Raw genomic sequence first — 72089 nt, forward strand, 5'->3', positions numbered from 1 at the left:
AATAACTTTTCAAACCATTTTGGCATTTCCTATTGTACAGCATGCAGCCTGGATCAAGATTGTAAAAGAAAGAAAGAAAAAAAAAAAAACAGGACATAAGAATATCTTTAAAATAATTAGGAAAGTTTACCAAAACTGAAAATAAAAGCTTCTGTTCATGTTTGTTCATTGCTTAAGCATTCCACCATCAAAAAAACAGACGTTGGCATGAAAAGGGACCTGAATTAAAGTATTTTCTTGTTACAACATGAAACAACAGCTGTTTACACTCAAGAATGTATGTATTTTTTTTGGTCAAAACTAAGAATGAATTCCAGTAGTGTTTGACATGCTATCAACATTTATCATTCAACATGCAGCCATTAAAATTTTAAAAATGAGTTCAGTAGGTAAAGAACTTCAGTTCATTATTCTGCTCCTTCCGGTTAGCTACATAAAAAATATTCAAACCTTTACTAAAATATGAAACATGTTAGGTTGGAGCATTGCTCACACAGGAGGTAAATCAGGAGTCCTGCATGTTGGTGCAAACTTTATCCACTAGATGGCTCTAAAGTAATATAGTTCAGTCTTTGCTTTCAATGAAAAACAGACATTATTTAATATAATTTCCTCTTGGATTGATAATAAACTCCAAACTCCCACTGGCTCTCGACAAATTTGTTGAAGATTACATGGTAAGTGACCTGCAACTCTAGGACAAAATTTATTGAAGACAAACATGCAACAACCTGTAGCTTCATGGATGTGTGAAGCATTTTTACATATTAATCCAAATCTTTCACTTGCCTTTAAATAAACTGTATTTATTTAAACACAGTTTAAATAAATGTAAACTGTGTTAATGTCTTAGTATAACTACTAAAGGTTCTACTATGTCAAATCCATGAGGTTTTCATTTATTGTTTAGTATGTTTTTGAGAAAAAGTGTAGCCATGAAAGGAGAACATCATGTTTCAAAAGGAAAGATTGCTTTGAGATGACAGCACATATTGACTAGAAAATTGCGCCTGCCAATGGTTAAACATAGGTCAAACTAGAAAAAAATAAATAAATGTAAGAACCCACATGCCACAATTTGTCATTTAAACAGGAGATGAGCGCTCAGTTTGAACATCTGACCCGTTTGGGGCAGCAACAAGCCGCCACTAGATCGATTCACAGAGTCTGTTTGTAGAAAATGAGGGAAATCTTCACCAAAAATGTGAACTCCACCAACAACCACCATCAGAAAAGTGCAATCTTCTTAGAAAAGGTTTATGAGTCCCATACCACATATTCCTTTCACGTTTTTAGACATAGTCTATGTAAATTACATCCTCAAAGGTAAACAAAAAAAAAAAGAATAGAGAATACAGATTGCGTTTTTTTTTCACATTTACTTGACTTTTTTTCCCAATAAGAACAAATGGTTGAATTAATTCATATATTTGAGTTTTTATGATAAACCAAATCTATTGATGGCATGCTGAATCTGAAACCGTTCTGTTTTTTTCTGCTGTTATTCACACAGATGCATACACAAGCTTCTCCTTTGGTGAGACGGAGAACAGGGTAAAGGTGAGGATCAATGAACAATTTGCATCCTCCCATGGCTTATTTTAGAGAGAAAATTAGTTCACCCAGGCTGGAATAACAAAAAATATTCAAAAGCTGGGATTGATTTACAAAGTGTGGCTTGCAGCTGGAGTCAGTGCTTCATGATCCACCACACATAGACATGTCCAGGACATAAACTACAGCTGCTGCATTCTTTGCTTTAACCCATCTGGAACCACATACATCAGAAGATCAAGGTATGATCTCTTCAGATTTTCAGATTAACATAATCTTAGCATTTCATTTAGAAATCCAGAGATTAGAAGAAAAGTGGAGATGCACAGAGTACAACTTGATTAGGGTTCAGTGTAAAGTTAGTGAAGATTTAAAGAGTCGTGTCTGGAGTTCACTGGTTCATCGAGTCCGAAGTCAGTGCAGCTGTTCAGCATTTTCTCAACAACTTTTAGGGAAATGTTCATTTCCTTTGCTCGAAAGGAATTGAACATGGCACTTATCCATACTGACAAAAGTGCAGATATCTTGTTTAATAACAGTATTTCTGTCCTAGACTAGCCAGCAAACCAGCTTGACCAAAACCCAATAGAGAATCAGTGGAGTATTGTTAAGCTGAAGAAGATCCAAAATGCAGACAAACCTTTTTTGGGTCTCATTCACAGAAATGAAGGTCTGAAATTGTGTCTTAATCTTAATTATAATCTCAACTATTGAAATACCTCTAATCAGTAGCCAGAAGTAAATTGAGAGGGGATTAGTAATAACAATGCTCAACACTTGTGAGGTACTACATGAGAAAGTTTATAAACAACATTGTTAAGGTAAAAAGAGTTAAATTATAAACAGAAATTTATGAACCACAGACATATCAAATCAAGCCATCTGTACAATGCAGCTATATCAATAAAGCATTAATAATATTTTAAAAGTTGTGTGTACATTTTCAATTATTATTCATGACCCACAGGGAAGAAAAAAAAATATCATGTTTTCAATTTGTCAAAAATCACCAGTGTTTGGAGCATCTGGTTCTGCCATCCAGCAGGCTGTGGGACGCCCACATCCAGTTCAGAGGCTGTGATTGGCTTAGAGGCAGAACAGCTGAAAAGAAACCACCAGTGGCCGATAAAGTAGCATCCACCCTGGAGAGTCACATACATAAATAAAGAGGACTCCCCCCTCCTTTTAGGTTACGTGGGAGGGTCAGAGAACCATTAAAAAAAACCAAAAAATTATCAAACGTTGTTATACACAAACATATATACAGATAATTATATTACAAAAGTTGCTTTTACATCTCAGGGCAGTGTAGGAACGGACACGTTGTTAGCCCCATGGAGGGTTTAATGCACAGAATTTGTTTATGAAAGGAATGTTTTTGTGCTGAGCTCAGTTTAATGAACCGATGTTAGTGAGGCTGGATGTGAAACCGCTTATTATATGCTGGACAGTTTCCACTTTGTTAGAATATATCCTCCACAGAGGGTTTACTGGCAGTCTCCTCTGGACAAAGTGATGCACAAGAGCCAGACGGTTCATCTCAAACTGAGGAACAAGAAACCAACAAGTTTTTCTGATTCCTATGTTTGTTGTGGCTCTCGTTGATTCGGATAACGTTCCTCATTTCCAGCACCTAGATTCATGTCACACATGATTTGTAGCCTTTTTTGTTCCCCAACAGCAACCTGTAAAAGATCCAACACAAATGGTCCTTCTCAAGTTTTCATCCCTCTTAACATTAACGAGGGTCCTTTCTGGAAAAGGTCCTGTCTGTCTGTATGTCTGTCCAGGTAGGCTCAGGGTCAGAGAGCCTTTAGTGGGTGTGAATTAGGATCGTCAGGAAGTCGGTGCTAGCTGTGACCTCGGTGTACTTTCTGTTTGTGTGCAATGCGTGAACAAGATGCACAGCATGCTGTTTTGTAATAATCGTAAACACAGAGGCGAGCCTGGACCACCACGTTGCAGTTGTAGTACTTGTCTCTGCAGTTCAGGTCTGAAGGAAACAAAAACAAAAACCACTAGTTATCAGGGCAACTTCCACATTGAGGTCTTTTTTTCAAAACAAATAAATATGAATTTCCATGGAACAAGTTCAACATTGCAGATACTACAGTGAACATATGTTCAGGCGGATGCTGAAATCATCAGGAGATACTGATCCCCTGTCAGTGGTATTCCAGACAATGTAGTAAACGTTGGCTGACCTATCTGAGGTATGCAGGGCTCAGGGCTGCAGTCCTCCCTGTCCGCTGGTCTCAGCTGCTCATCACAGGCCTCAGAGGACAGCATGTCGTCTGACAGACAGCGCACCTCCCGAACGCGGAAACCTCCTTCACATGTTTTTGAACACTGAGAAGGGCATAAATCAGTGGATCGAGTAAGAACTGCTTCAACAAAATATTTACGTGCAGTTTATACAGCCGGCACAAATTCTGTATGCATAAAATACGCATAACACTGGAACACTTTACAGCAGGGGTGTCCAAAGTGTGGGCCAGGGGCCACTTGTGGCCCATGAACTGATTTTGAGCGGCTGGACAAAATTCAAGAATCCGTTAATTAATTGTATTTCAGAGGTGAAATTCCTAGTGTAGAGCAGCAACAGGAATAAGTAAATAAAGCACACAGTTGCAAAAAAAGGTAATAATAGAAAAAAAACCCTTTACAATAAATTAAGAGTCAAATCTGGAAAAAAATATATATATATATATGCAGTATATAAATATATTTTTTGTTGCAATTTTACTCACCGCACTCCAGTCAGTGTGGTACCACTTCGCCCCACAGGTCTTAATGTTGCAGCTCTGCTGACTGAGTGGTCGGTCCAAGGATGAGCATTCATAGGGTGGCATGACGGTGAATCCTTCATCAGACTTTACCAGGCACACCACTGACCTCTGCTGACTGCCTGTGCCACATTCTGCAGAGCACTGGTTTAAAAAAACCCAGCATGCAATATTTTAAATAAAGAAATGGTAAACAGACACAAGAAAAACACATAAAACACCAATATTTTTCTGGTAAAGTCTTTTGCCTTTCTTTTTACCTGGCTCCAAGGACCTGTGAACCACTCGATACGATTGTCACAGGGACCGTTGTTGCAGATCTGGGAGTCTGCGGGCTGCTCGCTGCCACACCCCTCCAGAGGGAGGCTGCTGATGTGGTTGGTCAAGCAAAGAATGCTGCGGGTTCGGACACCCATCCCGCATTCAGCGGAGCACTTCGAGGAAAACGAATTGTAGTTAATGTGGGGTAGTAATCAGCAGGTTTGTCATCAAAAACATATTTTTTCTTCTTAGTGTAGAAGAAAAAATTATATAAAAATGCTTATATATAAATAATACAATTATATGAAGACTGTGAACATTTCTAACCATAGCAGGGGTCTAATAATAGTCAAAGAAAAACTGTGTTGCAAGCGCTTCTTATTCTGCCAATAAGGCATTCAAAGTTGTGTTTCCTAATACTCAAAGTTGAGAAGTAACACAGTTTATAACATGGCTAAAGGAAATACTACTGAGTACCTTTAAAACTGAAGGAAAACGTTCCTGCTTAGAGTTGCTTTTGAAACATGTGAAATGAAACATTAATCAATATTCTCATGTGCAATGTTGGCACTTGACAAAATGTAATGCTTCAATTGTTGACTGTGTGTTCTATGACTTTGTATTTCTGTGTTTTTATGATTTTGAGCACTTTGAATAGCCTTGTTGCTGAGATGCACTATACAAATAAACTTGATTGACTGATCAACCAATTGTGGTGTGAACATAAAGTTCATAAGTTCAGCTTAGTTTAGTAAAATGCATTCCTTTACCATTACTTTTTCTTTTTATGATCCTCTATCAGGATAAGTCATCTGCTGGTGTAACAGATTGTTTTACTAGGTAAAACTATAGCCACTTTCTCTTAATGTTTCTCCTACATTTTTTTCCCTTTATGCAGGAGCCAAATGAAGGAGGATGAGTATGTTATGTTCTTTCACTCCACCACATGGGCAAGCAGCATGCAAGAAATGAAATTTCAGATCTACTTCCAGAGATTAAGTGGTGATACAGACAGTGTCATTTGAGCAATGTCTTGACCATTACATTATTGTTGTGCAGTTAAAGAAGCAAGCATAAACCATGGCTTGATGTTATAGAAAAAAAGAGAGACTGGGGGAATATCTGCATGGCTGTCTAATGCTTTTACTGCCAACAACAAAAAATAACTGGTGGAAAGTTTTACTGTAAAATCTCATTATTGTGCAATGCATTGCAGGAAGCAGTGTTGACAGGATTATCTCTAATGTCTGCCAGCACTGAACGCAGAACTTTACTTCATTACTCAAACCACTGCAAAAAATTAACCTTTAAATCTCTCCATAGGGTGCATGTTTATAAGGTCAGAAAGCTTTTGACTTTGAAAAGCATTTCCCCAAATTCCTGCTCCTCTCTGGGTAAATGACTAATTTCTATTTCATAAACTAAAACTGAACGTACAGACTTTCGGCTGCCTTGTATAGATATTTTTTTTCTTTCATGCTTTTTTTATGTATTTCATCATTTCAAACATGAAAACGTTTGTGGGTATGGTGAGCAAAATTAAAACAGCAAAGTAAAAAAAAAAAGAAGAAAATTCAAATTGAACATTTTGTAATACCTGGTAAGCCTGGATGCTGTATACAGAAGGTTCATAAAAGTGAAAAAAACTCTATAGCATCTAATTGTTTCTTCTCCTACCCTGTTTCCCCACTCAGTGTAGAACCAGCTCTTGGCACAGGCTCCCATGTCGCAGTTCTCTACGTTGGTGGGTCGCAGGTTCATGTTGCACTCCTCATCAGGAACGAAGTCACCCACGTTGCTGACACAGCGCACCTCTCTTGACCTCTGACCCACCCCGCATGGCACCGAACACTATGGAGACACAGACTGCTTGGTTACAACAGGGACTGTTGCCTCTTCATTGTTGTAATGAGTTTCATTCGCTATACCTATGAATAAACTGACAAGACAGCAATGTAAAAACACTAAGCTAATTTATTAAATGTAATCCTTAATGATTACATTAAGGATGTAATCATCCTTAATGATGATTTAAATCATTGCTGATAAACTTATGAAAAATGATCTTCTTTGCAGGAATAACCTTTCAAAGCTTAAAGTCACCGGATGAATAATTCATGTTTGAGTCATACCACCGGACTGTTTTCACTCACAGATGTCCACTCAGAGCGGATCTGCCACTCACTGCAGATCTTGAGCTGGCAGGTACTGGCCGTTTCGGGTCGTTCAAGGTGTTGACAGCGGCTCATGTGGACGTTGAGGGTGCGGTTGGCATAGACTTGGCGGCACAGAACCTGCCGGTGCTGCATGCCCAGTCCACAGGTCTTGCTGCACTCTGACCACTCTCCGATATCCCAACTAATCCAATGAAAGCTTAATGTTAGTAATACTGCATAAAATATGTATTTTTCTAGAGATGTGTCTCACCAGTAAAAGTTATGATATTCAGATTATGCAAAACAAAACTGAATGTTCAGGATGACTGTATGGGAAAGTACAGGCATGGCAAGATACACAAGTTCTGAAATAGCAAACCAAAGAGTGGACTCGGTTCTGTAAAACACCCCAAATTATTATAATAGCAAATCATTTTGGGGAGACACAGAGTACAGTTTACTGTTAAGTGGCGCCATCATCCATCAGTAAACACTGCTCAATCACTGCATCAAAGTAAAATTCTAAAATAAAACAGAACTCAAAGTTTCCCAGCAGCAAAACATGTATACAGTACCAACTTCCATCACTTCAATAATGAAAGCTGAAACCATGTGGTACTAAAGTCTCTAAAATAATTTATATTAAACTCCAATAGTGACATTGATTATAGTGACTCCAAGGATATTATTTTGATCATTACCTAGAGTTTACTTTTTAGCTGTGTATTAAATACAATGTTCTTCAAGTGAAGTAATTGCCAGAAATTAGCCAATGAGAACAGAAGTGATTTCCCTTACAATGCTGGGCAGGGCTGCAAGTTGCAGGCCTCCTCCTGTGGACCTGGGCGGCTGCTGCTTTCACAAAAAGCATCTGACACCTCGACGTGATTCAGCCGGTGGACGCAGCGGAAGATTGAATTTCTGAAACCTGAGAAAAATTTCTGCATTGGCTATAACATCTAATTTGGCCAATGATATAGTCACGATGGAAGCAAAAACTTTTAACATTTGCTTGCAATTCAACACAGTAAACCATATGCCCAAGTAGAGCTCTCTAACCTTTTCCACAGGAGGCGCTGCACTCTGTGGTACCAGTCAGTTTCCAGTTGTACTCCCTGCCACGTCTTGGAGGAACCACAGCAGGTACCTGGTTGTCAGGAAGATGTGGGTGATATCTTCCCCCACCTGCAGAGTTGAAGTTCTCCTGCTGCGTGTGGATCTGCTGCGTATACTCATCCTCTCCTCTCGCAGATTCTTTGGAGGCACAAAACAGAAAAAATACCAGACTGCACCAGCCATCACCACCATCAACTGTCATTTAAAATGTCTGATCTCAATTTTTTGTTAAACCTTTCGATCTTAAAACATATTCCATTTTCTTTTAAGAGCTTTCATATATGTAGATTACAGGAAAAAGGCATTAGCACCTATTTCTGTAATCTTTGTGTCATTAATTATCAGCAATGATTTAAAATCAAACTAGCCTTTCAGTTATCTGCTGGAAGTGTCTCTCTCTGTCTCTTTCTCTCTACAGAGTTAGCTGTAATTCACCTTCTGCTGTTTGTGTTGGTTGCTGAGGCTTGACGGTTTTCTCAGAGGGGAGAATGTACTCGTAGTGAACCCCAGGGTTTGGTTGTTGAAAGATCATCTAAAAGAAAAGTGATGGAGACTTTGAAGACAAGGCTAAAAAACTTTCACAATATTTTGTCATGCTTTTCAACTTTTTTGCGGTCTCAAGTCAAACTCGTGCCATTAAACTGGAGAGAACTTTTTTTTTTTTTTTGGAATAAATTATTATTTTTCTGCTTACATAAACATCCAGAATTTCATTGGTGGGGCCCTCAGCAAGAAAGGATTCCCCAGCTGTACTGCTGATCTCATTGGGTCTGCGGTAGGTGAACATGGTACCTCCACCCTCATATTTTCCCGGTCGGTCAATAGCCCAGTTTCCATTTATAATGGATCTCCCTGAGCGGCTTCGCAGAGCTGCAAGAGACAGAAATTAATGACCATATAATCACCAACAACAACTCTGAGCTCAAACCAATCTTCTCAATAAATATTACATACAAATCTTCTCTACAAGTATTACTTATAGTAAAATCTTGTTGAGAAGAAAACAAAAGACATGCATCTTAAACTATGCATGTTTCAGATGAATGTCTGAAACATGCACACAAACATCTTAAAATGGCTCTCATACACACAGACATTAATGTTATTCTGTACAGAAGTTTACGTATAATTATGAACATTAATGTCACATTCATTTTGAGTTTTTTATCAAAGCATTTGAACTGCTCTTTTTACAGAATGAAGAAACTATGAAGTATTCAGTTTATACACCCTCAAAACTGAATCACCGCTAAATGCTTGAGGAAATGTTTGGTTTTTCAACACCAATATTCTTGACTACTGTTTCAGTCCCCTGATGCTCGCAAAATCTTTCATGCAAATCCTATAACAAACTCTCCCTGGATGTTTTCTGGTGATTTGGTGGATTAAATGAAAGAGGCAATTAGAAAAGCATTAGGAGTGTAACATTAGATTGGCTTGTAAAAGAGTGTTTGGACAACTAAAAGCACTGTTAGATATCTGCAGTGTAAAACAGAGTCTGATCAAGAGAAACAGAGACAGAGAGAGAGAGGAGAGAAAATAGGACATAGTGTGGACATTGTAGATGATTTCAGATTTATTTTAAATGAGATGTCAAACAAAATGCTGGAGTGACCGTCTTTTTTCAGCTACGAGTCATTTGTCTGAAGAAACGTTTCCACAAGTTGCACTTTTCTTACAAGAGAGACTTTTTTGGAAGTAGATATCAAGCAGTACTAGCCCTCACTCTTTGATTTCCGAATACATGAAAAACACAACAATGTTTAAATAGAGTTAAGGTAACATTGTTTGAAACTGCAGAGAAGAAGTTAAGACCACAGCCTTACTGCCACAGCAGATAGCCCGACTAACTAAGCAGCTGATATTAGCTTATTTTGCTGGTGTTGCTATTTAGAGAGCAGAACAACACAATCAAATTGTATCAAAATCAAATTAACAAATCTCATGGATAATGCTATGCAACTGTAAGTAACCACATATTTTCTAATTTTAGCAGTAGCAGGAATAATTGTTGCTGACTGTTGAATTATGCTGTGAAGTTTTGTTTGTTAAGCTAACGTTTCTGTAAATATTGTGAACTTGTGGCATTTTGTCTCAAGTTTTTCCTACAGGCCTTTCCATAACTTTTTAAAACTTATCACGTCATCTAAATTTTAAAAATGTTACATTTATGATTAATAGTCTGTGTCATCATTCCTCATGAGGTTTATTTTCACTGCTGTCATAACAGTGTGTGCAGGAGATAGATTTCAGTTTTTTTCTACATATGACCAGGAGTAAAATAAAGGAAAGTACTGAAGTAGACGACAGCCAAAAACTGTAAAGCAGGATGGAAAATTAAATGTTCTATTTGGAGGAAACAAAGCGTGCATTTAGAATAAATGAGAACTCCAACTCTGCCGTGTTTCCAACTTACAGTATTTGTCAAAATACTGAATATAGCTACTCATTCTTGTTAAATTAATGATTGGATTTAAATCTTCAGTTGGTACTGCAAATATTCAAGGACCATTATACTGTTGTAAAAAAGGACTTAAAATGCAGTGCTCTTAATAAAACAAGCAGATACTAAAACTTCTCTATTCAAGAAGCTTTAGTGACGGCCATTATAGACATCCATTCATTGTCTACAATTGTTCATCTTTTACAGCGTCGCTTTCGCCAGCTGTCTGTGGACAGGCCACCTGCCCATCAGAGGGAAACACAGAGACACATAGAGGAAATAAGCATGCCTTCATTCTTGAAAGCAATCCAGAGAATCCATCAACCTGACATGCACGTTTCCGACAGTTGAAGAAAGACAGAGGATCTGAGAGAACCCAGGTGAACATACTCCATGCAGAGAGACTCTAGGCTGAGATTCAAACCCAGAAACCTCTTGCTGCAAGTCAGCAATGCCAATAGTTGCAACAGGTTAAGAGGTTAAGAGTCTGTACAGCCCACAAACTCTTAACCTCAAGGGATGAACCAGTGCCATGTCCACAAGTATAAACTGAAAGTTTGCCCAACAGTTGATCAATTTAAGCACAACATGTTTCTAAGGTTCATTCTTCGCTTGATGTTTCCTCTACTATTCATCCACTGATTATGCACCATCTACAAGTTAAAATACTCTAGCAGCTATACTCCTTCTTATGGTGTTAAAATACAATGACTGGACTAAAGAAAAATGAAAAATCAGCTAAAATCCAACAAAGAGAGTTGAAAATAATTGCTCAGTACCACTTTCAGAGATGATAAGAAAGTCTAGCTCCTCAGCTTTCAGGTGTACAGATTAAAGTAAACATGCAAAGCAAAACCACAGACACTAATATTATTCCACAAAGTTGAGAATCTTCTGTATTGTCATCAAGGTCTGTTTCTGTTGCCCACCCAGGTAGTTTCTGCTTTTCACCATCTCCGTCACGTTGATCCTTGTGGCTCCCTCTGGGATCTCCACGATCTTGTGGTAGCCAATCTTGGACAAGCTGTGTTTGAACACTCCTGAGACCAGCCTGCAGGTTGAGTTGTCACCTCCGCACACGCCGCATTTGTCAACCACCTTCCCAGATCCAAGATACTCATCGCACCCAAGGCTCTATGGAGCAGAGAGGGGGAGGACAAGGAAGGATTAAGTGGTAGTTATTACAGGAGAAAGTTCATTAAGGTGAAACACAAAACCATGCTATGTTCCTTAAAATAATTTAGGATTTACAGGATGTGCGAACGAGTCAGTGCCTTATTTTCCTCCTCTTCAGGGTATGTGTTTTATGTGCCACATCAATTATAGTAAATCACAGGAAAGCTGGGTGTAGTAAAAACAGAACAGTTAACATCAGCACTCCATAATCAGGAGTAAAACCAGCAAACTGTGTAAACAGGTGGTCAAGGATCCAAAATGGTTTCGGTAAGCTACCATTCACTCAAACAAACAGAGTGCTATAATCTGAATTTTATGTAGATCTACCATCTGTACAATAAAACAACCATACTTCTCCTTTAGGACTGAAGCTGTATTCCCACATTAGCAAGACAAACAAATAAATACATTTTAAACAACAGCTCCTCCAACACAGACTGGATTCTGCGCATGTCACATGGCTGCGAGGTGGAAAACCCAACTCGACAGACAAATGAGACAAACAAATTTACAAGACATGTATCATAAACTCACTCAATTTTTGGCCATCTCAGCGGATTTTGCCTTTCTTAAGCTGTGATAAATCTGCAGCATACTTGTGGCAAAACAGGCATACAGCAATAAGATCATAAACAGGTGGTGAAAGATAGAGTGAAGGAGAGATGGAGGCAGGAAAAGGTGATCTGAGCCAAAAGAGGGAAGTTGTAAAGGAGAAGCTGGCCCTTTCCCTCTCTTAGCATTACTCTCTATTTTCAGCCAAAGCAAGCATGAAGTGCCCACTTTCACACAGGAAATAGTAAATGATGGAAATAAAGAGAAGTGTTGAACAGCTGAACACTTCTGTGGTCAGTATATTGTGGCACAACTTGGCATTGACTAAAGACAGGATCACATCATTAAACATAACAGTTTGACACAGCGAGCGACGGCCACGTTTTATGACCTCTTTTTACAGATCAGCGCAAATGAAACAGCTCTTTAGTTTGCCCGATGAATGAAACATGAGGTAAAACACAGCAAGGTCCTTTTACATCGCTGACCAGCCACATTTAATTGCATGTCTGGTAAAGATGAGTAAAAAAATCCTAAAATAAATTGGTGTTTTATTGCTATAGCAAAATACCATGTTCATGTACAGTCTCTCTGGTGTTTAATGTGGTGTGAATGTGTTTTTCTACTTGCAAATAAATTTTATGGCAGACCAGGATGCCTGCCATGTCAAAGTTAAATCTGTCTATTCTGACTAAAGCAGACAGTTCCAGTTAAAGACTTTGCAGAGTTTGGTAAACTTCACACATTTATGTTTGTGACAGAAGGACAAAGTAACACTTTTTTTCAAACATAACTCCCAACCGGTCAGTTGACATGTTGATGGTACTCTTGCCATCATCTTGATTTTGCATTGTGGAAAATAAATGTGGTAACTCATTCAGTCCAGGGGCCTGAAGTTAAAGCAGTTCGGCATCTGCATCACAACATACTGATACCCAAGCAAAACCAGAAAATTATAAGTGGAGGCTTCTTAAAATTCTTATTAATCGATCAAGTAAATCACAGCAATATAATTTTTTAAAAAATATGATATACATCTAAAATACATTTACCCAAGAAAAAAAATGTATAAATATTTACCTTCGGTCCAGTAAATGTGTCCAGCACAGTGAGCAGCTACACAGGAACAAGAAGCAACTCAAAAAAAAGAAAAATCTAGTTTGAAATATCTACTAAGCATTTTAATGCATTCTAAAAAAATCTCTACAGCATGAAGCTATCTCAGCATAAAGCCACGAGCAATCGTGTGGTAGTTGTGGTTGGAAATGATGATTCATGCTGTACAGTTGTTATTTTCCTTTACAAATACAAATCCAGCTCTAGGCCCCATGATGTCGAAGAGTATAATCACACAACATCATCACTGTTGTCCTCATTTACAGCTAATCAGCCACAAAGAAACATTAGTCCTACCATGGTTTAAATGAATGACCAATCATGTGCAGCAGTTATGGTTGGAAAATGTGATATGATATTTACTCTTTTCATTTGAAACATAAACATTTAAAACCATCCTTCTTGATTACAAGGAGTCATTTAAGAGCACAACTTCAACAGTTTAATGTTCCCAGAATTTGTTGATTTATTGGGTATTAGGTGAAAATGAAAGGAACCCAACTGCCGCCACCATGTGAGTAATTTCATCTTAGTGTAAATAGAGCTGTTTTGTTAGAGATCCTTACAAAACAAACAACATCATAAAGACCCAGGGACACACCCGACAGGTCAGGGATAAAGCTGTGGAGAAGTTTAAAGCAAAGGTTGATTATAAAATAATATCTTAAGCTTCACAGTTCAAACCATTATCCTGTAACGGAAAGAGTACAACTACTGACCTTCAAAGACATTTCCTCTATCTACACCAATAACCAGTCATGGAGAGTATTACCATACCAACTAATAGTTACTCTTGAAGAGTGTCAGAAATCCACACTGCAAGTGGGAGAATGTGTTGACAGGACAAATATGGTCTTTATATAAATGTGGTAACAGGAAAGCTATTTTTTGAAGAAAGCCACGAAAGATACTGTTTGGAGCTCAAGTTGAATGCCTTTGGGCATGTTGGGAGGACCACAAACATGAAGGATGATCTGGTGAGAAAGGAGATAAACAAAACCTTTTGGCTTGTTTGTAAATTCTCTGTGTGACGGAGAAAGAAAATTGCACATCACCATGTACACAGCATCCCCACGATGAATCACGGTGGTGGTGAATTTCAAAATGGCATGGTTGTGGAACAAATTTGGGCCAGTCTGGGAATTTCAGAAATTGCTGATAAGCTTGTATTTCTACACACAACCATCTCTATTGTTCAAGCAGAACGGTTTGAAGGGGTGAACATGTGTGTGTGTGTGTACTTAATGTTAATTGTTACGCTCCGTGTGGACCCTTTTTTTTTTAGGATCGTCTCGAATAACCAAGAAAACAGAGTTAAAATCATCAGTCCAATTTGTTAAAGTCAAGTAGCAACAATGTGTAGAAAAAACAGATAAATAGTTCACAGTTTCAGCGCTGGACAACTGTCATGAGTCCTTAAGGGACAAGCACAGAGTGGCCCAGAACAATAATATTCAACTCCTCTTTTAGGTCTCTCGCTTAGCTAAACCCTAAAAAGGGCGATCCTCTGTGAAGTCATTTCCTTAGCTTAACATGTGCATGCGTGTTTATGTGTGTGCATGCAAACAGATAAGAGATAGAAGAAAGACACAGAATCATATATTCGTAACAGTTACCAACAGGAAACCAAGGCTACAATTTGGTAAAAGTGGACAACAGGTAGGAATTATATTGCCTTGTCTGCTGACTCTTGATTTCCACTCCAACCTTCTAATGGTTGGGTCAGAGTTTGGAGGAAACAACATGAAGGTATGGATCCATCCAGCCTTGCATCAGAAGGTGGTGGTTTTAATGGCGTAATAGGTGTTTACTTGACACTTTGGGCTTTTTATTCCCTACTGAATGTTGTTATTCATCTTCTTGTGTCAACATAACCATGGTTGTGGACAACATGAAGATGAAAATGAGTTCAATATGTGGCTTCCACAGACATCAGATAACAATTCAATAGAGCACGTTTGGAGGCGTTAGAATATCAACCCAACTACTGTACTTCATTGGTCTTATCAAATGAAATTGGAATAAAATAAACTTAAGTTTGTGCTTGTAGCACACAGGGGCCACTGCCCTGCAACTTTTAGATGTGCCTCTGCTGCACCACACCTCAGTAGAATAATTAGGTCATTAGCAAGGCTCTGGAGAACTTATCTACACAAGAAGCAAACATTCCAGTGTTTTGTACCTGCGGCACATCTAAAAACTGCAGGACAGTGGCCCATGAGGACTGGAGTTTGACACCCCTGTTAGCATGACAAGGAAGATCAGGAATGGAGACACAAAACTGGGATTTCTACCTAAAATCTGGAGGATCACTGTTAATTCCCCTCAACTAAGCATAAGGAGGCCCAGCACATTTGTTTCTCTGAAATAACTAGAGCCATGAGACTCTGCTTTAACGACCCAGAAAGATACTCCTCATTTGTTTGACAGGAGCATACATGCAAGAAGGATATGGAATGCAATTTGTCCCTGAATAATCTTTCAAATTGTCAGACCTTCCCTCTGGACTGACTAAATTCAGCCTTAAGTGTGAACCCATGGAAGCGAGGCACAGCTGGTGCCAAAAGAACCCATGAGCACATGCAACTGTAGTTCAGGTAAAATGTTGCCAGCTCCTATATACCTGAATATTATTTTTAATAACTACTGAGTCAGCTTTTGAGTCTTGGATTTGCTTCTTCAATGAGGGAGAACAACTTTTTTTTTTCATCCTCTCTCTATGGGTGGTTTTGTCATGGGCTAATAAAAATTGTTCTGTTTTTAGTGGAAGTAAAACGTGGTTTTTATAGCGTCACTAAAGCCAGCCCTCATCTGGATGTGGTTATGTGCGTCAGGATAGCAGAGTTGTCTCCAAGTCAAGATGTGAACCCAGAAAACATCACCCAAAGTAAATCCTGGCAGGTTTCCATACAAGCAGATGATTTTTAAACTCGTTGCATTCCAAGGCTTTTGTTAGACAGGGATTCAAACACTTGAGTCAGTAAAGATTTCATCTCTTTCCAGGAAACAAAACAAGTCTTTAAATTGGACATGGTCGCTATGAAAGACTTTGAGTTTTGTTTTCTTTTATATATAGGTTTATCTGGTCCAAAGTTCAGCTCTAACAGCACTTCCACTGCAGCTTTGACTTTACAATAGATCTCGTCAAAGGCGTCTCCAACCCAGAGCTTTATTGAAATATAGCTCTAAAAATGCATTTCCCCCCTTACAAATTTGTTCAGTTTTAGTTTTTATTGTCACATTTAGATATTTCAGCTTAGAAAACTAATTTTAATATTAGACATAGTAAATACAATAAACAACTGAGGGAACCACATTGCTTCAGAAAGCACTAGAAGTATAGCAGGAACATTTTAACCACCAGTAGAAAGTATTTCTTGCAACCCTACTTTAGGCCCAAGGAAGCTTCTAGTTGCCTGGCAGCTAATACTAATGCATTGTGTAACTGTATGTTTGTACTTTTTGAATGGTCTAGCTTTTAACTTACCAACAATTTGTAAGTTGTACTAGACTGCAGGCCATGTACCAGTTTATTTTTGGCAGTCACAATAATATGTGGTCATATTTAAAAGTGCAGTAGTACAAAAGTAAAAATTTACAATACCAACTGTCTTGAAAGGAAGATATTAGCGGCAAAAAACTTGAGAATTTTTTAGAGAATTCTAAAATAACAGCCAGAGCAACAATGCTCTGGCAACAACACAAGAGCGTTGTTCCCAGAGATTTTTAGACTTTTACTGGAACTTTTAGGAAGGCCCAGTTAAAGTCTGGAACTGGATCTAATTCGAGAAATTAGGGCAAATCTTTTTTTTAAAAAAATCGATATTTACAAATGCTATCCATCAAATTTGACAGAGCTTGAGATATTTTGAGAAGAAGATGCCCATCTTTTAAAGTGGGCATCTTCTTTATATCTCTTTGGGTAGAGATATACCCAAAGAGATATGCAACTGTAACTTCTTTTCTGTCCAAATAAATACAGATTTGCGTTTGTAAAAACAAAGATGAAAAAGGAAAATCCCTTTCTTTTCTCTTGACCTATCACATAAAATGTAAATAAAATACAGAATGTTTGTGGTTGTATTTTGACAAAATACTTCAAGGATCAATGGGTGAGAATATATTTGCAAGACACTGCACATAAATATTTGCCATTTTATATAATACAGACTTTAGTACATATAGTAAAGGACTAAAGTGGTCATGAATTTACATGAATGTACAAATGTTGCTCTTGTGTAATTAAAAGCGTCTTGTATTCTCACAGACAAAGCTTAAATAAAACCATTTGGAAAATGAAGGCAAGACTGACAGTGGTTTACACCTAAATGTCTTTTTGGATCTGAAACAGAATGATCTGCGGCTGACAGACACTTCGAGTCCTGGCCTGAAATTCAGACTTGCAGCAGCAGCTGCAACGCCAGCATCCAGATGTGGACAGCTGTCCTGGCCCATACACAACAATAGAAACTGCAGTTTTATGACATTTCTGTTTGATGTGTTTCAAGCCAAGTGTTGAAAAGATATAAGACTGGATATTTCTCTGGACTCAGCTTGCATTCCGCCACTTTGTATTAGCAGTTTGAGTTAAAAATGAGAAGATGCCTGCTTGAGTCTTTTTACACAAATAACTCCTATGGTTACATGCCGCCAAACTTAATTCTATGAAAAACATAATGAAATTGAAGTAGGATATGCATAAAACGACAGCTTCCCAGGCTGAAAACAATGTGGTGATCCAACCTCCCAAGTCTTGATCCACATAAATCCACACTGGGTTCCCACTAGAACTTCATAACCTGCATTTTGACAGGTGGCCATTCATCTTATTAACAAATAATAAAAGGACTAACTAAACTGTGAGACGGGGACTGATAACTCCTCCATAAAATGTGTTCCTGTTTTGAATTTCATTACCTGGTAAACTGATGTCTTATTTCTCCTATAAGGTTTAAATAAGGTTTTGAAATAAAAGTGTGATTGATAGGAACAATTTGGAAGATGTAGAAAGGTATTCTGAAACAGACTATGTGCAGAAACTCAGGTCCTGTTTCTGAGTTTATTTTGAAGAGGACTATCAGACATTCATGATGGAAATTTCAAAAACACTTTAGAGGCTGGTAAAAGTATTTAGTAAGAAGCTAATAAAGTTGTTATAGGTCAGCTTTAACTTTAAGCTCATCTGGAAATGTGATACTGATTCAGGGTGGCTTCCAAAAAGAGGATACAAAGACAATATAATCCCAGTGACAAGGAATTTACAAAGGAGTTGACTTCAGGATTTGACATTGAACTGGAATTGACATTACTGATATCTGACAAACACATAGGCAAAAAGACCTTTTTAAATATTTTATCCCAATCTGGCTTTTATCTGAGAGATAAGCTTATAAGCTTAGATTTTGATAAATAAGAAATAAAAGTCAGTTCACTTTGCCACTACCATCTGCCTCCCACATGCTGAGATGCTGCACAAATTTAACTGGTTTTAATGAGCAAGGGTAGTCATCTCTGTCTTTCCTTCAAGTCAGCACTTTATGATTCAGGGTGAGCATTTCACCCTGACCAATAAACAGTGCTACCGGTCTTAATGTGAAACATGTTGGACTGTGCTTTTCTTGTTGCACCTAATTGTTTGGAATTCAATACCAAACTTTAAAAAAATTTTTTTTTTTACATCAAACAGATACCAGAGTTAATGCAAAACGCAGTTTTCAAATTTTGTAGAGTAATTTTGGTCCGCTTCTTTTTTCAGAATTATTTCAATACACCACCCTTTGGTTTTCAAGAATGAACATCATTTTCAACGTCACTCAGAGTATCTCAATCAGCCTCAAGTCCAAGCTTTGACAAGGTTGACAAGGTCAGCCCAGACCATGACTTTTGTGATTCTAAAGCAATTCAAAGTCTGATTTTCTGGAGAGCTTCACATCATTGTTCCCCTGAATAAGAGGAGGCACACTTTCCAAAAAGGTTCCACTTTTATGAAGCCAGTGCAAAGAATATTTTCCCAAAAGTTAGTCTGGCACTACTCACACTAACTTATAACAATGACTATGCTTCTCATCTGATCTTGAAATTCTTTAGCTTTGCTTTTTCACTCTGACAGACAGGTTCTATATAAATAAAGGCTTAATTTTCCATGGTTGGCAACAAAGACATGCAGTGTCTTTTTCTAAAAAAATATTCAAGTAAATTATTAAACAATAGAGCCCATTTACTTTTGGGTAGCTTTATCTAAATAAGTGCAATCCTTATATTAAGACAATTTCTTTGTTGTTTTGGTCTGATATCAAAATTTCTTTCATTATCTGAAAGAAATCTTTAAGGGGCAAAAACATTTCACTGGACAGTAGGCAGTAAGTAGACAACTAAAAGAAGAGCTTATGCTTTCGGAGATTACAGATTATATTTAGATATTCACAATTCTTTGAATAAAAAATATATGCAAAAAGTTGTTTTTTTAAACTCTCATTATCAAATTCCAGTCTGACTGTAACACAAATTGATTCAAAGCCATCAGAGAAATGTGCCAAAACTGCATATAATTTCACAGGAGACATTATATATGATTTTTTAAAGTATTAAATCAGCCCAAAAATACAATAAGACAAGCTGTTTAGACTTGTTTTCCATCTACAATTTGTAAGATAACTCACACATTTATTCAATTTGCTCATTTCCCTCAGATTTTAGTCCTGGCTCTGGTATAATGGAAACACTAACTTGCAGACTGACAATGGTCTACAACCACAGCACAAACCCAGGTTTGGTGTTTTGTGTAGCAATCATCCAACCTTCTGTTCTCCACAACAGAGCTTTGTTCAAAATCAAAACTAAGGAATGTTAAACCAAACGGCTCATTTTCACAAAACACAAACAGGCTGGGATTCATAATGGAGAACTCAGAAGACATGAACTGAAGACAAAACAATTGCAGCCATGATTCCAGCTAAGTCACAAGTACTCTGTGTGCCGTTTTAAAGACAAATACGTTTTTTTCCCCCCTGGTGTCCTGCACAATTTCTTGAGTACACACTGTGGGCCATGTACCCTTTTGTAAGAAAAGTCTACAGGAGAGGTAAAACCTTTTCATCCCAACAGTAAAACAAGATGTCATCCACACCACAGACTGTCCTGAGTAAATGCCAGTGTGTCTTCATTTGAAGATTCCATTGATAGTAAAAAACTCAGAAACAGCATGCAGTGGAGTGAATCTTCAGCCAATGAAATGGATTGAGTTTCTCCTGACAGCAGCACTCTCATATGGATGGTCAGTTCTAGTAACATAATAACAGAACAGTCTCCATTTGCTGAAGGGTTGATTTCCAAACATTGCCTGATATTGGCTGTATTATATAAAAGTGATCTCCAAATTCTGTTGGAGATCCAAAAATAGCTCATTTTAATCTATGTTTAGCTCATTGCTGTGTATGTTTATTACCAATATACAGCAGCATACCCAATAAAGCCTCAATATTAAGTGACATATTTGTCACCAAACAGATTTTTACATAAAAACAGATCCAGTGGCTGTTAACAAGCGGTGCCATTGTCTAATGAGATTGGGCATCCTTATCATGACCTTGGTGCTTGATAGGTTCACATAACAGCCTCAGGTGTCCCACAATGCATTTATTCTTCAGCAAACACAGCTCGTCTGAGCTGGTATCCCGAGTACATTTGTTAAGCCCCCGGACTCACTGGCTCTTCCAGTTGGAGAGAAATATAATCCCACAAGCAGCCAGTGAATGTTCTGTGGAAAAATAAACAGCTCAGAGAGCAAGGAGAGCCAGAATCAAAACAGCAATACTGTAAATGCTTCCACTCAATAGCTGGACCACAGTATCACAGGGTTGCAATAACAGACACTGTCAAAATGTTTATAACACCAAGAGCCTGGCAATAAGAGAGGATTCATCTTGGCGCGATGCATATGACACTGAAACTCTCAGAGCCTCCAAAACAATCTCACCCTGAGCAATGCTTCAGCTGTCATAATCAGACACTGAGCGACAATGGGAATCCCCGTTCTCCCTCAGGTTCCTCCTGGACCCAGCAAAGGTGATCCTACCTGCGACCGCGGCTTCCCCTGCACACACACGTGGAGGCAGACAAGCAGCAGCAGAGCCACTTCTGACAGCATCCTCTCATGTGGCCACAAAAATGCTCACAAGACTGATGCCTGCTTCCGTCTGTTTCTTCCTCGCCTCTGTGGCTCTGACAAAGCCAAAAAAGAACCTTCTCACTCCAGAAGTGATCTCTGCAAGCTACTGCAGTAAAATGAGCAGGGGGAGGTGCAGCTGGGGGATAAAGAGGGGTATTTTCTTTAGAGCAGAAAGAGTAAGAAGTTGAAAATCAATTGGAAGGGAGGAATATATGTGTTACAGTCACTACTGACATTAAATTGGAAGTCAGAAAGGAAGCTGTGTGGAATTTTTCCATGTGGGATGAAAGGGAGGGAGGAAATTTTAGAAGCATAACCTCAGCAATTAAAATATGTGCAACTGGCTCGTGGCCATGCTATCTTCAGAGGATTCAAACAAATATAAACTCTAAATCAGAAATTATCTTTAAGGTTGTTTCTCATTCTATGAAAGCAAAACACAATAAAAAATGTGTTAAAAAGGAAACATGCTTAAAAGGTAAAACATATTTCTGTCAACACATAAGTAAAACATTAATTATTTTGCTGCATAATGCAGGCAGTTAAAAAAAACCCATTAAAATCACATAGCTTACCAACTGCACCTAATTTGGTTCCACAACATTAATTCTTAAAAGTCAGAGCAATGTAAACTTAAATTGGCCCTTGAGCCAGAGATCAAAGGCGACTTTCAGCTATAACAGTAAATATAAACTGCCAGATTGCAACAGTAACAACACTGTTTGGTGTAGAGGTTGTTTATGGATCCATCCATCCATCCATCCATTGTCTGTTCACCCTTGTCCCTAATGGGGTCGGGAGGGTTGCTGGTGCCTATCTCCAGCTACGTTCCAGGCGGGAGGCGGGGTACACCCTGGACAGGTCGCCAGTCTGTCGCAGGGCAACACAGAGACATACAGGACAAACAACCATTCACACACAACACACACCCCTAGGGAGAATTTAGATAGACCAATTAACCTAACAGTCATGTCTTTGGACTGTGGGAGGAAGCCGGAGTACCCGGAGAGAACCCACGCATGCACAGGGAGAACATGCAAACTCCATGCAGAAAGACCCCGGCCGGGAATCGAACCCAGGACCCTCTTGCTGCAAGGCAACAGTGCTACCAACTGCGCCACTTGTTGTTTATGGATGACAAAGACTAATCATTACCTACTTTGCCTATTTATTTTTATGGCAGTGAGATATTTTAAAAGTGATGTCAGTGAAAGCACACAAATGTAAGAAACTACTTAAAAGGAGAGGGAGAGAAAAAGATAGAGAAAGACCTTTAGCAGATAACAAGAAGGCTGAAGTCATTAGGTTTATCATTAGAAGTACGTATATGTACCATGGGAACCTTAGAGTTGTCATGACTGTTTCTGCAGAAAATGACTTTTTTGAGAATTGACCTGGAAAGGCATACAGTGAGTTAATTGAAAACATTTCCTGGTTTTAAGAGGCACATGGAGACCACAACAGTCTGCAACAATCTGAAGAGTTCATGCACCAGAAAGCTACATCTGTGATGGCTGTGAGTGGCAGAAGCTCAGCAAGATATGTTTGCAACCGCTGAAGAAATATAATGGTAACTAAGTAAAAAACAGTCAGTGAGCACTCTCATCACATTTCCACTGCTAAGTCTGTAGCATTTGCAGTTAGCCTTTCTATAACCAGAAGCACCAACATTAAATTGCAAAGTTAAGTACTTCACTAGAAATATGAGTAGCGTTGAACCAAAATGACACCTACTGGAATAAAATGAGATCTGATACTTGAAGACCTCATACACAAATCTACTTTTTGATAAGAAACTGCTACATAAAATCATCATTTTTAAATTACTCACTAAAACTTACATGTTTTTAATAGTTAGACAAGAATAAATTTCCCCAAAACTGTATTAGGGAATATTTGAGTAAGAATTTGTTAAGCTTTGTCACAATTATTTGCTTTGGACTTTAAATTGATGACTGTTTTTATTGTCACTAAATAACTAAACATACACCCAAATATTTACTTGGCAATAATATATAACATTTATGTAATTTAATTTCTTAGTGAATCATCTATCCCCAATATTGGGTAATACTCTGTGTAACTACTCAAATCAAATCAAACAGAGGATTTTAATGCAAAGATCTTTTTCTATTTTATTCAACTGGCTCGACTTATGATATTTGCTGGAACAGAGCCAGCATGAGACACAGACACACCCACACACGCTCACACACATGAAATCTGATAGGGGGTATCTGCAGGATGACAACTTTATTTTCAGCTGGAGTCATATAAAAGGGGAAGGTCCATTTTCAGCAACCGATCCATCACAGTCGCCGTACCGGCATTGTCCTAGTCTTCTGAAAAATCAGAGATCTAATCATAGACCAGTCAGTGTATGTCGGGCGGGGCCAGACTGACGCTTCAGCACACCCTGGGGTCCATGTGTCTGTCTATAGGTGGGCCAGCCCAGAAGCAACCTTGGCTCAGGACGCCTGATCCTCCCGGTCTCCAGCCCACACGTGCTAGAATGCTACAGGTGTTCTCAACATTACTGAGCTCTGTCGAGGTCCAGTTGACTCACACTCTTACAGTTACTGAGGGATGTTTTAGTCTGAAGCTCATGAAGAAAAGCTATGATGACTGCAAACATTTTTTGGCAACTGTGACTTGCTGTAAATGGAAGAACTCAACTTGAATCCCATAACTCAACTGGAATTAATCTTTCAAACCGAAAGACAATAAAACAGTGTTACAACCTTCATGAAGCATGTGTTTAAATCTCTAACAGAGAGCCAACCAAGTTTTCCCCAGTTATTACTTTTAAATCCTTTACATTTAGTCAACTTGACAAAATCCTGAAGACAGGAGGACGCAGAAAGAGAAGACATAATTTTTGTGCATCTGGGATACATATTAGTCAAGCAAGACCAGACATGTAGGTCCCATGATTGTTTCCCTCAAGCAAAGTGTTTTGACTGAAGAAGGGAGGATTGAAGAGGATGGCTAATGAATAAAGCAGGTCAGGAGAAGAACACTGATAGGAGGGACAAGGTGTGTCTGAAAAATGCTTCTGTGTCTACTTATCTCTGGCTTGAAACTAAAAGTTGTTTTTGTTTTTATTTTTTTTATAATAACTATGTATGAATCCAATTATCACAGTTTTGATGAAACTCTAAGACTAAAGGACGTTTTGATTTGGAATGTATTATGTGTGAAATTGATGGATATCATGAGCGGGTCTTGAATTTTTAAGTAATAAATATTCAAAGCACATCTGAATTCTGACCAGATCTGAATTCTGAAGGTCTTATCAACAAGACAATCTGAGAACACAAATCCCAGACAGATGTAACGGTTTCTCTGACATAGCATAGGAAATTGGTAGGACCAACCAGCCAGGAAACCTTTTAGAGGTTAATAATGACAGATATTTTGTAATTATACATTTCAATATACAATAGATAAAATGGACAGTGGACTCCCACAGTTCAGTATTAGAAGATATTTTTTAGAACATAACTCCAAATTATGCGTGAAAATGTTGCCTAGTCGCAATTTTTTTCATAGAGTATATTTAAAATATTTGAAAGAAAATGCAGCTTGGAAAGCTGAAATATCTAGACACATGCTACATCAATGCTATTTGATGGCATTTGCAAAGCAACCTATCCAGGAGTGCTATTCATTTTCTTTACTGCTGAGTAGCTGTATCCCCGAGTGGAGCTAAGGGCGACTGTAGCTATTAGCTTCTGTGGTGGTACCACAAAGGTTTCAAATGTGAGTATGAATGCATATTAAAGGATATTTGGTGTGTAAACTATTGAAATAGTCAGTTTTAAGTGTTTTTACAGCAGATCCTAGCTATAGTTTAACTATTCGTGGGGTTATAATCCAGCAAATACAGGGTGTCCAGTGATACATTTTTCAAATATTTTCATGGACAATTTTAATTTTTCATTACATAAACTTTTACAAAGTCCCAAATTGTAGCATGTTAAAGTTACAAGTCTCATTTTTAGTTGTTCTTAATCTTATCATCAGCCTTTTGTGCAACTAAACGTAAATAGTGGCAATATTTTACAAAGACTAGAAAACCAAAGTTTGAGCCACCATTCAGAGTCCAAATGAAGTAGCAGAGGAATTGTAATAAATAGGACTTGTTTTGGATCCAACATTTACATTCAAAAATCATATACTAATACTTCTGTTAGTAGCCACATGCAAAATACACTGATTCATGACACTGCAAAAATATATTTGAAAGCAATGGTACTTTCTCACATTATTCAGAGTATTTCATGATGATATCAAGCAAAGCTTTTATAGCCAAGCCAACAAAGTGCTTGATAAAAAGAGAGAGATACCATGACTGTCAAATTTTAGGAAAATAAAAGCTTTTACACTTTAATAAATTTAGTTGTGTGTTATAATATGTTATTTAATCTTTAAAATTGTGAATAATACTGCTCCTTCACCACTGAAAAACTTTACTGAGCAGAAAACCAGGAGCTCCAAGTCCATGAGGTGTAATGACTGCAGAAAACCCAAACATAGCTCAGCATTTGCAGAGACAGCTTTCTCATTTAAAGGGATTAAAGAATGGAACAAACTCCCACAAAGTCTTAAACTTTCTGCTGACCTGAAGGACTTTTCACTTAATGTCAGGAAAGCATTATTGTGTCAGCACTGAAATTTAAAACAGTAATTAAGGCATTTGATTCTGTCTAATTGTGGTAATTTTGACTTTGTACAATGATTGTAAACAAGACATGTGTGGACATTAAATGTATTTTGTATGATTTTAGACTGTTGTATTAACCCACCTCCTAAGGGACTACAAATGGAAACCTGATTAAGTTAATCTGATGCAAAACTTCTTATTTTAATATGAATATTTTTTGCACATTGTCCCAGCTAAACTTACTAAAAAAAACAAACTAAAGAACTAAGGTGTCTTACACAAACGTGAAAGAAAGAAATCTGAGTCTAATTTACTGCCCTGAGAATCACATTTGGCAGACATTTAGTTCAGGACCAGTATTACACATGTCCACATTTTTAGTTATAAATTTAATTTTAACTATCCATTGGCATGACTTTTTAAAGCAGATGCATGACATTTTACATGTTGCTTTATCGTCTTAATAGTTTTGCGTTGTTAAATGCTCACCTAGTAACGTGCATTGCAAATTAGCTAAGGCTATTAATGTTAAAAGTGTTTTGCTTTTGATTACTTAACACTTATCACTATGCAAATAAACAATAAAGACGAAAGAAAGATGTTGATAGCAACCTAACTAAACCTTATACTGAATGCATCTTAAGGAGTGATTCTGATGGATCTTTCCACGCACCAAGTTCTTAATTTGTTTTTATAGATTTTAAACTGGCTTCATGCCAGATTGCTTTATATAAAAGATCAATTTTCAGCTTTCTTGGTTTGCTGTTTTTTGGGTCTCATTTTATTAATGTATTCAATTCCTATTTGTATTCATTAGACCTTATTACACAAAGCTTAATTTAGGGACTGATTACTTTCAAATGAGTGTGAGCGTATTGTCATCACAACTTTTGATTTTCTTTCCTGTTTTATTCCTTTTAGGTTTAACTTCCTCTGTTTAAAGATGAGGATGTGAGTTTGTGCTGATATAAGTGACTTAGGCTGGATTTAGCTGACCTGCCAAAAAAATGCTCAGGAAATGGAAGTCCATAGACATTTGCTCTTCCTGTGGTTATAATGTCACATATGGTGTCACACCTACACTCAAAAAACTGCTAGGTCATTTCTCTAACTTAAAATGTTTAGTTTGTGCTGTTAGAATAAAAGTGAGACAGTTTCAACAACAAAATGTGACCAGGTTTGTTTCACTAGAGCAAAGACCAAACATTTAAAATGTTTCCTTTTTGTGTTTTCACAAATAATGCAGGTTTCAAGAATGTCCAGTTCTGTTTTTAGCGAATCTCTGTTAATTGAATAATATTTCTGTTTAGTTTATGTTTTGAACTGAGACTCACAAAAAAAAAACAGACATATAATTTGGTTCCAGTAGGAATTTCCAAAGCCCCAGTGCCGTCCTTGGTATCATTAATAAATTATGGTCAGCAAATCTTGGTTTGAGTATGAGTTTAGGAATGTGTAATAGAAGTTGTTTTTTACATTTTGATAAATACCAAAGGAAGGAACATCACAACATCACAATCTCCACTGCATGTTTAAATGGAATTAAAATAGAATACATTTGAATTATATACATAGTTTAATTTATATCGTATGAATGATGCGACAAACAGCATGATAAGGTGTTGGTTAGTTGCTAGTTTGACTCTTTAACCATGTCCATCAGGTGGGAGGATGATTGGCTTGTTGATACATTATTTTTAGATTTCTACAGCCCAGTTAACTAAAGCACATAGCGTGACAAAATGCTAAAAGTTTTTTAAAAGTTATTGTAAAATACAGTATCTTTAAGGGAATTAAGTGCAGTAACAATGTGGAGCCAACTTCAGGAACATCCATGGAGATCTCATCAATTGTAGATGCATTGCTCTTTCTCAGTCAGAAGGAGGCCCAGCTCACAAGGTTAAAAACTCTTCTATCCCTCAAAGAAAGACTTTATGAGCTGGAAAAGAGACCAGCAGAGGTGCGTGGGTGGAAAACAAGTGTCTGACCCACAGAGATGGAATATCTGAGCCTGCTAGAGAAGGACAGGTCACACTGACTCTGAGAGTATTAATAAAGGGCCAATATTAGCTAATGAAGTTGAAGTAAAAAGGAGAGATTACCGTAATCTGTTATCTCCAACACATCTTAACATCAACTTGTCCCAATTGTTCTTCAACTATAATTGCTGGATATCAGAAGCATCATCAAAGGTTTCAATATCTCTAACTTCATGATGTAAATGGTTTCAGCTCTAAAGTAAAAGCTGACCTACCAAAGTGTATTCAGAGAATGATCGCTTTTGCACAAAGCAAAGAATCAAACACCTCATCAGTGAAAAGGAGGGCTTAATGCATCATTTTACTCAAAAAGTCATATAGAAACAAAATGTAACATTGGAATTTTACAGAAAATCTAATCCAGTGGAGTTAAGTGAGTTTCTGTCTTTCCACGCTGCAATCTGTTGCCAATACTGATGCAATCATTTTTACAAGGCAGTTTAATGGCACTGTTACTGAACACTAAATTCTTTGTAGTGTGACTCGCAGCTGCTAACAGTAAGTCTGTAGCAGTCTAAACGACGTCTAGGTAATTGAGACATTATATTAAAAAAATTACATTTCTGAAAAAAATTTATTATTTGATAACCATAGATATAAGTGCAGAAATCAAATCTAATAATAGCTGTGGTGGAACTTCTGGAAAATATAACAGCACTTATAGATTTGCTGCTTCTTTAAAAAGTGTGAATAATATGGAAAAAAATAAACTTTAATACTGCGACTCGAGATACTTTCAAGTTATTTACATGATGTTTTTGCTTTTACCACCATCAAAATGCTTACAGGTGACTTCAAATTAATTTGCTGAGGATTAAATAGAAAGCAAGAAAAAAGAAATTGAACATAATTTAAACAAATTAATATTAAGAAGTCATGTTTTGTTCAAGGGAAAAAAACAAATGTATGGTGTTGGGGACATTGTTGTTGTGATGGTACTAAAATTGAAGGTTTACTAAACTAATTATGTGATTAAAAATCTTTAACTATGTTGGAAACCACAGTTAGGACAAATTAAAGAGAATAGTTAAATGATAGCTACTGACACCATTTGTTCATGCTCTGTGATGGACTGGCCACCTGTCACAGGTATAAAAATGTGGATATAAAAAAAATTGATGACTGAAACGTCTGTACATATTATATTGATCTCTTTAATTTCCTTATAAAGTTCCTGGAAAAAGTATGCCAACCTTTTTTACTTTTCTCACATTACAAACTATTCATTATTTTTGGCATAAAAGGGATTTATTGTAAATGATCAACAAAGAGAAGTGCACAAATATAAAGTGGAAAGAAAAGGAAACATGACCTTTAAACATGTAGGATGCGTTTGTATCCCACATCAACCTAAGTAAATACTTTGTAGAAGTTATTGTTCCTCCAATTGCAGCTATAGGTTTTCTTCAAGTTTTGCACAACATTGATATTTTTACCATTTTTTCCTTGCCAAATAGCTTAAGCTCAGCCCGGCTGGATGGAGAATATCCGAAAATCAATTTTAATGTTTTGCCTCATTAACTGGCCAAAGCCATTAGTGATTTCTTTGAGGTTTAACCGGTTGATTCCAGTTTGGACAAGTTCCAATCTTTATTGTATGAGTATGACACAAAATCATTTTGTTCTTTTGTAACAATTTAACCACTAAACATATTGAATGCATAATGAACAAGAAAATGTGAAGCATGTGTCTTGATAGAAACAGTAGTTTTCAAAATGAGGAGATTGAAACCTTTTTTTGTCTTTAATCTTCATGTGACTGTATGAAACCCAAAGCAAAGTGCAGCAAGCACCTCAATCAGATTAGTTGGAAAGATAATTTGTTTGCAAAGCAACCTGACTGGATTTGTCACTTCATGTCCACTGACATAAACACATGACCATCTGCAGTGTGTAATGATGAACAGTCTTGTGAGCCAGCAGCTGGGGTTTGTCATGGCAAATATTAAGCTATCTCCAACAGTGTGTGCCAGTCAGGCTGTTTATCAAAGCACTCATCCCTATTTTAACAAGTCTGCCTGCCCACCTCAGCAGAGAATGCACAAAACAGATGCAGCTGTCAAAGAAGAGAAGTGAAGCAAGGTTCTGGTTGTTTGATTAGTTTGGGGCTGAGCTGCTCTCTGGATCCTTGGAAACTTACCAGTCAGAGAGGAAAACTATCACCGAGATCTCAGCATACCAAGAGAATAGATGTGTGCTTATCCAGCTTCACTGGCAAATAAAAATACAACTAAATCAATTCTGAAAATCGTTACATCTATCATTGTGATATAGAGATAAAAAGAGACCATTAATACTTAAAGGCAGCACTATGAATAGAAAGACTGATGGTAAGCTCAGCCATCATATGAGATTTTCTGTTATTTCATCATTCCTTCCCAAACTGTACTGAGCTAGAAATCCATGACTGAGTATGCAATAGTCCAGGGAAGACCAATTTTTAACTTCAGGTGGGCCAAACATCACCAGCAGTGAAGTGTGTGTGGTCAGTGATCGCCCTTTAAAAATACAAACACACGTCTCATATTCACTCACTTGGCTTTCACTTGGGGAAGTCAAAAATGGGTGAGAGCTCTACAATAAAGAAACCTTTCTTTCACTATTCGTCTGAGACACTCAGTCATTCAGAATGGTGTCAGTGCCTCAGTGTGAACTTTTCCAATATACAGACATACAGTAAAAGTACTAATGCCCCTTCAACTTAATCCTGTTTTGTCACATCACAGCCTCAAACTTCAATGTGTCTTACTGAGTTTTTATGTAGCAAACCAACACAAAGCAATCCATAACTGAAGAGGAAGGAAACAGTTTTTTAAATGTTTTACAAATAAAAAGCAGTATTCAAAGCTTTTGTGTCAATATTTTGTATGACCACCTATCGCTGTAATTCAAGCTGTGAGTCCACTGGAGCTTATCTGCACCAGCACTATAAACCCAAATACTAAAATATCTGTGTAGATCTTGGCAAAATAACTTCAGCTCTGTCAAACTGAATTATGAGTGTCCTTTGAGGATCCATTTGAAGTTTTGCAATGATTTTAATTGGGTTTAAGTCATTCTAAACTACTGTACTAAGTACTCATCCAATTCTAAACTGAGCCACTGGTATATTTAACTTACAAGGCTATACTAACCCAGCTGAGTTGTAAACTTACATTCATTAAAATATGTTGTTTTGGGGTGTGTACCAAATATCTGCCTCAATATTGATTTCCTTGCAAAATGGCCAAAACAAATCGAGAATGTTTTATCTAATATCACTTGTGAAATGCTGATCTCCTAACTGTATATTTTAGCTGCGTATATGTGGTTTATTAATGTAATTCCTGGTTAAAAGCAAGCTAGATACAACTAAATGCATAAACTCAGGCATGCAAGGAACCTTTTGGTTTTTACCCAAAACGCTAAAATTACATTATAAAACACAAAAAGAAAACAAAATTTTTCTTGCAAAACTAACTTTTGGAAGAAAAAGTTAGGATCATAATTTTTTTATAATGAGCTATGAGCTTTGGACTGGTACCAAAAAAATGTCCAACATCTCGACTCAAACTAATAATTTTTTGTTTTGTCCCCATTATTCACAAAAATTCAACTCAGTCCCTGTGAAGAAGCAGCAGCAAAACATGTTTTATAGTGGTGGAAAAGTGATTAAATCCAAACCCAGAGATTAAAGACCTCACTACCCTGATACAATCTTAATGCCGCAGTGATTAATGATGGATTACCATGCATGAGAAACACAGAGTCCAGAGCAAGGTCAGCGTTGTGATCACACGGCACTTTGCTGCTTCTTTCGTACATTTTTGACTTTAAAAACCCGATTAGAAGAACAGGGAAGTTCACAAAACATGAAAAGCCAGCCAGAAATGCCACTGACCATCACTGGCAACACAAAGAGCGAGCCTACTTTTACGCTGTGCTGCCCTCTCCTGTTCACAGCCATTATTACACTTAAAAATAAAATTTTTTGTTGTTTATCAAATGCATTCTTCTGTTTAAAAAATAATAAAACAAAGTCCAAAAAGAAAGAATTAATCCAACAAAGAAGAAGCACCAACAACATAAAAGAGTCTGGATGAAAATACCAGGCAGGATAATGATGGCTACTTTTAGGTACATGCACTGTAACCATCATCCACGAGAAACCGAACATTTCTGTGCTTCCAGGGAACAGCTCATCAGGTCACAGGTGAAGATTGCTTACCGCGCATCGTCCCGCCACACACAGATTTGTTTCATTTTGTCCACATGGCGTGCCATCAATCACCCTGTCTGACTGTCGAACGTAGAATCTGAACCCAGTGGCCCGGCAGTTTAGCTCACAATGCTGCCCCCCAGAAACTGAGAAAAGATCAAAAAGAGTGAGACATTTAGATATTTTGAGATCATGATGGTTTCACACAATGTATTAGCAAAAGAAAACAGTGTCAGAGTCTAAAAGACAATGACAAACTTGACGTATCATTGATGAAAACAAGGTAATTCATTTAGTCTGTTAACGCGAGTTTGATAAAAATCCAATGGTTTCTAACAGGGAAAAAAGTGTAAAACTAAAAGAATGTTTTACAGTATGTTCACAGACAAACTTGTTTTACATTTTGTCAGGTTAAAACCAGAAACTTTACCAAGGTTTATTGGGATTTTGTGTGATAACCACCATAATTAGTAGGAGTAATTGCATAGAGAAAGATGGCAAGTGTATATATGGTTTCCAATTTATTTCAAATAATGGTCTGAAAAGTGTGGCATGTATTTGTATCCTCCTTTACTCAGATCTTCTAAATGAAATTTTACTCAACACCTTTATAAGTAACATAATTAATAAACTCCACTTGTATGTGATTTGATTTCAATAAAAAATTAGAAAACAGTAGTGAACAAACAGCAACATTAGGACCAAGTGACTCCACAGAAAGGTCAAAGATAACACTGTGGAGAGGTTTTAAGCAGCCTTGGGGAATTAAAAATACCACAAGGTTTGAACAAATCAGACTATCATCCTATCTGTCATCTGAAAACGGAAAAGCCGTCCACCTTAACTGAAAACATAGATCACAGAAATGGTAAATTGCCTGCACTTGTATAGTGCTTTATCAAGTCCAGAGGACTCCAAAGCACTTCACACTACAGTCAGTCATTCACCCATTCATGCACACACTGATGGTGGCAAGCCACTGGATAGTAATAAAGGGCAGTCTGACAGAAACAAGGCTACCAGGCACCGGCGCCACCACCACCACCAGGCCCTCTGACCACCACCAGCAGGCAAAGTGGTTGAAGTGTCTTGCCCAAAGGCACAACAACAAAGGCAGGAGGAGCAGGGATTGAGAGGAGCTCCAGAGATTCACAGTTCCATCAATCTCACTGACTTTTCCTTTGGACTAAACACATCACAAGCCTTGCCTGCTGGTGGTGCTCGCCAATTGAATGGCAGTTTGCTCTAGGGTAGGTGTGGCTAAAATGTAGTGTAACAGCATCAGTATGAATGTGAGTATGAACGACTAAATGTAGTGTAAAGTACTTAGACGTTCTTGCAAATCACCTACACAAGTGGCAATATACAATTTACCACAACTTGTATACTGAGCAGAAATAATTATAATAATGAAGCCTACCTTCATTAAAAGGTTCCCATTTATAGAGTCTGCCCATGAAAGGCTGGTTGTTGTAGGAAGAACACTGAACCGCTCTGATGTCTTTGCTGGATGGAGGACAATCCTGAGATGAACAAGAGAAAGGGTAAACAAGCATTTATTTTTCCATAAACATGTAAAATCATCAGTAACAACTGCTGACTCTTACGGTCATGTTCTGACAAATAGTTGGAGTCCACAGTCATGTTAGTGAAACTAGATCTCACTGAAGTCTGAACAAATTTCTATTCAGCTTTTCCTCTGACTTAACAGGAGGAAAATATAAACCTAGACATTGCCCACTAATTTAAATGCACAGAAGTGTTGTGGCTGACTGAAAATTGGTTTTCATAGATTGCTGCTTCATCTTTTTTCACAGGTTTCTATTTTACTCTGAAGATTAATAATAAACAATTCCTGACATTCTCAAGATGTTTGGCTTGTTTGCCTTGCCTGCACCATAAAACTTTTCTTTGATTCCAGGTGTTCTAAATACAGACTAGATGAATAACTTATTTTTTCTTGATTTAGAGGCATATTTGAGAACACAAGGCTGCCTGGTGGGACAGGTTTTAGCATTGTTGACTTGCAGAGAAGAAGTTTGTGTAAAGTTTGCATGTTCTAACCATGTATTAGTGTTGTTTCTGGATAGTCTGGTTTCTTCACAGTTAAAAAACATGACTTTGTTCAACTAAATCCTAGCCCTACTATTGTGGGAGTCCAGACATGCATACATTACTGTTGCAGATCCTGTAGTGAGCATGCTCCCCTGTACAGAAGGATGAAGGCAATGGGTTGTAAGGTCTCTCCTTGTGCAGCTGGTGGCTGGAGGTGTGACTCCCAGTCTGGACCTCAGCCTGGTTAGAGGATACAGGCTGGTAAAGGGAAGTCCAGAGTTGGTTATTCCTTGGATGTTGAGTCCTAGGATGCACATATGGCCTGGTAAAGCGATGGAGGTTGTTGGAGGCATCCAGTTTGTGTGATCTGAGGTTGGTGTGCCCTCTAGGAAAGGCCTGGAGGGAGTTAGCAGCAGGAGAGCGTTTTTGTCTGTGGAGGTGAGGGGAAGCTGAGCCTCTGCCTGAATCCACTAACAGTGGAGCCACATGAGGTGCTCGTCCATAGCCGTACTTCCCTGGGACAATGTGGGTGACCTTCCTGGGAAAATAAATGTAGATTATGATGTATTTATCCCAAAATTAACACATTTTATCCAAAAAATAAGGTTTAGTGAAGGTGGTGGTTTAAAAACCACCAGTATGTCTCTAGAAAAATGTCAATGTGCTTTTTCTCTTTTTCACATGGAGTCCAACTGAAACAACTCCTTCAGCTGTCAGCATTATTTGCTTAAAGGCAAGCCTGACAGGAAGGAGGCCACCAAGCTGCCAAACACAGGCTAAACTTTTGACTGTAACTACAAAAGACTGGCTTTGCACTGGAAGGCAGTCAGATGACCCACAGCGACGGCTCCAAAGAGTCACTTTTACACCAGCCTGCTCAGCATGCAGCACACATCCCAACAAATACATGAGCTTTATAAAGCCAAGTGTACTAAATGTTCCTGACATTTGAGACAGCTTGTCTTTAGTCGATGCAACATAGAAGATAAAACAAAAAATCTTAAGTAGTTGATATTTCATATGCTTAGAAATTTAGGACAGATCCATAATACACAAGAAACTTCTCCTGTGGGCAAATTAATCCCACACCAGCTCCCTCACCTGAGCTAAAATCTTTGCAGCTCCTCCCAGGCATCCATAAGTCTCTTGTAAAGTGTTTATCAGCTTCTCTGATTAATGCTCTACTTGCGCCACTTCATCTCAGGTGAATGGACATGTCTTAATAATTTAAATGTTGGTATCTTCCATTTTTAAATGATTAAATGAACTGTGCTCCATAAAATTATCACTCTAATTTGCCCTCAGGTCTGGTTGTCTGTAATGTGCGTCTCTGTGTTGCCCTGTGATGGACTGGTGACCTGTCCAGGGTGTACCCCACTCCTCACCCAATGAGATTGGCACCAATCTCACCGTAACCCTACAAGGACAAGTAGCCGAGGGCAATGGTTGGATAACCTAACACTTATTTAAACTTTTCCACAAAGTTCTCAACGTCTGCCTTCAAAGGCAGACATTGGTATATAGATAAAATTGCACAGAATAAGTCTGTTTACTTTTCAGGAGACATCTGATGGCTGTGTTTGTTTTTCTTTGTAAAAAACAAAAAAAATTCCCCTTTACAATTATGTCCTTCTTTATGTTAAGGCATAATTAACACAAAGATAATTATGCTTAGAATCCCAATATACATTAAGACAAAGTGTGTGAATGTTCAAAGGGTATTATGATGTTTGCATACCATGTCCTGTATACAGTGTCCCAGAACAGGTTTCCTGCAGAGCTAAGTGAAGTAAGAGCAATACATCCTTAAAATGCCATCCTGTTCGGCAGTAGCCTGTTAATCACTCATGAATTTAAGATAACAGTGTGGCAGCAGGGAAGACATAAAATAGTTTCAATTTTATTTATGAAAAAAGTGATCTCACAGTTTTCTTACCTGCGTTCGCCTGGTCTGCTCTGCTTCTCCCTCCTCAGCTCTCCCCTGCTGCTGCTGTTGTTGAAGGCTCTGACACCACTGTGGCGTGGAGCAGCAGCAGGTTTCAAAGCTGAAATGACATGGCCTGGCTGCTGGGGCTGAACGGCAGCTCCTCTGGAGGGGTATTGAGTGTACACAGGCAGACAGGGCCTCGTCTGTTCTTGTACCCCTTTCCCACATGTCCGGGAGCAGGTTGACCAGGCGCCCCAGGTGCCCCAGGCTCCCTGAATTTCCCCATACTCTGACCTGAACTCCTGTTGAGACTCTGTCCTCTGAGGCACCTGTACGGACGCAACAGAGCTTATATTAGATAAGCAGCTAAGTGCAAAAAAGTGGGACAGGACGTTTAGATGTGAAAGCCAAGTACTCATGGGAAGCATTCATCAACAAGACTTTAATCTCTGTGGATCTTGGTTTGGAAAAACGCTCAAGTCAGTGACCTCATCTCCTCACCATGAATATCCTGATCCGCCACCTCTCTGCCTCAGTACATGAAGCAGACCTCTGTTCAGTGTAATAAAACCCTCATCTGGCTGGTTAGTCAGCATCTATTAGTAGCCTATCCCTGATTGGCTACCTGAATTACTCCCTGTTGACTCTACTTTTCTGTGCAACTGCGCCAGGGACGTTTTAGCAGCGATCAGTGAGCTCACTGTTTGAGGAACAGTGTGCCAAACCGGCATTATGTATGGAAAACCTACTTTTTGAGGAGCACTTTGTCTCTATTCACATCACCCTCTCTGGGCAAACACATGGCTGCAGTAAAAACTTAGCGACCACCGAGTTTTATCGGATGAAAAGAGAATACAGGAGCAGCCGGGGGAGTTGGCAGAAAGCTCCTCGGATGTCAATCAGCCTGGGTAGCTATTCAACAAGACCTCAGAACTCCCCGCCCCTGGCTCCTTTACTGCTTCAACTCAATGCCACTGTCATCTCTGGGTCAGCATCGGGTCACGCAGCTGGACTCCAAGTGGAAGCACGTGAAGTCAACTTCGCACAAACTGCCGTCCAACTTTTAACTGAAGGGACTGTAGATGTGTCACAGAGCTTCACACGTGAGCTTCTTCCATGGGGTTTCTGTTCCTGCAGGGTTCAAGAGGTTGACAGCTGTCTGACAGCTGACGCCTGCCTTCTCTGTGTCACTTGGGTGCACTCACTACTTCTCAGAAGTTCACAGATTATGAGCAAAATGAGCTACTCTCAGGAGGTAATCTAACTGGCTACATAGAGTAAGGGTGTCTTAATAATTGTCTGACAGACTCAGTTTGAATGGGGACCAAAACTGCAACATTTGTCACATTTCAACTGGCTTGGTTCACTTTCACTCTGTACCAATCTATCCAAACACATTTGAGCAACCCATTCTCCACAGTGCCTGTGGTGGCGCTGCACCAAGAACTACTGAAGGAATTACACAAAAATATCTGAAAAAGACATTGATTTCAACTTCCTTCTTCACAAAATGTGAACAAAAGTGAAGTGGCGGTAGATTTTAGCAGTTGTAAAATTTCTCTTTTGTCCTTTGTAAAAGTCCACAATCCATTTCTCCAGATAGCACTAGACTTGTACGTTTGTTTTTACCCAGAATGCCCTGCTCTATGATGGACTATGTTATTTTTACATCCGGAACTTTTGCGCCTGCGCACAACGCTGGAGGGAAAAATATTCTTTTACATGGTAGAACAATTCCGTTAACTAAATGAAACCTGGAGATAGAGGTATTCTTAATTTGGTCATATGTGCCACAACAAAGGGAAAAAAATAACGGAGAAAAGACGCTGATGAACAACTCAAAACCACTTTTTTCTTACTCTGTGTCGTTGCCAGAGCAACTGACAATAACGCCACATCGGGATTCAACACCAAAAAACACTCAAATTTTTCCCACACATAAAACAGAGTATTCAGTCCGTTACAGTGTCATGTTTTTAGGCTTGATGATTATTTTGCAGTTATAAATAAGTGACCGCTGTAGTAGATTAGCTACTTCTGCTATAAGCTAATCTAACACTTCAGTGGTTGATTAGCTAATTTAAACACTTGTTCAGACTCTAGTGACGATCTGTCAGAGTTGGTGTGTAGGTCGCCATATTTAGTTTTAAGTGAACCAAAACACACCGAATTCCACATCACATCTACATGTAACAGTTGTCAAAGTCAAGCAAGGATAACTGAACTCCTTCCCCCTCCCTTACTATTTTTGTCTTAATTAAAACGTTTTCCTGACCTTGTTATCTTGTTGTGGTAGTGTTGACAATTAGTTGCAAAGCTCTGCATCCCCTTTTCTTTTATATATCAGGCTTACATTTAAGATTCAGCACGTTATATTGATAATAACTTTGCTAAACCAGTCGTAGTCATCGTCAGCCAGCAGCATTTTCGTCCTACAGCTGGGAGATGGGGGCGGGATCTTGCGCGCGTAACGTCACGCTGCAAGGAGTCCATAGTTTGTTTCCTAATTTTGGAGAAGTCTCCGGTGGTCCGAGTTTATTGAGGCAGTTCATTTTTTCGAACTGTTATCCGATTTCATGTTTTGATTTAATGAACGAAAAAACAATACGGACTACATTACAATTGTTTATTTGTTGTTTTGTTTTGATCTGCAATAATGTTTACCTACCGAAGGCTATGTCACTGTGTGGTATGTGAGCTCAGAACTTAATTGGGACTCAATTTGCATGTGGCATGGATGCAATTAGCATGTGATACCTGTTAAGAAGATCCAGGTTGCTCTACTAGCTGGTCTGTACCGCCTGTGTTGCCTCTAATCTTCTTTTTTGACAATACCCTATAAATTCTGTGAGAGGTTTAGATCACACAGGTTTGTGGGCCAAACAAGCACAGTGATACTATAATTATTAAACCAGGTATTGGTACTGTTGGCAGTGAGAGCAGGCATCACGTCATTCTGGAAAATGAAATCAGCATCTCCATAAAGCTTGTCAGCAGAGAACCATAAAATACAGTACAATTTCTTGATAGACAACTATATTTAAGAAAATATAGAGCATTGAATTTTGGCATGCCTCCCAAAATTGTCATTGAACTCTAACTAGAAGACTTTAACTCTGGGAGGTTGGTGTCTAGATAAATAAATACATGTAAAAGTGATTTTCTTCTAAAGGCAGAACTTTGGAACATTAAGCAAAAGATAATTGATTTTTCTTTTTGGCCCACATGATACAGTTCTGGTTGCTCTTGGTTTTTCCACTGAAACGCTTGGATACAGTACACTGTGATCAACCAGCTTCCATAGCATTGACCTTCTCTGGCTTAGCCCCATTGTGGAGAGTGTCAGTGACTCTCTGCTGGACCCCTGTCAGGTCAACAGTCTTCCAAATGAATGTGGAGGCAATGAGAAATAACCATCACATTTCTGTATTTAAGAAATCCTTTTCAATTGATGTTATGAAATATCATATTTTCCACAAAATATGTCATACGTTTTTCATCGCTTGATTGGTCCTGGAATCAAGCGATGATTGATTCCAGTCATCCAGTCATAAGTCATTTTTGACTTATGACTTATGTGACTTATACTCTGGAGTGACTTATAGTCCGGAAAATATGGTATTCATACCATCAAGCTAAGGAAAAGTTCACCAATTTCACCAAATGGGCAATATTCAATGAACTCCAAGTCTAACGAAGTCTAACGAACTTTTTAAATTGAATTACTGACATACATTTCTGGTCAAAGGCTACTCTATGAGTAATAATCAAATATTGCTCACCTTCCTGTGATCTGCTGTTTGTTGACTGTCCAGGAGTTGTGACCAAAGCAGCAGCTGAACAGATAGTCTGCAAGCAACATGAAGAAATGATTATTGTTCAGAATTACAGTTTTGCACAAAGGTGCCAGATTTTAAACTGTAATTCCGTTTATATTGTGTTGCTGAATTAATATGAATCATAAAATAAAAAGGCCCCAAAGAAAACTCAAAGCAAACTGGTAAATTACCTGATGGACCAAATCCTGACTTCTAGCATGGCGACTCGTTCCACAGTGTTGGACACTATGAGTGCAAAAAGAAAATAATAGTGCCATCTTATTCACTTTATTGAGGAGGAAAATTAAAGCCTTTAAAATGTATTTAGTCTCACCAAGTGTCCACTTCTTGACTTTTCTTTTATATTCTCAACAAAAATCATTCAGCTTGAACACCCACAGATAGTGACTCTGGCAGAAACCGTTAAAGTCTTCCACCCACTTGACCATGTGAGTTGACCTCTGACCTCTTTGGCTCCTAATGAGCGAGCTCCTCTGGTGAACCCCCCCCCCCCTACTTGCAGACAGCAGATCTAAAATCCAGCTAGAGAAAGCCTTTCACCTCTCAACCCCACACTATTTAACTCAGTCATGATTTGCACGTTGTCCTATTTAAGTTCACTGAAGCAAAAAGGCTTTCAAACGCGTCCCGATAACAATTCAGCATGAACTGATCCCAGGGGAACAGTGGCTTATTATCTTCAAACATTTAGAAAGGTGCAAATAACTGTAATTATATCAATAAAAAACACAAAATTAAGACAAAATCTAATACCTGCATTCTTCTCACACTTACCTGTAGCCTAATGATGAAGCGTTTCTGCTTTTTATACTGGTGTATCCTCTCCAAGCGCAGGCATCCTCACAATGGAAACTTGAATCTGTGAAGAAATGGAGAGCTTCCCTCTCAATACCTGGTGCAGATCCATGTGACCCACTGAAGCCATGTTGGGAATTCTGGATCAATCAGACCATAAGCCCAGTTTGTAGCTCTTCATTGAAACTCCAGCGGTTCTGCTTTTACGCGCAAACACAAGGGCTGTGACAGAGTTGAAAACTGACACGGCAGAAGAAAAACACCCTCTGCTGCGCCCCCTGCTTCAGCCAGCCTACTCCACTTTGTTCTTTGAGCTGTCATGTAAAAAATACGGAGGTGGGAGTCTCCTCCTGCTTTTTTCCCCAGAGTGCGCGCTTGGATTTGTCTGAGCGTGAAGGAGAAGCAGAGCAGTTTAGGGTTTTCATCTGCTCAGCCACATCAACACTCTGGCACTCCTTTTGCAGGGTTAAAACAAAAGCAGCGCACACAATCAATTACTCATCGATTACTCATCGACACATGTTTGAGCCAATATCTGACAGATTGCATTAAGCGATATTATGCTGTTTGCTGAGCCAGTCTGTCCAACATTACTTAATTGATACCATTGCCTTGCAAAAACCTTCATCCACCTTAAGCTTTTTCACATTTATACACATTATAATCAAAACCTTTATGTATTCTAATTGGGCAAACTCACAGTAGTGCATAATTGTGACCTATAAGGAAAATGTATGCATGGTTTTTAACTGCTTAACAAATACAAATCTGGGGGTGCTGTGGTGGCGCAGGGGCAAAGCATGACCCACGTTGAGGCCTTAGTCCTTGTAGCGGTGGTCGTAGGTTCGATTCCCGGCCTGGCGACGTTTGCCGCATGTCTTCCCCCTCTCTGATTACCCTGTTTCCTGTCAAACTACTTTCAAATAAAGGCCACTAGAGCCAAAAAAACCTTAAAAAAAAACAAATACAAATCTGAAAAGTGTGGCGAACATTTGTTTTCAGCCTCCGGAGTAAATAATTTGCGGCGTCTTTTGGGGTATGTCTCTTCCTGTTTTGCACATGTATTTGCCCTGCTTTTACCTTCATCCATCTTCCCAACAGTTACTCTGCTCAATGAAGATATCCCCCAGCATAATGCATCCATCACCATGTTTCCTGGTGGGATGGTGAGTTTAGAGTGATAAGCATCATTAGTTGTTTTATTATCATTATCTTATTTTATTGAAATGCTATTGCAACCATGCCTAAGTATTACTGGAAAAATAATTTAAAAAATTTAAATTGTTGTGTATTATTTTCAAAATATCTGACAAAATTCAACTTTTTAAAAAACTTTAAAGAAAGATTTTGCTTAAAATTAGCATCAGTTTGTAATTTATTGGAAAACCTGTCCCAATTAATGCTTCAAAAACTTGATTTTTTAAAAACATGGCTATGATACAAATTAAAAACAGTTTATATTATTTTCTTTTAATTCTTTATATTTCTTTGACCCAACACAATTTCTTTATTCACAAATAAAGGAATTAATCCTTTAAGCAAGCTAAATGTAGCAGATTAGTAATAAGTCTTTAAATTTTTAAGCTTCTATGTGCACTGAGACATTCTTCACACATTCGTTCTGCATACTGTCACTAGTCTTGGATTTGTGTCAGGCTTTTGAAACTGCTCGCGGTGTTGGCGGCTGAAGTCCTCTAAACTGTCAGAGTGTCTCAGCACAAAGCAGTGATGCTATCACAGTTGTTCAAAAGGAACTAACAGAAGCTTTTCTGACAGCACATGCTCACACAGACTGGACTCCTGTCAAAGCAGAATGGAAGATTTCTATGTAAGATCTTCATACTTTGAATATAACACGATGCTTGTCTCCAAATTGAGTTGAACTAGTAGGTTAGAGCCTTTGGAAAGAAACATTTCTCATGATCAAATCCATTTTTTTGAAAACAGGTAAAGCTATGAAAGAAATGTATAAATGGGAATTGAAAAGTTGAATTCTTTCAATATTTATATTCAAAATTTAAAACTCATACATTATATGGATTATACACATTCATTTGTGGTAGTTTCAATAATAATCCCCCATAGTGAATAAAACCCAAAAATTAGAGTATTACATAGCATCAAAAATTATTTTTAGTACAGAGGCTGTTGAATTGTGTCCTTTATCTCTGATGAAATGTGTTGATCTTCAGATAAACTTGTTTCTCAGTTCTTCAAGTGTTGCTTGAGTCTTTCCTTTACTAGATCTTCAACATTTCTCCTTGCACCTTGGGAGTCATTGAAATCATGGCAGTAACTTTTCTGGACCTTGAAAACTTTGACAAACAGCAATAAATGGCTAAAACTGATCACTTTTAAGTCTTAACTCCATATAGTACACCACTTCTACTTTAAAAAAAAAAGCTTTTTAAAATTAAATTAGTGCAAGTAATTAACCTTACCATTATATGTTTTATTTAATAAATTAACACATTGACCATCACAAAGCTGATATGAAAGCAGTTAGAAAGATGTGGAATTTAAAAAACTAAATTAAGAAAAAAACATTACATAACAAATTTACTGACTGATTTAGGTAACATATCTGTAACCAAGGCACTGATCTCCGACAGAGCAAGTACCCCAGACGGCAGAACCTGTCAAGTTGTTAGTGTGAAGCTGTTTGATAGTTGATTCCACTTCAGTCATTTGTCTGGATTGGTGTTGCGTTCTCCCTTGACTTGTCTGGGGTTGAAGAGGTTATTAGGGAGGGCTTAAGCAAAGGTGAGCAAGAATATAAGAGAAGCAGGTGAAGCCTCTACCTTCAGGGACATTCCAGTGTTAATGCTTAACACTAAACAGAGAAGCTTCACCTCAGATATGACTTTATACCTGCACTGGTCCCTTCAAAATGTCTCAGCTTGACTTGTCTCAGATCTGGTCAAAAGAATTGTTGAATTTTTAAGAACTTAGCACTTGCTAGTTTCTCATGAATGAAAAATAAAAGATACAAGTTTTATTATAGTTGATGATCTTAATTTGTCTGATTTCTCTTGTTACCACTCAGTCTGCGTATGGTTGACTGAACAATCCCTTGTGACAACAATGCCCCCAAAGCGCCTGCTCTCTGTGAGACTCACCACCATAACGATTTTACCCAACTGGTTAAGAGAGGACTGGCCACTCTTTTGAGTTTTAAAGTGGCAAATGTTTTTGTTTGAACTGTATATTCTTACATACCCATACTTACTGTATGTATGCATACTGGGTGTTTCTGTAAAATTTGTTTCTTCTTTCTGTTTTAAAGGTTATTAAGGCTTCATCTGCTTAATCCAGTAAATGTTTCTATAGAAGCGTCAAACTTTAACATTTGTGGTTTGATTCATCATGATAAAAAAAATGGGGAACCTGCAGACATACAAAACCTGCAGGAGGACAGACAGCCTATCCAGGGACCCAGTGCATCAACTAAAAAAAAGAACGGGGCTGAGAGATGACAGAACCCTCACTGTCACACTGAAGAAAGGCACTTGTTTTAGATTTATGGTAGTTCTGGTACTAAAAGCTTGTCTGAATACACCCACGCCCCCCCAAAAAACTTCAATTATACATCAAAGATTTCAGAAAATAGAATCAATAAAACTATGAACACAAACTTTGTGCTAATGCAGAATCTTTTAATACTAAGTACAATACAGAAAGTCAGTAGTAAACAAAAAAGACCATGTGTTTGTCTGTGCCCTTTCTTTCATGTCATTCAGGACGAAGTGAGATAACAATGCATGATGCTGATTAGAAGACAGAAAAATCCTTCTATTCTCCAGAAAGAGAGACTCTGGACGGTGCAGGAATTCATTCAGAAAGCTTTTAAAGTGCAGAGGATTTTTTTTTAGGGAAGTCAGTGCACCACAAGTCAGTGAGTCCTTGTAAGCTTCCTTAGGCATGATACAGCTCCACACTCTGAGGAATGGAATCAGTGAAAATCTACATTCAGTCAAGATGTGCTGACAATTTTACAGACATCTTTAAATCCTCAATCTCAAAAGGGCCTCCAACTAACAACTGATCAAATCAGAAGGAGATGAAGCGCCAAGAATTGGGAGTTTGACGTGGGGGGAAAAAAAAAGCAGCGGGAAGCAATGTCCACATTTGGTAATGTGTATGTGATCTTAGGGTGAACCTTTGGTCCTTTTCACTTGGTCTCAGTGAGCTTTGCAAGACTGGCTTGGCGGAAGGCCCCTCTGTCTCTCATCTCCAACACGCAGCCTCTCACCATCTCTGCAAACATGGATGGCCAGAGCTTGTGTAAAGCCTCACCCTTCAGATTGGTGTCTGACGCCCTTTTGACCAACTCCTGAAGGTATTGTTCTATCACGGCGGCACGCTCTGATGACTCCAAAGTGCCCTCCTGGGACGAAATAAGCAAATTCACAGAGTGAAACATTGTGTAGATTAATTACACTGCTGGAAGTTGCCTGAGGCACTTTGCGGATACCAAAGCAAGACCTTAACTGAAATTACTTAAATGATTAAGTGATGAGCAAAAGCAAGAGTGATTAAATTTTTTTAAATCCCTCTGTGGCAAATTAAAAATTGTGCCAATTAGAGGCACAGTTTTAGTAGAATAGAATATAATGGTTTTTAATGTTTGTCACTGTACATCTGTACAATTAGATTAAAGCCAGCTTCAAAACCGTGCTGGTATCACAAAGAAAACAATACCACAATGAATCAAAATGTACAATTGAGAACCTGCTGCCATCTAAAGGAAGTATCTCTATTGCCCTTTCTATTGAGGGCAATAAACTACTGAAAATCAATGAATTTATTTGGCATTTCTAAATACATTTTTATATATCTGAGAATTTAAATAAATACAATAAAGAAAAAAAACATAACTATAACATATCTTAATGCATGACTAAATGTGGAAATAATTAAATTAATTATTTCATAGCCCTGTCGTAAATTGGCTTTTTGTCAGCGTTCCAACCAAAGTCAGTAAGAGGAGCTAAAGGTGCTACGTACAAAATGATTGGTCTGCAGTAAGGTTGCTGTGCAGGTTAACCAATCAGGTGCCCAGCTCCATCTGGCAAGCCACATGACATTATAAATTTAATAATGGATCGTAGCACATAAAATATGAAGTAATTAAACACAAAACTAATCTAATACTATGTATAAATAATTTATTTTGTGATTGCCATAGATAGAAAGGACAATAGAAATATTTTCTTGAGGTAGTAACAAGTTCCTAATTGTATTTTCGATTCATTGTGATATTGTATGTTTTCTTCATGATCTCAGATTAAAACTGTGTCACAAATTTGCACAATTCTGTGTTTACCACAGACTGATGTAGAAGATGTAATCACCCTTGTCTTTGCTCATCACTAGATCATCTAAGTAATTCCACTAAATGCCTGAGGCAGTTCCCAAATCCTTTAAAGTTCTTATACACACAAAATATAATTGGGACAAGCTAAAATCAAGGAAACCTAATACACTTATTGTGGTTGCATGTTTAAGCAGTTTCAAAAGCTTCAGAAGATATATGTGTAGCTGACTTGGAGCTGACCTGAATAGAATAAAGAATAGCAAGAGGAGTTCAGGGTGAACTCATACGTTACTCCTCTTGATCCCCCAGTGAGTTAAAGAATGTGCAGCGAACACTAAGACAGACTTTAAATGTTTTGGATTTGATGTTGTTGTTGACACTGCATGCCATGTTATCTGATATGCAGCCTGTGGCAATACTTATAGAGGTAGCTCACTGGAAAAGCCCCAAAAGTACATCTTCAGATTCCAAATCAGATTCTGACCACATTTTGCCATCAGGATAATAAACGAGAGACAAATACATGCAGCGCAAAGTCTTTGAAACTTGAGCTTAACAGGTTGTAAATTAATACTAAGGTTGTTTTGAAAACAGGCAGGCATGTGCAAGCTACTAACATAAAGATAAACCAAGGTTTTAAGTATTTAAAACCTGAACAAATTTTTCAGGTTTTAGAAAGTCTTCAGTTAGAAAGTGTTTTGGCTCACAGAAAAAGTGTTAGATTAATGAGAGTTTCCTGTGGCTCTTTGGAGTATAGACTATTACAGGATATGTAATGTGATATCTGTCTAAGATAAAGGAGGTTTTTTCAAAAATGCCAGATTTATGAGCTGATATTTAATGTTACTTTACCTCATTCTACACTATGCAGATATTCTGTATAACCTGACAAAAATTCACTCGCTTTAGCATGCCAAATTATTTAAGTGCCTCTAATGGCGGGACAAATCAGCTTTTAATAACTGTTTGACCACTTTGGGATTCCTATGTTTTTGCTTAAAACTAGTCACAATGTTGCAGAATACTTATGTGTGGAAAAAAACTCTGTCCAGATTTTACACCCTTCATCCTAATTAACAATGACTATACAAAGTGGCACATCCTATGTGCACATGTTTCAACAAAATGTGAAGTGTTTCTTCAGACTTAGTCCTCTTCAATTATATTTTTAAATATGTCAACATATTTGGCAGGACACAAGCAATGGGACGGGAGCTACACTAGCAATCACAGTTTAGTAGCAAAAAAGAAGTGTTTCAACACTTCTGTGATGGCAAGTATCCATGTGGAGATATCCCTGAGATCAGTGTGACATCTTCCAAATTAGTAGCTTTTAGAAGGAGATTCCTGTCTGGCAGTCAGTGTCTGGCATTTAGTACACCTCAAGTGAAGAGGTGCTTGGTTTGGCAGACAAATGTCTAGATCTGTTTTTCACACCACCAAGCTTCTGTAACACATTTGTTAATAAAAGCAGAACAAACCTCAGGGCTCTGTGCATTACAGTCTCTGCTTGGATAGTTAAAGAGCGCTCTGCTCAGGCCTTCACCCAGGAGCTTCCCATTATCCCGAAGCTCCTCTGGACTCAGCCCCGCCCGCCGACCACGTCCCTCCAACAAAAACTGCAGCTGCCTTTTCCTTTACAGTGGAGACAGAAAAGCAGAACAAGTGAGTCAGAGTAAAGAAACAGCCAGACACAGCGAAACAGTGGCAACAAGAGAACAAAACTAATTAGATAGCAACGTTCTCCTTTAACTCTGCAAAAAGGATTTTTAAGAAATAAGAAAAATAAATAGTTGAAAAAACAATCAAGGATAAACAATTTTTTTTGAGAATCAAATACATACATTTAAACGAAAACACAAATATTATGGTTTGTATGAAATAAACTACATCAAATGTTTCTGTAAGTATAAAATCCTGTCTGATAAAGCTTTGTACCAACATGTTCAGCAGTGCCAGGATGCTTAAATTTTACAGAGCAGGCTGGAGGCTAACATTCCACTTTAAATGACAGAGTGTGTGAAAGCATGTGGAAGTGCATCAGTGTCGACTGAAACCCATCAGTGTGTAGAAATCCGTTTTATAGAAACCAGCAGGCTCCAATCACAATAATGCAAATTGCTTTAAATAAACATGTTTCAAATCATGGGCTTCCTATGCAAACACAACAAATGCTTTAAGTGCCTTGCTTTTGCTGCATTACAATAAAGTAACAAAAGCTTACAATAAGCTTCAATTTATTTTATTGGAAATTGAAGTTTTATTTTATTTCCTTTTTCAAACATGCTTTGTCACAAAATGTCAGGAATGCAGCTGGTAAGAATATGTGCCAGAGCAGCTTTGCCCTACAAAAAGTTAATCTCGAGATGGTATCCTAATTGCTTGACTTAAAAAATTATTTACAAAATACAAATATCAAAATTGTATTGTAAAATGACAATATCTGAAGGTTTGAATGTGTCACAAAGCACTGAAAATGCAAAGAGTTTTGCACAGCTGCAAACCTACAAAGAAAATGACTGTCAATTCAAACTTAAAAAGAATTAGAAGAACATTAAGCAAAGAAGCACCAAGCAGCCCATTTAAACTCTGGAGGAGCTGCAGAGTTTTACCAGAAAGGGAATACAGAAACTCATAGTCAGGTCACTATATGCAGTTTGGCACTATTTACTAAACAGGTAACGTCTGAAGCAAATTAGTTACAGTGGGTTTTATTTGGTTGCTGTCAGTAAAAAGGGTTGAAAACATGTATTAATTACTAATGCAAATTTAAGAAAACTACATAGCCTTGGCAATAATGCTCTACTTTTTGCTGAGCTGTGACATAAAATCCCAATTAAATATGTTAAATTTAATGACTGTGACCTGACATGGTTAAGGGGAATGAATACTTTTGCAAGGCACAGTACTTATTAGGAGAAGGCCACCAAAAACAATACTGTTCTCTGCAATAAAGATTTGAAACTGTAACAACTGAATGCAAATGACAGCTCTGCAGGCAGATTAATACTTCAACAGTGATATGAAAATGATAAGCCTCAGGCTGATGTGTTTAATCCATGTGAATCCAAATGTGCACAAATTAGGTTGAGAGATGAAGATAAGTGGTGGGAGCCAAAACGTTTGAAAATGAAAGTCAGGTTGAATCTCCTTTTCTGAGAATTACCAAGTATTCAGGAAAACCTTCATTATGTCCAATGTGAAGGTGACATTATGCTATAGTGATAAATAAAAGCACAGTGGAGATGTAAAGGAGGCTTTTTAAAAAAATATTTAATGTAAATGCTAATTATTACCACACAACTTTCCTGAGATTTCACAATCCCAGATTATTATTTTAATTAAAAGAATAGCACTTAGTAACTAAAATAACAGGTCAAAAGTAAAAATGTTTAACTGCACTTATTTTTCCTTTAAACAAGTCCATGTTTGCTTCAACCAAGCTTTTTAAGAAGCAATTTGAGAGCCATCTTGTGCGTGACAAGTAGAGCAGATTCTGGATTCGTGAGGATGTTTTTGTTGACCCAGAGTGACAGACCTAAAGACTTATTTGGCTGGAAGGAATGCTTGTGTCCAGGTGCCAAATACCCACCCTTAGCCAGAAACACAAAGTCTAAATCCTCTGGCTCCTCTGTGCCAGCCTCTGTCTCATAGCTACACACACAGTCGCAGAAATGTATACTCGCACAATGCTACACACAGGCATGAATGCACATGTACAGAAGCCTACATATTCAGGAGCTGAAACTCATTGAGGAATCCAAACATTCTTGATTCATCTAAACAAATACTGCTTACAGCCTGAAACAGTCTACTGAACATCTGACAGTTCTCACCTGGACTCTTCTAGCAGCAATAGGAGCCGGCAACGTGGGGTTTCGGTGGCTGCTATGTGACCCAGTGTCCCAAATACACGCTCTGCAGCAATTACATCATTCATGGTCACCTAAAATCAACAAAAAAGTTCACTGATTGCTATTTAGAATGTTTCTACAGTTGACTTAGAACCTAAAAACTTTAAGTCTGTCTTTCATGGTTTATGAAGTACAATAACACAGGTATAGGAGAGTAAACTAAAGATACAATACACTTAAGAGTTTAGCTTAGTCAATGTTAATGTGCTCCTGCGAAATACAAATAACATAGGTAAGAAAGATGCTGACCTTCAGTCTGCCAAGAGAAAAATATAGTTAGGTATAAAGATGTGTTCATTTTACATGGTTCGTACAGCAAAGTTAAATGAGAAAACTATTTATAACACTATTATAAATACTGCCTTTAACTCACTATTTGTTTCACAAAACCTTCTCATCTGTAATATACAGTTTCCAACATTTTGGAAGGAAACAACATTTACATTGGACTTTTGCCATTAGGAGTGCTGTTCTTGATGCATTTGTGCTTGATTTCTAAACTGACATTAACCAACCTGTTTTAGTCAGACTGATAGAACCACCTCTCAATGCAGTAATAGTAGGATAGTTGGGGTATGTTTCTACATTATCCTAGCCAAAACATTTAACCTAGGCCTCTTCGGACCAGGCCACCTTCCTTCACATGTAAATGGCCTGCAGTTGTATAGCACATTATCGAGTCCACAGGACTCTAAAGCACTTTACACTACATTCACCTGCTGATGGTGGTAAGTTGTATTACCTGCCCTGGGGCAGACTGACAGAAGTGAAGGCTGTGACTAATGTTATCTAACAAACCTCTGAGATCTTCATAGAACAGCTAGATTTATATAGAGATTAAATTATATGCAGATAGACCCAGTTTACTTGTTAGGTGGAAGATATTTTGGGGTATCAGAGTAAAGGGAACTGAATACATATCCATATCAGAGTTTTAGGAGTTCTATTTGTAAAATATAAACCTAGACATTCAAGTAATACCTTCCTTCCACTAAACAATAATGCACTAATTTCTGCTGGTGTGTCACAAAAAGTCTCAGTATTGAAGTCTGTGGTTGTAACAGTGAAAAAGTTCAACATGCAGACTATACTACATTATGGATACTGTACTACAAATGCAGTATGCATGCACTGTACATACTGGTCTGTACTGAAGCATAAGCCAGCCCTCACCTCCTGGCCATTGATTTTTTGAAGGTTGAAGTGGTAGAGACGATAGATGATGAATGAGCGCCACAAAGCCAGACCGACCACTGGGTTTCCTTCTGGATGAATGGTCAGTTGGTCCAGACGCCTCACCTGAGCCAGAGCAGCGAGCTGGGGGAGACGGCTGATGTTGGTTTCCAGAAATATCAGGTGCTAAGAAAGAAAAAACAAGTTCTACATCAATGTCTTTAAAATTATTTGTTAAAATGCCAAAGAAAATAAAGGACAAAAATTAGCTTTAAGCTAAAATTCTATTTCAGTATTTGGCAATTTAAAGTATTACATTGCTATCAACAAATGCAGAGTGACTAAATGTAATGTTTTTGTACCAAAAGACCAAATACCTACCAAAAAAAAGACAAAGAGTGAATTTCTAGCTAACTAAACCAATGCAGGTACCAAAAACACAAGTTTCTAAATTTTACATTTGCACCAACACACAGAGAGCCTCATTTGGACACGCTCATGTCTCCCTTCCCAATTTATCATAAATGCAAGCGAGGATTCATGAATCCTGGAATCATGTTTTATCAAGTTTATCTTGGCTAATATTTTACAACTGTAACATGTAACAAAAACATGTTGAAGTTTTGAACCTAACAGAAAGAACAAGGTCATCCTGAATTGTCCATCAAAGAAAATACCTCTGCTTACTTTTCAACTTTTCTTTGAATTATTCTTAGGATTGTTCTAACCCTGTTTCCTGGTGTGAATTTGCCACTCTCGCATATTTTTCATAAAGAAAAAGTGTTTTCTTATGTGATTTTTACTCAGTTAAGAAAATAAAGCCATAGATTGATGAATTAAGAGTGGGAGTTTTTTTTAAGAAATAGGAGGAAAAACATATTTTTCCACAATTAACATGCTGATCACCAACAAAAGCCAATTTGAAGATTCATTTCCACTCAATGTATATTTTCCTATTTTAGTTTTGATTTAAAAAAGCAGTTTTCCATGTCACTGGTGACCTTACCGACAGATTTGGGAACTTGACTCTTATCCTAGGAAGTGTGGGAACGATGGCATCATAGTTAATGAAGCGGAAGGTGATGACGGTGACAGCACCAGCAGTCTGAACACCCCAGCCTCTCTCCAGGGCCTCCAGAGCTCCAAGTCCAAATAAACGCAGGGTGTCTCCATCAAGCTCCGCCAGATGACTGTCAGACAAGGACAAGCTCTGAACGTTGCCACTCCCTGTCTCCACAAGTCTGGAAAGACAAACATGAAAACATTCTATTGGAAACAGAAGTGTGTTGCCTTGGGAAGTTTAAAGGCTAATCTTTGAGGAGGCAAAGGTGGATACAGCTGGTTGAAGAATTATAAAGAATGCGGCTGACAGTATCCTGCATGTTTTGGTTAATAGCTGCTCTCTACTTACCTGCACAAAAGCTGAAGTGCTCATTTAATGAGAAGAAAGTCTTGAGAGCAGAGAACTTGAGCAAGGCTAAAGGAGATGTTTACCCAGATGATAATTAGCAGCCTGTGTACTCACCTTTTTAGGTCTACATATACTCAGGGGACATTGCTGGGTATCATAGAGTATCACTGAACAATTTGAGTTCATAAAGAACTCAAATTGTTCCAACAAACTAATTACCCGCTTTCATATTGAACATAATGACTCTGTGGCTGAGAGCCAGAGTGGATAGACTAATCCTTAGATTATAGAAGCTTAATCCAATAATATTTTGACCAAGTTTTAGGAATCTAATTTCTTGACTTCACAAAGGTAGTCAGAGTCAGTTGACAACACACAGTACTATACTTGGGTAAAAAAAACAAAGACACTTTTTGAGGAACTACAAGACTGGGCCTATGTAGATTCCTGTAAAATAAAATCAGACTTTGAATAGCTATCTCTATTGAAACATCACACCTCTGTCAAAGTCTTTCAGCTAGACAATGATGTCAAACACATCATGGACTTGAATCTATGGTAGTTAAATCAATGTAAAGGTGAAGAACAAAGTGCATAGAGGAGACCTAGACACTTTAAGTTTAGAAGACGTTTGTGAGAAAGAACGGGTCAAAGGATTACCTGAGCAATGAAATTAAGTAATCTTCAGTCATACTTATTTATACTGTACATTGGATCAACTAATGATTTTATCAAAAGCATTCTGTTTAGCATGCCCAGCAGCTCTGTGAATATTACACTGCAGAGCTTGCCATAAAGTAAAACGCTATGGACGAAACGCTAAGGATGAAAGATATTGAAAAATCATGCATTGGTATTATGATTATTGTTAAATGTTGTGAAGAAAATATAGCAGGTGTGAAAATCCACATTTTCCTCATTCATTTCTTTCTGATGTGTTTTTCCAGCACTCTCCACAGTTTGGGAACTATTATATGTGGGCATCTGTTGCAGTTGTGCTCCATCCATGAGGTTGACTATTGCATTAGTACGCAAATTGTGACATTGTGACACTTGGAATATATTAGCCAACAATTATGCATTGCAGTTTTCTGCAATATAAACAATGGGCACACTGGACTTCTCTCCTAATACAGAATTACCAGCACAATAGCGAACAGTGGCATTGATTTAGTTAACATTAATGCAGTATTAGAAGATATTTCACATCTCCACTGCAGCTAAAAACAACATGGAATGTGAATTAGAGTCAGGTCTTAATAAAGTGGAGATGAAGCATGACATATGGAGAAAGCACACAAAAAATGAGAAAAACTTGTGTGCACCATCAATCCTCTGCACTATGTTAGATGATGTCTCTCCATGATCAGGGCTGAAAGTCTGCCAGGTGGCTCTGAACTCCATTGTGTCACAACGCTACAGATAAATCATGAAGGCGGAGAACAAGGCACGGAAAATGATGTGAAAAAAACTATGGCAGCAACAAACCCTGAATCTACTTCAGTTAGCTCTATCTCACATAATCCCACAGCACTATTAAAAGTGACATCTGTCATCTCTAAAGAAGCTTAATCTTTCCAAAGAAACATCCAATGCATGCATTTACAACTGCCTGAATAATGTAAGGCAGTCACACTGTGAGTTAATTTCATTACAACATAGCATTCCATCCTTTCATTAAAAGTTAAAACTAGAGTCGTTGAGGCAAATAATTTGTGTTCAACATCAAGTGTTGTTTCAAGATTTCACCTCTCATTAATGAATCTGAGTAAACCTTTTTCCTCATCTTTCTATCTCGACTGATGTGCCAGACACATTCCACCTGTCTTCTGCCTTAAACATTTGGCAAATGAAATAGACATGATCCTGCATCACCTATGGTCTGGTAAATTCTGCTCCTATAAATCACAATTTGATAACAAAATTAACATGCTCAAAGTGGTGCCAGCATTAACTTCAGTGTCATTCTGATTTGTCACCAAGTCGTGGTAGCTAATGTCAAGCAGAGATGAGATCATGTGTTTTCTTTCTCCATGAAAGAAAATTCCTTTTTAATCTCATTAATCTTATGATCTGTTTAAACAAACTGAGAAAATTCTGTTTAAAGAGAGAGAACATTCTGTTCTCTCCGAATGTGAGAGCAGTGATCAATTAATACACACTGCTGCAGATTTCAAAGTAAATTTCCATTACGGCAAGAAAATGAAGAATTAGTAGAAGCTAAAGTAGAGAGCGGGATGCCTATTCATAAAAATAAAACTGAAGTTTAGAGAACTATTTTGAAAAGTTGAGTCTAGTTTTGTGCAAATATAAGTGGTATCTTCATCTTAAAGTCTGTCAGTCTGCCCATACAGACTTACCTGTAATGCTAAAGTTATAAAACTATAAATAGGTAGACAAAATGCTAGTTTAAGAAGAAATTATGTTATATCTAAAGTACCTTTAAATGAACTAAGTAAGATTAAGCAAGAATTTGTTGTGCAGATGATTAATGTTAATAAAGAACATGTAAACTTCCTTAATAACCAATTGTATTTAGTTGTTAAGGTGGAATATATCAAACATAACTTAAAAGAAATTTGATTTTGCAATTTGACACCTTGAAGTTGGCCCCTGTGTCCTTAAGAAGCTCTTGCTCTTTCCGACACTTGGCATTCAGCATGTCATTACAATAAGCTCAATTAAGCCATTAACAACCTTTCTTAGGAGCGTTACACTGAGAAGAAGTTTGTATGATAAGCTCAGCAGAGTCGCTGTTCCACCATGCTTGCTAATTGTTGCTGTCACTATTCTGGAGGATCTGAGTAGGGAAGGCACAGGGGAGGGGCGCTCTGTGATGCGGAGGCTCGGCTGGAGAAATAAGCTGGAGTAGGTGACACTTTGTGAAAGCAAGCATTTAAGAAACCATGAATGACTGGAATCAGGATTCAAGGATTGCTCAAACATGTGTGAAAGAATTAAAGCAACACCTCAGGTATGTGTTTCATAAGGTAATAACATTGTAACATGATAAAAAGCTAAAAAAAAATCTATTGAATCTATACTGGACTGAATTATATCAGTTGTACCTTTTACCTCAATGAAACTACATTGTGCTTTTAAAACAACAGCACTGGCATTGAAGGTTTTTGCTTTGAGGCTATTTTTTACATCATGATGTCGGGAGGAAAGGCATTCTCTGAAACATGTAATAATATTCCTTCAGACGGCCCTCGCTTTCATCTCAGCCCTCCTCCTCATAACTCATCCAGAGCTGGATCACAGTGTGTGCATGAGAAGCTACCAGACATTTGACTTCACAAAACAGTTTTCAACATCGTCTTATGAAGTCTAGCAGGGGAAAACCTGTTTTTAACATCTCCCACAGATACTTGTTTACTATCTCTCGAAGTGCATGACTAAGGAAGGTCTTTAGGTCCTGAGCATGTAAATAACAGGGTCACACTGTGTTACTTGAAAATATTTTAAGGTGTGTTGGGAACAACAGCTGTGGCAGATATTGACTTCAACTGTTAAATGGTATTTTAGCTGCTGAAGATTTTACAGGTACATCAGTTCCAGAAGTCAAGTAACCTATCGGGAAACTTACCTCAGGAGTTGATGGGAGTGGATCTGTGAACAGCATTATTGGTGCAGTAAACATGAGAGCAGTTTTTCCTTACTTTGGATCTCGAGGGCTGTTAGGTCGGCTGTTGGTGCGGAGTCTGTTTTCTGTTCCGCCTGATGGTCGTTCTGGTCCTGAACCTGGACTTATCCGTCTGTTGGAAACATGCAAAAACCTTCAGCAACATTAGAACACAATGTGTACAAACCTGACCAAATTAGTGTCACTCCTGCTCTTCATTTATTGGCTTGTCTCACTGGTTGTGATGAATTTATATTTTGAGACTTTGGCTATAGAAACAAGGACCTCGGATGAAAGTAGTAGTTTGAAATCATCCTAAAGAGACCACACATGTCTGAAAAGAAATCCTGAAAATTTGTCCTGGTCATGACACTTACGACAAACTAGACCTAGAAATGTTTATGCCTATGCCATGTATGATAAGGTCACACAACTTTGAACATACAGGTATTTATGTCTACTTTAGGTTTAGTAATGGAACCACTGTTATAGTATATTGAAAAAAACTTAGATTGTGCAAGACGTCCATGGTAATTCTACATAAAGACAGATTTGGAACTAGTGAAATTTGGTGAGAAAAATTGTATTGTTCAAAAACAAGCAATAGAAGACCCACTTGACGGCGGGGTGGGGGGGACAAGTATGTGGAAAAAGTTAGTAAAAAAATTCAACAGTTTAATCTATGAATGACATGTGTGGGCAAAAACTGATACTGCACATCACCCTGAACACACCGTTCTCAAGGTCAAACATGGTCTTAACAGAATCATGCTGTGGGATGCTTTTATTTCCTAGGATGTGTAAGATGACCAGAGTCAATCGAGAATCTGTCATAAGAAATAATAGAATTGTGTTCATGTTTATTCCCTATGCAATCTAACTGAGTTGGAACTATACAAAAAAGAAAGGGCAAAATATCAGCCTGTAGGCGTGGAAAGCTATTGGGGACAAACAACAAAAACCTGCAGCTCAATTTGCTTCTTAACATAATTTCAAAAAATACATTTTGACAGCAATGTGACAAATTGTGGAAAATTGCAAGGGGTAATGGATACACAGCAAGGTACTGCAGGTTTGGCCAAATAGTGATTCCAAAAGTTTAAAAAAGTCTAGTATTTAATAAGAAACATGATGCAGTACGTACCTTGGTTCCTCTGGAGACGTCTCCTGTGCAAGGCCATTGGTCTGCGCGGGGCTGTGAGCAGGACTGTTCTCTGGACTAGTGTCCTCCTTAGAGCCGTTTGTTGGAGGCAGCTCCAAGCAGGCTATGACACCCTCCCACTGCTGGGCCGCATTACGGATCGCTAGACGACGCTTCTCCTTGATGAATACATCAAATACACAAACACAAAAGGTGTAACTACTCCAGTACATTGCACAAAGTGTATAAATTTAGAGTCCAATTCAGTTATTAGGAGACCAAAAAAAGAAAAAAAGCTTTTGGTATTTGTGGTTCTGTTTGGTCAGTTGTCTGCTTTCAGCTCATTCTACAGAATGAAGTGTGTCAATAGCTTGCCACATTATTCCTTCCTGATAATTCACTGCAAAACCTAATCAGAACAAATTCCTACTAAGTGTTTAAGAATCCATGGTTTCCACACTCATTACAGAATGTAATGAATTGCATTCTCTGTTAGGAAAGCACAAGTTATTTGTCAAAGGGTTCATGCACAAGACTGAATATTTAAGATCACATAAACAAAATGCTGTTGACAATAAAGTATTTGCCACCTCACATGTTTCTTCTGTTTTTGGTTTTTCATCACATTCTAAGTGATTCAGATCACAGGAATTTTAATATCAGGCAAATTTAAATTGAGTAAATACCATAATGAGCTTAAATAATTATTTTTTTTGTAAAGGGAGAAAAACTATCCAACACCAATGTGAAAAAGTTCTCCTTATTAAATCCTGAATTAACTATGATTAGCTTTGTTTTTGTAAAGTTTAAATCAGTTTTTCTCGAGACATTGAGGCCGGATTACAATCTAACGTGTAGAATCAAGACATTACTTAAATACTTACCTGTCTGACAACATGAAGAAAGGTAACTGATCTCAAAAAGCAAATTCCTCTGATTAAGGAATTCAAAAACAGATGATAAACAAAGTCATCAATATCCATCAGTCTGGAACGGTTTACAAAGTAATTTCTAAGGCTTTGGGACTTCAGTGAGTCACAGTGGGAGGAAATATCCGAAAATGGAGTATACATTAAGTTGCTCTGAACCTTCCTTAAAAGAATTGGTCTATCAGAATTACTTTAAGAAAGCATTAACAACTCATCAGCTAAGTACAACATTTTAAGCAATGTAGGCTTTTCTTGTTTTAGCTAAGCTTAGTGTTCAACAACAGCAACATGACTCTGTAAAAATGGTGGTGGAGACTGTAAAAAATGGTGTTAACCAAAGACAAACACAAGCCCATCTCACATCAGTTAGAAATATTTTATTGATGCTGAAGACCCATGAGGCAAAAATAAAACTTTTTATAAGTGTGCATCCCTGCTGCATCTGGTGTAAAACCAACACAACAAGAGGAGCAATTGCTTTTCACACAGGGTCAGTTTGGTTTGGATAGACTGTTTTCCTTAATAAATGAAATCCTAATTTAAAACTCATTTTGCTCATGTTACCTGATCTGGTAATCTGATGACGTAAAACAGAAAAACTCTTAAGAAATCTCTGGGGGGGAAGCGAATATGTTTTCACAGACTCTTCTTAAGATCCTGAAATACAGCTTTCAAATAAATTCTGAGAATTTGTTTTACAAAAAAAAGCATGCTACATTATTTAAACAAAAAAAAACTTGCATATAAATGCCCCAGGAATAATTGTAATACACCACTCTTTCATTACCTAACTATATAGATTTTAAGACAAACTAAAATGAAATAAAATGATCAGAATAAGACAATTGTTATATCTTTAGTGACAACGTTAGAGGAAGAATATAAAAATGAGTAAGAGATATCAATAAAAATTGGTAGTAGCAGTCTGCTTAAATAAAAGAATTAGACCTTAGGATGCCTCAGGTAAAGCTAAATTGAACTTTTTCAACTAATACTCATCTATGTACCAATAACAACTAAGCAATTAGCTGCAATCTAATATACAAAATATTAGATGTACTTGAAATTGCACATCAATACACTCAATCCATGCAGATTTTAACACCAGAACAAAGCAAATAGGATCAGTACCTTATGAATTGTCTGCTTGTGACTCTCCTTTTTCTTTTCTTCCTCTTTTCGAGTCAATACACCTGCCATGCGCCGATCCTCGTCCTGAAAAGGAAAGCTGGTGCAATCATGGTGTCGCTCCATTCATGAGTTGTGAATTATTCAACAGAGCTAGGAGGGAATGAAGGGGGATCACAAAAGAGACAGTCTGGGTCTAAACGACTCTTCTCAGCACCAAAGATCAACCACTATGGGAGCAGGGCGAGGAATCCTAACACCAGCCAACTGCATCACAGGATTATCTGTCTGATTTCCAGTCACAGATAAACTGAGCCCAGCTGTTGTGGAAAGGCAGAACTCCCAGAATGCAATGCTCCCAAAACAATCTGAGCCTGCTGGCTAAGAGAGAGTTGATATTCAGCTTTCAGTGAAAAGCTAGCAGAGGCGCAGCTTCAGAGTGATCAGCAGAGTTTGATCCAGTGAAATGAAAAAATAATTTCAGCAGCTGGAGGAAGTTTTGATTGGATCTTGTGAATACTGTCGCACAAAATGAAGAACAAAAGATTCTAATTCTCATCTCGAAAACATGAAAGTCTTCTGTGTTAAGTACTTTAGTGCTGAAGTTTAAAGCAATTAAATTCCAAGTGATTTTGTGAATAATTGCATTTATAATAAGAACAATTAGAAAGCATCTTCAAATGTGAACTGCCATGTGACATTTAATTGGACAGTTTTTGCAAGTGGAAAAAAACTGATGCAGTGCCTTCTAAAAGTATTTTTTTATCCTTGAATATTTTTACATTTTGTTTGGTTAGAATTGGTCTACAGTAGACCCAAATTATTTTAGAAAATGTGACAAAGCTTTGAATGCTTTTTTGTTGACAGTGGCTCTCCATCCAATCTGACAGAGTGTTAGCAAATTTACAAAGCCGGAAGGGCAAAAATCTTTCAAGATGGTACATCAAAACACAATTTATTTGGATTTTTTATTTTTTTACAAATATGATCAACTTTGAGATGATCCATCATGTAAAAATCCAAATAGAATGCATTAAGGTTTATGGTGTAATGAGTCAGTTTGTGAATGTAAGGCTATGAACATATTTTATAGTGGTGTATTGCATTTCATTGGATAGTATCTGCAAGTGAAAAAAACAGATACATTTGGATCAAGTATTTTGCTAATCTATAGAATTAAATTTAACTAAGTCAAATATATTTTCCCCTCAATAAATGAAGCACTTGCAGTATATGGGCTGTTTAAACCTCCTCTTGATTTTCTTCTAAAATGTAAAATTCTTTTCTCTGTTTCATTAATAAGATTTAATCTTCCAGCAGTTAGCCTGAGGTCTTGACAGATTAGTAACAACGTAGTGCAGTGGAGGATTTTTTGTCCAAAGCAGATCAGGTGAAATATCATTTCACCTGATCACTGTTAACAGAGAGACTCAGATAAACTGAGTGCAGTTTAATGTCTTACTTGCTGGATGAAAGAAAAAAAACAGACTGACTTTAAGAACTTTAAGCTGTAGGCAGTAGCTTGCTGAAGATATTTTACATATCACACAGATCATGAATCTTGAAAAACCTGGTGTCATTAGACTTCAAAAATGAAAACCTGAGAAAGGAGTTGAAATTCCCTTTTTATGTGTTGAGGGCAAGGCCTGTGGTACTGTCAGATTCCTTTCAGGTACAAGCTCAGTCCTGGGTGCTCACTTCTAAATGCAAACTAATGCTCCACTGTAACACATTCATGGCATGTGGTAGAAATACAATGGTGTTTATTATGGTAATACTCAAAATACTTAAAGTAAACAGGATTTGTCTTTATGTATCAATCTATATGTTGTATATATGCATGTATACATGCATCAATACATACTAGAGATGGTGTGTTTGCATTTAAATGTTCTTAAATAATATGGTTGGTTGGGTATTAGTATCTTTATAAAAAAAAATAAGTCAGAGATTACAACCCCTTTTTAAAGATAGGGGCCAAGGCAGGCTACCTCTCTGACATAATTTATCTAAGTAAAAACAAACTAGTTTTTATCTGCTAAATAAATACATTAAAACTAAAATTTCCAGCATCTACAACAGGGGTCTCAAACTCAATTTACCCGGGGGCCGCTGGAGGTAGAGTCTGGGTGAGGCTGGGCCGCATTCACACACACGGTCTCCTCAGCCGAACCTTTCTGATTGCCTATTACCATATTTGGCCATAGTCAGGCGCTGTAACAGCCGTAATTGTGTAGTGTCTCTTTAAGATACTCTAGTATTGCTAATGATGTCAGAAGTATGCGCCACGGCTACTCTGTAGAGAGCGTGGGAGAAACGTGCTAGACGGATATGTTAGCTCCCTAACTTTTTAGTAATGTTACGGGTTGTTTGGACGCTGCTCAATTTTCATGCCTGATATTATAGCAGCCATTCAGCCGGGCTTTGTAAGGTTGGTGAAGAGCGTATTTATTAAAGGACAACACTGTGGAATTCCCAGTACCAGTGTGGTTGTGAGTTTTTGACCGTCCTGACAAATCTGCGGCCGCCTCCTCTCCTCCTTTAAACACAACCCAAGCGTTACAGTGCCTAACCTTAATTACGTTACACTGATCAGCAACTTCCGGGTCTAGACTGGATGCTGAAGCACGTGAAGCGGGAGCGGCCACGGAAATTGCGCATGTACCGCATGCAAATAATGACAAATAGAAAATGCAAATAGGCCCGGCCGATGTTCCGCCCCCAAGAGCAATATACTCCACCGTGATTGGTAAGTTCGTTCAGCTCCGCACACAATACTGAAAAGTGCCAATTATATCAAAGTCGCGGGCCGCACTAACATTAAACTTTCATATTAAGGCGGGGGCCACAAACTATCGTCCCGAGGGCCGCAGTTGGCCCGCGGGCCGCGGGTTTGAGACCCCTGATCTACAGCACATTTTCTCTCTTTCAGTTGTAATAGTCTTTAGAAAAAAAAAATACTTAGTCAGCAGTCAAGATCTCTAAGAAAGTAAAGTTTCAAAAGTGCTTCTCAAACTACTACTTCTTTGTGCCATTAACCCATTAATGCCTGAATGAGCCAATGAAAAAAGAGAGAGTCTTACTGTGATGCGCTTCATGTCCAGCTGTTTCAGGTGAAGCACACAGCGCAGGACGGCCTGCTTGTACCATGTCTCCAGGGCTACAGGATTCCCATCCAGGGTGAGCTCAGAAATGGACTGTGACTCTCCAAGGCAGGCTAGCTGATCAAAACTAGATAGAAAGGAAGAACATTGTGAGCTCTTAAGAACAATGCGTCACTACACAAACCACTGAGCCATAGCTATGCTTAAATAATGGAGCTTTTAGGCAGCCTGTAATTAGCACTGAAGTCAAAGAAGGACATCCTTTACCACCTTTGTATCATAAAGGGTCATTTGTAGACATGAAGAAGCAAAATCATGATAATATTGATTATATTAGCATTGTTGTCCTTTTTGGTGTTTGACTGCTTATTTTTACACCTTTCTGTGGTATATATTGAAATACACAGGAACAGCTTTATAAATTAGAATATGATTCTATTCTATTGAATAAATTTATTCCAGGGACTATTTCAAAAATAAAATTAGTAAATGAGTGACATATACGTAGATGCATATAATTCAGTTAATTTTGTGATTATGGTTTAAGCTATAAATATATATATATATATATATATATATATATATATATATATATATATATAATTAAGTGCTTAATTCTTGGTCAGGGATCTTTGTGCATTTAATTACTGCATCAGTTGTCGTAGCATTGACGCAATCAACCTGCAACTCTGTTGAGGTGTTAAGAAAGCACAGGTGGATTTAATAACTGCAATCAGTTTATCTGCATTGTTGAGTCTGGTGTTTCTCATCTTCCTTTTTTTCAATACTCCTGCACCTGAAAATAAAATCCATAAAACTTTTCAGCTGAGGGAAGCATGAAATGCTAAAAATGAATTCCAGGCAGACGGCTAAACTGAACACAATGAACCAATAACAGCAGATGATGTAAATCTTCAACTGTCACACTAGACCTCAAACAAACTGGATTTATTACTAAATCTGCTAAACTTTTCATTTGTAATTGACTGTCCACTGGGCAACTGTCCAGTCAGTTTCTGTTTTAAAAAAATTGTAATGATTAATTATTATGTAACAATCAAATTTTCCGAGAACCTGAATTGTTAGTTTTCTTTAGCTGTAAGCTATAATAAAACACAAACAGTATATCTGTTTGTGTATATATCACCCTGTGTGTAATGAATAATAATTATAATGTGAAGGTTTCATTTAATTTTATTCAGTCTATTTAAATATACCCATTATAAAAAAAAGATAGATAATGCCATTAAAATTCCTCAACCAGTTTCAATGCTTTATAGGTTTGCAGGAAAGGTGATTGTCTTTGGACAAACTGCTCTCACCAGGACTTATCCCTTCTTTGTGTTATATGTTTTGTAGTACTGTCAGAAATATAGTACCTCATCCATAGTGACAAGTTCTGACATACAGAATGCTGCTAAGAAACAAAGAAATGGGTAAAACAAAGTGTCATTTAAAACTTGTTTAAAGTAGTCTATCAATACTTTTAAGGCCTTAAAAAAGATTTTAAAATGTAAGCCTTTTTAGTGGCCTTTTAAGATTTTGTAGAGACCCTAAACATCACACTTGTAAGGCAGGTACACCAAACAAATGACTGTGCTCTGATTATCTACCTAGCAACAGAGCACAACTGTTCCTCTTTCAGTATTATATATTTTCAAATGTTTATCCCAGGCTTTGAAACTCTTGCTATAAATTTACATTCAGCAGGATTGGCTTAAATAAAATAAAATACAAAAAAAAAAGATGAACTAACTATGCATGCACAAATTACACATTTCTTATATATACATTGTAATTAAACTAAGATGACATTGTAGAGTTAATTGGAGCTTTTTTATTTTCACTCAGTATCTGATGGTATTTATTTGTTCCTAACTATGTGTGACCCAATGTTGAATCATGCTGACACTTGAACAACAGTGCAGGCAAGAGATGTCAGGTCAGATCTAACAGTACAAGGTTAACATGGACAAGTAGGCTGTCCCACCATGAATCCCACATTCAGTAGAGAGGATGTGTTGCTCTGACAAAGTAACTCTGAGATACCTCTTTTTTTTTAAAGATCAATGAGGAAGGAAGAAAATAATATATTTCTAGGGCTGACAAAATTTGGGATATAAACCAAAACAATGCCTATAACTTAACCTCAAAATCTCAGTAACACCTTTATTACTTTTTCTCAGATTGTGTCTTTGGTTGCCTGAATAACTTTAAGCATTCATCACAACTATTTCATACATAGCATTTCAAATACATACATAAAGGATACATGTAAGTAGATTACATCTGTATTATTCTCAGTACCTGTGTGAGGCTATGTGCATTCTGCCTCTTTTGGCAGAAGCTGCCAAATCCCACCTTCCCAGGGGAAGGTTGGCTGGACGTGGCACAGTCCAGTCACCATCCCTGCCTCGGCTCTGTGAGAATGAGGGAGTTAAGCAATACCAGCTCTTACCTGTGGATGTTGTTGCAGCTGAGAAAGAGACGCTGCAAGCCGGCCAGGCGGTCCACCTCAGTCTAGAAAGAGAAAAGGGGAGAGAAAAGACAGAGGGATGGATGGAAGTGAAGAGAAGAGGATGTTCAGGATGAGGGCACTGCATCGTCACAGCTCTGTTTGCCTCTCCATTCCCTCAGTCACCTTGCAGCTCTTTGCTCTAGCATTCAGCATCCTCAGCCACTCTGCGCATGCACACACACACACACACACAGAGCATGCTGCCTTGTCTGCACATGGAGGGGAGGGGCAACAGAAAGAGAGAGAGAATGAGAGAGACAGCATGAAGAGAACAGTGGGAGGGGAGTGTGTGCTGCGCTAATGCAGAGATTTCCTGCTGCAGGAGGCTAACTTGACATGCTAACTGGGACATTTACACATCCAGGAGTACATACAGCTAATGGCCACAGAACTACATCTCACTATAAAACATGGACAGCAAAGATAAATTCAATAAGAAAAAAAAGGCCTAAGACTGCTTTTACTGACTCATCAGCTCACATTCAAAATCAATACACACAAATACAGTGAGGGGGTGGGGTGAAGAACAGCAGCTGGCCAGCTGGCATGCTGACCTGAACACAGAGGAACAAAGGACAATGTCATAAAAACAGCACCTAATCAGATGTCAGAAAGGTGGTACTTCATGTAGAAGAGCATCTTACGATGTGTATGTGTGTGTGGATGACCAGTGATGCACATGATGGGAGCAGGGAGGGCACTCCCAGCAGCAGCCTGAATGAGCTGTGTCAGCATCCACCCATCCTGCAGCCAACGCCTCACATCGCAGTTTAGATTTCCTGCCCAGCTTCTGTATAAATTAGACTGTAGCCTAGCTTAGGTTATGCTACTCCTTCATTGACAGCAATACACCAATGCAGCAGATACGCATTTCTTAGAGTTATCCACAGTCTACATCCATACACATCCATATATATTCATTCTCAATATAGGCCTTATAAATTGAATAACATAATTTTGATGGTGTGAACCATCTAGCTTATAAGCCATTAAAATGTCTGAATATCACTCACATACCAGTGTATGTGAGTACACTTCAAATTTGACAGTCTTTGTGTAACGTGTGAGGTATATTTTTCTGGTATATTTTTCTTCCAAACAACTGAGAATTGTTTAAGCACCACATTATTGTTGCCCACTATCATGACCATTCAGTAGCATAATCCATGTCACAAAGCTTAAATAATCTCAAACGGGGTTCTTGCATATGAAAAATTGATTACTCCAATTGCCTTCACAATTAAGGCTATTGGAGTAGCCCAGTGGTGGATGGGACAGTCATGTGATCAATGTTCAGTTGACCAATTTGCAGCAACTGTGTGACAGTCATATAAACTGAAATAGCTGAGGAACCCTTGGCACCTTGGTAAATCTAGGACAACAAAAATTTTGTACTATCAAGCAGCAAAACATCCCCAGATCATTTCACCACCACAACCCAGTTCGACTGTCAGCAAGTCAGCCTTTTTGGAGGTTCTGTGTCAGCTCTAGACAAAATGTAACAGGATACAAGCCTTACAAAAACATCCATAGTCAACACAAAAAACACTAAGAATCATATGAGCTCAGATGAAAGTAGAATAGTTAATTGTACCGACCACTCAGTTAGAGGACCATCAAGCAAGCAACATCAAAGCTTTCCCTTAAATGGAAAAGCATACAAGTTAATTGCACCTTTTACAGCAAATTGTTGTTTGATACTACCATGTTCGATTAAGAACATGGGATTTCTCAACATGTAGTGCCTTTTGGATTGTGAGAAATTTGAGTTTATTTCAAGTAATTCTATTCACTGCATTTCCCAGGGAACCTCTAATACTTTTCTTTGAAAAAGACCCAAGTCATGCTGTCCAGTGTTATCCAGCACTGACAATGTACCTCACTCCCCAAATCCCTGCCTGTTTCAGCACTCTGTGTGGATGCTGGTGAAGAAGCAGCAGCTGCATACTGTCTTTAGCTAAAAATAGCAGCTCTATCCCAGACAGAATGATGTCATCACTGGGCTGATGAGCTACAACAATTACCCACCAATGTGCTCTCTTTTTCAACCAACCTGATCGATTGGAACCAATCAGCTGACAGGATTTGCTGAGAGCCTGTGCACAGCTGCATGCTTGTGCCTCCTTTTGTGCCTGCAGGGGTATATTTATCTGTGTGCCCGTGCCTTCACCTTTTTTAAATCCTTGCCTCGCCCTCTGCTCACTGACAGCCTGCGTGTCTTCAATTTTCACACTTACTTTGAACTCCAGTGGATGTGCTACTCCAAAAACATAGAATAAGCTCTCACCAAAGCATGCAAAATGACACACCACAAAAGGGGAATGAAAGGCACTCAAATAAACACCAGTACGCGTGGGCCCTGATGGGAATTTTTCATAAGTTGTTGAATTTTGTGGCAGGTCTTTCAATAGACCAGACATGCAATAAGATCCTAGCAAGTCTTTTCTACGGTGCACCATAACTGCAGATTAATCCTTTGCACAAAACCTGCTTGAGGTCATATGTCAATCAAAATCCTTTGGTATACTCTGTACAATGTTGCATGCTCTTGGATCATATTTGAACTATTTGGATTGTAATAGGACTATTGTTCCTGTTAAATGATCATTTATCATGTGATCATGTAGATGCAGATGTGATTGTAATCAAGCAAACAGTTTTTATGTTAATTCCTATGGGAAAAAATCTGAGTTATCCTCACACAGACATGTTAAGATAATTAATCTATAGTAACACTTTGAAAGTGTGCTGCAGATTGTCTCGCATTAACCATTTTTAGACTGCTTAAATCAAGTAGCTCAGAAGATGAGAAAGCCCTTGTGCTAATCCAAAAAGATAGACATCTTTTTGCCTCGTCTCTCTGTTGCTTGTGTAGACTGCTCTCTCTCTCTTTCTTGTTATATAAAAAGCATTTTTTCTTTCTAAGATTTGTAAAATTACATAAACTGCTTGGTATCTAACTAGAGTGGTGTGGAGAAACTATTATTAAAAGTATCAAGCAGCATTTGCTAACAGAAAAAGATAATCTTAGTACATACATCAAATCAAATCAAATCAATTCAAGTCAATCTGGCCCTATATAAAGAAGTAATTACCACCTTGTTAAACCACAACTTACAGTAAATAACAGTAATATCACAAAGCAGAGGCTTCGATAACAGAGGAGAAGGGAAGTTATGGTCATCTATTAATCTGGAAAGGACTATAAACCCATTCATAAGGCTTTGAGACTCCAGCAAACCACAGCGAGAGCCAAATGGAGAAAACATGGAACAGTGGGGAACTTTCCCAGAAGAGGTTCACCTACCAAAATAAATTTGTCATTCTGTTTTACGCAATCAATAGTGAGTAGGAAAACTTGTTCCCTCATTCTATTGCAAATTATCTCATGTTACATTTTACATCTTTTATTTTAAATATAAATTATTGCAATGCATCTAAACACATTATAAATCACTCTTTAATAATTAATTCAGTGAAAAGGTAAGATTTATCCTTCAGATTTATTTTTGAGGAGTTAGAGACTGAGCGATTTATGAAAATTAAACCAGCTAAATTCAGTTCAACAGAAGACAAATTATTTTAAATTATTATCAAAACCAGAACTTTTCATATATAATCCCAACTTTGTTTTTTTTTTGCTGATTTCACTTTTCATCTGCCTTCCCTTTCGTGTAAAGGAAATGCCTCTGCACCTGGAGGATGGCGTTTTACTGTACTGTGATAAAAATGCTTGGCAGAAAGAAACACTAATGATAGAGACGAAAGAAACTGCTGATGGGTAGCAATTTCTATCTCTTCTTTTTCAAATAACATTGAATCCAGTAATTACGGTTTCTCAGCTTGAAGGCAAAGGACACGATGAGTGATAAGAAAAGTTTTCACTCAATACACAAAGTTGGGATTTTTCCCCCTCGATCAAGGAAGCAGACCAAGACTTAAGGGATTTGCATACAAATGAAGGGGCTTGTTTTGGCACGCACGGCTCTGTTTATCAGATTAAAACTATAGTAACCAAAGAGAAGTGATTTTCCGCATTTCAAACATCCAGTTTCTCTTTCACTCCACCGGAAAGTCAGTGGGAGGTTATGGATAATGACCTCCAAGGTCTCCCTAGGCAACAAAAACAGGACGGATTTCACCCCAGACTCTCGGACAAGGACTCTATTGATTTCACTTCTGGTTTCGCTGTATTTTTAACACTCATGGCCCATTAAATCTTATAAAAATGAGAACAGAAATCATCTATGGAAACTGAAAAAAAAATGCTATTTTCACATGCACCACGTGTCAAAATAAGCATGTGTTTTGTTTTTTTTGTTTGTTTTTTTGTAGTAAAAGTAATGTGTGTATTATTCCAAGTAGATGTGAACAAAATAAACATACACAGACACATACACGCATGGTTCCATTTAGGAATTTACTTGTGATCATTACAGCTCTGAGCTGAGGCATCTCCATGCGGAAAATAGTGTTACAAAATAATATCCAGAGCTTTTGAACTAACACTACATATCAACCTGTACACACCGCCCCCTCAATAAAACATGGAGGTTGCAGCATCATGTAGTATAAATGATTTTCTTCAGGTGGGAGAGGAAAACTGGTCAGAGATGATAGGAAGATAGATGAAGTTAAATAAAAGGCAGTCCTGGAAGAAAGCCTGCAAGAGATTGCAATAAACTGAAGACTAAGCCAGGGGTTTAGCATACAACAGAACAAGAAGCCTAAACATACAGAAAAAGCTACAATGGAATTAATCAGACCATGATATATTTATATGCTAGCATTTGACAGTCAAAGTATAAACCTGAATCCAATTGAAAATTGCTTTTAAAAGACATTCTCTGATCAAATTAACTGAGCTTGAGCTAGAAAAATTAATGAACCAAGTTTTCAACTTCAAGATGAGCAAAGCTGAGATATACACAAAAGATTTGCAGCTGTAACTGCAATAAAAGGTGAGTCTTCAAAGTATTAACTAGGGGAGTGAATATACACACATAATACACCTTTGGAAATTTCTGTGTAATTCTTCTTTATGTGTGCCATTATGCCCTAATTAGTTTTATAGTACCAAATCCCAATAAAATTACATTAAAGTTTAGGTGGTAACAGGACTTGTAAAAAAGTTAAAGAGTTGTGAAATGTTTTTCCAAGGTACTCCAGCTAAGATTTCTAACTTTACTTTCATTTAATATGTAGGGAAAACAAGACAGACCACATGTTGGTAAAGAGGCTTCTTACCACCACAGAGATGCAATTGTACTGCAGGTTGAGTTCAGTCAACGAGCAGAGGCCCTGCAAATTCTCCACACTTGAGATGCGATTACAGGACAGGTTCAGAACTTGGAGTTCACTCAGGTGAGATATATTCTCTATCTTCCTGATCTGTATCAAAGCAAATTACATAAATTTAACACATTTTAACACATTCAGCACTAAGTGATTTTAATGATCTTCAGATATTACAGTAAATAATATCTGTTAGGAAATTATTCCACAAAAACTGAACTATCACTCTTCCTATGGCTTTCTTGAAATGTCATATTACCTATGTAAGAGCAATGATTGGCATCACAACCAAACACAGTAATTATTGTATTTCAAGCAAGCAGCAATTCACCGACCCATGACTGCTGGTTGAACCTTTAAACTATAAAAACAAACATGTAACTGGAGGCCATTCAGTGGTGAAATCTTTTACTTCCTTCCTCACCTTATTATTAGTAGGAGGGGATATCTAGGAACCTTTCTGTTATTTCAAAAACTTCACATGAATCCCTCGAGGCTGTTAAGAGGCTTTTAAAGGGCTATTATGAGTTCACTTTCTAATCCTTGAGATTATTCCAGTTGCATGTACATGCACTAACATCAATAAATACTATTAGAATTTGTTTTTGATTTTCTGTATGAATATATAAACTGAAAGGATGGAAAGCAGCTTCTGCAAAACGTTTCTGCTAGCTATAGATTGGAGAGTTTAAAAGTTCAAAGTAGATATGACAATTGTACAGATCACTGTTAAAGTAAGTTTTTTTACGTATTAAATTAGGTTACTATAAATAAGTTTGAACACTTTTCTATCAGCATCATGCATAATAATCTAATGTAAATGAATATTTGTGAGTCCAGAACAAAATCCTATTTAACCTTATATTCACCCTCTAATTTTTATCAATTTTATAGATTACCACTCATTTTTGATCAGATTTTGTTTTGGCAATAAAGTCTGGAGATACTGATAGAAACTGATCATAAAAGGTTGAAAGGTTGGACTGGTTAAATTTTGAAATAATAAAAAAATACAATAAAAAGTATGAAAAGTTACATTTATTAAAATAAATAAACTCCAGAAAGCTTATTAGTTACTATTTTCATGTGTCACATCAGGTAGCATAACAACCCAAAGACCTGGTTCAGCAGAACAGCTGTAGGATGGATACACAGTCCCAAGGAGAGTATAGCTTTTAGAAAGCCAAGGCCAGCTGGACGTGAAACCACATCCTCCTACTAAAATCAAATAGGCAAAAAGATTTGTGTTTGAAGCAAAGTCAACCTTCCTGATTGAGTGAGAAGTGAGAAAAGAGAAATATTGTAATAACGGCAACCATGCACGTACAGAAAGAGGGTTATCAGTGTCCCTTTGTAAACAGGTACCATCATTTAAGAACAATACAAATTGGACTAAAGTTGTCAGGTCCCTGATGAGGGAAAAAACTGAAAAGGTTTTAGTCTGGAACAATTTGAGAGTAAAACAGTGACTTTGAAGTGACTGGCTCAAAGCACAAACGGTCTGTGAGAATCATACATTCATCCATCATTTTTACTTGGATAAATTTCTAGGGATGTTGTTGTGCTGGAGCCCATCTGCACTGGTCACCAGGGAAGAGGTCAACTATGCACACACACATGCCAACACACCGACATCTAAGGGCCATTTAGAGAGACCAATTAACCTAACAGTGATGTTTTGGACTGTG

At 37.8% G+C, this 72089-nt stretch overlaps 2 protein-coding genes across 5 annotated transcripts in view; both read right to left on the minus strand.

Moving 5' to 3' along the window:
• Window positions 1-2334: 2334 nt before the first annotated feature.
• Window positions 2335-41138, minus strand: thsd4 (thrombospondin type 1 domain containing 4). 3 transcript variants are annotated; one of them, XM_028015746.1, is made up of 18 exons: window positions 40826-41138; window positions 40222-40276; window positions 39995-40061; window positions 36222-36541; window positions 34403-34823; window positions 33651-33753; window positions 32240-32376; window positions 11246-11450; window positions 8568-8743; window positions 8309-8405; window positions 7817-8011; window positions 7556-7685; window positions 6755-6959; window positions 6279-6452; window positions 4601-4774; window positions 4305-4484; window positions 3759-3903; window positions 2335-3547 (listed from the first exon to the last, which is right to left on the minus strand). In XM_028015746.1, the coding sequence occupies exons 2-18, from the start codon at window positions 40248-40250 to the stop codon at window positions 3405-3407; spliced, it is 2901 nt and encodes a 966-aa protein (XP_027871547.1). In that variant the 5' UTR covers window positions 40251-40276; window positions 40826-41138; the 3' UTR covers window positions 2335-3404. The 3 variants fall into 3 exon arrangements, with proteins under 3 accessions (XP_027871547.1, XP_027871548.1, XP_027871549.1); XM_028015747.1 differs by lacking the exons at window positions 39995-40061; window positions 40222-40276; window positions 40826-41138 and adding an exon at window positions 38599-38710; XM_028015748.1 differs by lacking the exons at window positions 32240-32376; window positions 33651-33753; window positions 34403-34823; ... (2 more) ...; window positions 40222-40276; window positions 40826-41138 and adding an exon at window positions 21235-21404.
• Window positions 41139-44481: 3343 nt separating this feature from the next.
• The window catches only part of LOC114143583 (leucine-rich repeat-containing protein 49), a 33322-nt gene continuing 5714 nt past the window's right edge, over window positions 44482-72089 (minus strand). For both annotated transcript variants that reach the window (XM_028015744.1, XM_028015745.1), the window contains exons 9-19: window positions 70354-70497; window positions 65047-65108; window positions 62568-62715; window positions 59488-59571; window positions 57431-57606; window positions 56324-56419; window positions 52257-52491; window positions 51251-51436; window positions 50000-50109; window positions 47645-47798; window positions 44482-45233 (exon numbers count right to left, since the gene is read on the minus strand). In XM_028015744.1, the coding sequence (XP_027871545.1) occupies window positions 45018-45233; window positions 47645-47798; window positions 50000-50109; window positions 51251-51436; window positions 52257-52491; window positions 56324-56419; window positions 57431-57606; window positions 59488-59571; window positions 62568-62715; window positions 65047-65108; window positions 70354-70497 (1611 nt within the window). In that variant the 3' untranslated portion in view covers window positions 44482-45017. The remainder of the gene's footprint in view (window positions 45234-47644; window positions 47799-49999; window positions 50110-51250; window positions 51437-52256; window positions 52492-56323; window positions 56420-57430; window positions 57607-59487; window positions 59572-62567; window positions 62716-65046; window positions 65109-70353; window positions 70498-72089) is intronic.

The sequence above is a fragment of the Xiphophorus couchianus genome, chromosome 4 (genome assembly GCF_001444195.1).
Source record: "Xiphophorus couchianus chromosome 4, X_couchianus-1.0, whole genome shotgun sequence".
In the NCBI taxonomy this organism is placed as follows: Eukaryota; Metazoa; Chordata; class Actinopteri; order Cyprinodontiformes; family Poeciliidae; genus Xiphophorus; species Xiphophorus couchianus.

Excerpts from the sequence above, each read along its gene's own strand:
- thsd4 (XM_028015746.1), bottom strand. The coding sequence starts at position 40,250 with ATGCTAGAAGTCAGGATTTGGTCCATCAG. Across the intron at positions 6,453-6,754 it reads TCCGCTCTGAGTGGACATCT|TGTTCGGTGCCATGCGGGGT; the intron begins GTGAGTGAAAAC and ends GTGTCTCCATAG. Across the intron at positions 4,775-6,278 it reads ACACTGAGTGGGGAAACAGG|TGCTCCGCTGAATGCGGGAT; the intron begins GTAGGAGAAGAA and ends TTTTCCTCGAAG.